At 38.6% G+C, this 72089-nt stretch overlaps 1 protein-coding gene and 1 long non-coding RNA gene across 2 annotated transcripts; both read left to right on the top strand.

Annotated features, from left to right (window-relative positions):
• The first annotated feature begins 25242 nt into the window (after positions 1-25242).
• Positions 25243-46802, top strand: LOC116151676 (uncharacterized). Its single transcript, XM_064479350.1, has 12 exons — positions 25243-25248; positions 25425-26290; positions 27772-27857; positions 28142-28257; positions 28363-28444; positions 29744-30686; positions 32022-32089; positions 34048-34179; positions 35528-35635; positions 37505-37619; positions 38004-38066; positions 40297-46802. Exons 1-3 carry the CDS (start codon positions 25243-25245, stop codon positions 27839-27841), a joined length of 942 nt encoding a protein of 313 aa, XP_064335420.1. The 3' UTR covers positions 27842-27857; positions 28142-28257; positions 28363-28444; positions 29744-30686; positions 32022-32089; positions 34048-34179; positions 35528-35635; positions 37505-37619; positions 38004-38066; positions 40297-46802.
• Positions 46803-50434: 3632 nt separating this feature from the next.
• Positions 50435-59656, top strand: LOC135319416 (uncharacterized). The gene is made up of 3 exons (XR_010378003.1): positions 50435-51443; positions 58435-58587; positions 59345-59656. It is a non-coding gene; the product is annotated as an uncharacterized LOC135319416 (long non-coding RNA).
• The last annotated feature ends 12433 nt before the right edge of the window (positions 59657-72089 follow it).

Consider the following 72089-nt stretch of genomic DNA (forward strand, 5'->3'; position numbering starts at 1 on the left):
AGCTATTATGGAAAACAATATGGAGATTCCTTAACAAAAACTAAAAATAAACTTACAATATTATCCAGCAATCCCACTCCTGGGCATATATCTGGAGATAACTCTAATTCAAAAAGATACATGCACCCCAATATTCATAGCAGCACTATACACAATAGCCAAGATATGGAAGCAGCCTAAGTGTCCATTGACAGATGGCTGGATAAAGAAACTGGAATATTTATACAATGGAATGCTACTCAGCCATAAAAAGAATAAAAGAATGTCATTTGCAGCAATATGGATGGACCTGGAGGTTATCATTCTAAGTGAAGTAAGCCAGAAAGAAAAAGAAAATTATATATGATATCACTCATATGTGGAATCTAAAACAAATTAAAAATAAAGACACAAATGAACTTCTTTACAAAGCAGAAATAGACTCACAGACATAGAAAAAAACTTATGGTTACTAGGGTGAAAGGAGGTGGGAATGAATAAATTAGGAGTTTGTAGATATATGTACTATTATATATATAATATATAAGCAACAAGTTTCTTCTGTATAGCACAGGGAAGTATGTTCAGTATTTTGTAGTAACCTATAATGAAGAATAATATGAAAACAAATATATGTATGAATACATATATGACAGAAACATTATGCTGTGCACCAGAAATTGACACAACTTTGTAAACTGACTTTACTTCAGTTGAAAGATAGAAAGAAAGAAAGAAAGAAAGAAAGAAAGAAAGAAAGAAAGAAAGAAAGAAAGAAAAAAGAAAGAAAGAAAGAAACTAAAAAATTTAAAAAAGAAAAAGATGGCCAACAAAAATAATAAACAAAAAGAGGAAAATTGGATTGGATTGTTTCAAAGTACCCCTTTATCTTATTATTTATAATTTAGTCAGTCCTCTATTCAACCATATATCAGTTGGTTATTGCCCCTGACATTAACTGACCTACTTTCTGTCTCTATCATCCTACTTATTCTAAACATTTCATATAAATTGTATCCAATATGTGGCTTTTTGTGTATGACTCCTTTCACTTAGCATAATCAGAACTACATTCTTTTTATGGCCAAATAATATTGTATTCTATGGATGTACCATATTTTATTTACACAATTACTTGTTGATAGACTTTGGCTTGTTTCCATTTTGGGGCTATCATGAATACTGATGCTGTGAAAATTTGTGTACAAATTTTTGAATGTATTTTTAAAATTTTCTTGGGCATGACAGTGGAGTTGCTGGATCATATGATAATTCTTTCTTTAACTTTTTGAAGAACTAGCTGCCTTACAAATTGGCTTCACCATTTTACATCTCCCCCGACTCCAAGCAATGTATGAATTTTCCAATTTCTTCACATTCTTTTCTGTTATTGCCTGTCTTTTTTTTTTTAATGATAGCCATCCTGGTAGGTGTGAAGTGGTACCTCAAATTGTATTAACTTTCTTAGTATTTACAAACTAAGTGATATATGTGTAGATATGAAAGTAGATTCATAGGGACATAATTAGATACATGATAGAAGGAGGTATACAGGCATATCTCAAAGGTATTCCATGTTCAATTCCAGACAACTATGATAAAGCGCATATCACAGTAAAATGAGCCACATAATGTTTTTGGTTTCCAAGTGCATATAAAATTTATGTTATACTACATTGTAGTCTATTTAGCTTGCAATACTATTATATCTAAAAAAACAATACACATACCTCAATTAAAAATACTTTAAAAACTGTTAGCCATCATCTGAGCCTTCAGTGAGTCATAATTTTTTTACTTGTGAAGGGTCTTGCCTCGATGCTGACAGATCAGGCTAACAGTTGCTGAAAGTCGAGATGTCTGGCAATTTCTTAAAATAACAATAAATAATAATTGATAGCAAAATATTGATTGATTCCTCTTTCACTTGAACACTTAGAGGCCATTGTAGGGTTATCAACTCATCTAATTTAAATATTATTGTGTCTCAGGGAATAGTGAGGCCCAAGGAAAGAAAGAGAGATGGGGGAACAGTCAAGTCAATGGAGCAGTCAGAACACACACAGCATCTGTGAATCTGGTTTTCATCTCATGTGAGTGGGGTTCATGGCACTCTGAAACAATTACAATAGTAACATCAAAGATCACAGGTCACCATAACAAATATAATAATAATGAAAAAGTTTGAAATACTGGGAAAATTACCAAAGTGTGACAGAGAGATACAATGTGGAAAAATGGCAGTGATAGACTTGCCAGAGACCAGGTTGCCACAAACTTTCAATTTGTAAAGAAAAAACTCAATATTTGCAAAGTACAGTTAAGTGAAGCACAATAAAATAAGATATACCTGCATATAGAAACTGCCAAACAAATTATGCAAATTCATGATTCTTTTTTCTGAGAAAAAGCATACTCACAAGGTCAGATACACTTTTGTGAGAGGAATGACCCTTTTGAAGTCACTGGCATTGACTGGTTTTTGAAGGATGAACACTATTCACACAGAGTGAGAAGAGAGAGAAAACTCTTCAAATAGAATATTTAAAGTAACATTTTGGGAAGGCAAAATGTACAGGGTATCATTGTGAAAAATTGGGTAGATCTACTTTGCTTGAGCAGACAGTTTTACAAGAGAAGAAAATAAACCTGGAAAAATATATAACCATCACAACTAAAATAAGGCAACATAAATAATTAGAGTAATTACATACATTCAATATTTTGAAACAATGCAAGATGATGATAAGTTTAAGTGGCATCATGAGTGAAACATCATAATTAACATGATGTGCACTGAAATTTTCATAAGAGTTTCAGAAAGGGATAGTATTTGAATGGACATAGACACATCCCAGGTTGGTCCAATAGCAGAAGGAACTATTGAGAATTAGATAAGAGATGGGCAAAGCTGTGCCTGCTATTCATTTCTCCCCACAAGCCTTGTGCTGTACCATGATATCCCACTGAATCTGGGCTTGCTGAGGACCCTAGAGCTAAGGTTGCTTCTGATCTCCATGTATTTCCATTCTTTTGAACCCAATTTGGCTACTAGTTACATTATGTTTATATAAACAAAGTGTTTTATGTGAGGGTATTAATTAGCTATGTCAGCACTGGACTGCACCCTGCAGGTCTACAAGCCCTGTACTTGCCCAGCTTCAAGACCTAAGAAAGAGCCCAGAGTCAGCAACAGAGATAATCAATAGTTTAATGATTAGGGTGATCTTACACATCTGAAGCAAAGTCCTGGAGCAACATCCTGCCATGTGTGGGAGCTGGAGGGCAGGACATGATGGCAGTCTTTGCTCCTGGTGGGGAAGAAGAGGTTACCAGTCATAGGGGAGTTGATGTCAGGTTGGCTCATTGGTTACGAGGGTAATCAGCACAGGGTCATGCCTCTCACCACCCCTTGGATAAGCATAGTGGTGAGTTCTGATCTAAATCTAGAACAGTCATTAGCTGGGGCCTGGGGTGAATATGAAGGAAGATCAGTCTTATGAGTTGTGTGTAGGTGAAGCAGGCACCAGTCAAGCAGGAGATGTATAGAGAGAAGCCATCTTGAGTTGCCTGACCATACAGCCATCATCAGAGGTACATGTTATTTATTGACTGAAAATAAAGAATCACGGAGTAGTGACATCAGAATTCCCATACTCTCTTAAGGTTATAATTGCTTGTTCTCACTGTATGGGCAGAACCCTTGCCCCCAAGTTTCTGTTGAAACTCAGGTTTCAGGGAAGTGTCTTCCAGAATAATGTTCCTTGTATACAGGAGGTGGAACCGGAAATTAAGAGAATGGTTAGGATATCAGAAAAGTAGACAAAATGATGACAAAGGGATGGATATCCATTCAGAGGAGAACATGAGAAAAGAGAGGGGAGAATGGCAATCTGATAGTGGACACTTAAAATAACCAACGTCAGAAAACAACCTTTGGGAGGACATTTTACTTTTCAACAGGAGGAGATCACCAAAAAGGAAATCATAAAGTTGGCTTGGAATGTGTACCATCATCCTAAATAGTCTTAAGACGTGTGATGTGATATGTCGAGTTCTCTGGTGAGTGGAGTGATTAAGCTGTAATGACAGCTCCACAGGGCACAATGTCAGGAACCAGTCCCATTGCTTTTCTGTTGAAGAGGGCAGTAGGGTGGAGGTGGTCTTCCATTTTCAAGTTCCTTCAATACGCTGGTCCTCAAGCCAGTGCATATGTATCTGGGGCAGCTGAAAAGAAGAAGGATGAAGAAGGGCATTGAAACCCTTTAAAATTGTACTCAAAGAACAAGTGACACTTACTTTTAAATGTGACTGACTACAATTTAGTCACTAAATCTAGCTACAAGTCATGCTGGGAAATGTTCCCAGATAAGTACAAGTATCATTTCTACCCAGGAAAGGAGCAGTGGACATTGAATGATAGATAACTGGCAGTCTGGCCCACATCTCCTTTAATAAAGAATCAGTGTAAATCCTCTTATAAACCTGTAGTTTTATGACTCTCAACCCTTGTCTCACAGAAAAGAAAAGTGAGTTTCAGAATCAAGAGTAAGCATTTGGGTCCTGCCTTCCTCTGCTCTAACGTCACTTGCTCTCAGTAAGTCAGCTGCTCATTCAGAGGAGAAAATATTTCTCAGATGCCAAAAGCAAAATTGATCTATTGTGAAAGAGTTGAAGTGTGTTCTAAAGAAACTTTAGACACTGCTCAGTCCTCGACACTGAAGGCCTTCAGGATGTTTTGTGATTGTTATAATTATTTTTGGTTCCTTTAAGTTTGTGCTTAGAGCATGGGACAGGTAGCTGTATTTCATTTTAAATATATTTGGATGATGCTATTCATTGAGTAAATGTTGGTCGGACTTAATGCATATCAAGATCTGTGTTAGTCCTGATAATTCCTTTAGAAGAGAACAAAATATAGATCAAATTGTGATGTGTTACAGACCCCCAGACACTCATAGTACAATGAGAAGATGACAAGTATTTCAACAACCAGCATGAACAACTTTACCACACATACACATGCCACATATAGAATATGTTATGTTATACATGCTACAACATATATGCTACATATTATATTATACTATAGTGTATTATACTATACACTTTACTCTAGAGGTGAGTAATACATTCTTCCCATTTTCCAGGAGATAAATCCTTAGTAATTTGCATTCAAAGGGAAAGTAGAAGAAGAAATGTTTCCACTTGTTTTGGGAAAGAGACAAGGTGTAAATATACTCAATCAATAAGACAAATGATTTGAGGGTACTTCCTTTTTTTATGTGTTCCTCAATACATGTACTTTCTTGCAGAAGTGTACTTGAGCATTTTGATCTCTAACATATACATATCATGAAGATGCTGGGTGAAGATAAGTGTTTCAATAGGAAACTCCATAGCATACTCAACTGGAGAATTCTGCCACTGGCTAGAATGACAGATTCAGTGTAAATGTCTAAGCACAGCACTGAGACGATTTAAGTTTCCCTTTTGTATGTGAAACACTGAGGTCATGCTTCTTACATGCAGCATGCTTGCGGGGTAATTGGAGTAGGTGATCAGGGCAATCACACTACCTGTGGATGGCTGGAGGGGATGGTGGGCACAGAATGCTCTGGAATATGACACGATAGATTACTACTCCTCTTACAATGTGTACCCCCCAAAATAAGCTACTTTTTAGTATTATATATATAATAGTATTATAGATATATATAATATATCTCCTTAGGTATTTAGTTTAATTCAATTAAACTTTTGGACAAATTATGCAGTGTTATAATCTGTCAGAAAACCTGATGTTACAGGTAAATAGAATACAAATTTAACACATTTTAATTCCCTGTGTAGAAAAAATAGAACACTTTAACATGAGAAAATTCACAATTTCAAAATTTTCATATCAATCTTTAAAGGCCACTATCTGCTTTTAGCTTGGGGAAGCAAACAATGAGGGCTTTTGTGATTGAAACAACGTGGTTTCCCATTTTCTCTATGACATATTGTCATTACTCAAATCTAATTTAATCAATCCATCTTATTAGTGTTTTCTGATATTAAAAAGGATATAAAATTACATTTTATTGAATTATAAATGTGAGTAAAATAGCTATTAATATTTCCTGTGGGTTGATGTCCATGCACCAGAATGCAATTGTACTATTTTATTAAATTCAAAAATGTTTCTGTTTTTGCTGCCATTTGGTTTGCACGTTCTGTGTCTTGAGTGATGTTCATAAAGTTTTCTTAAGATTTGTTTCTGCCATTGCCACAATACAACACATTTTTATAGTAATACATTCCTTTCGTATTTTAAGACAAAAAGATGTAGTATTTTGGAAATATGGTTATGTTTCTAACAATCCTTCCTATGCTCTGGCAATCAGAGGAAGTAAAATTCTGCATTTTCTAAATGTTTATAAAAGCTTTATAGCTACCACAAATAATTTTAATATGAGGGAACATAAGACAGAATAAAATGATGCTGACAATATAAAAAATAGTATACACATATAATATTTTGATAAAAAGTGCATTTAGACAACATAATAATATTTAATTTTCATAACATTCTGGTGCAGGAATGCTATTATCTACAATTGAAGAGAAGTGAGTCCGAGAGGTCAGTAAACATGTTCAAAGTTGCACATTTTAGATTTCAGATTCAGAACCACACAGTGAATCTTGTGACTCCAAATCTCTTACTCGTTCTGCTAGACCATGTTACTTCCAGAAATAGATCCAGGCAGCCCAGATCTATCTCCACAGGATACTTTCTCAAAAGAAATTTCAGGTAGGCCAAATTAAATAAAAAATTGAACATCTATTTTTTTCTCATATTTAATTCAAGATCAAACTCCCTCTTCTAAATGTGTCTTTATATTTGACCTTCACTTCAAATCCAAGTGCCTTTTTAAATGAGTTTAAATTTATTGTCTCTAGTTTATCTTTTAAACTAAGTAAATAATTTTCAACATCAGCCTCTACTACCAATTGAAACTGGTTAGTAAAAATGACTTTCCTTGTGGTCATATTTTTTAAATTTTGTTTTGATGGGGAGGTATCTATCTAACTATCTATCTATCTATCTATCTATCTATCTATCTATCTATCTATCTATTTATTATTTGTTTGTTTGTTTGTTTATTTAAATGAAGATACTGGGGATTGAACCCAGGATCCTCTGTATACTAAGCATGCACTCTACCATTGATCTAGAATTTTCTTATAGAATGAACTGTGTCCCTGTATAATTTGTATGCTGAAGTCTAAAACTTGGCTGCCTCAGAATGTGACCTTATATCGAATAGAGCTGTTGAAGGTGTGATTAGTGAAGATGAAATCATGGTGGGCTAGTGTGGGTCTGTAACCTAATACGAACGGAGTCCCTGTGAAAAGGGAATATTAGAGCATGGATACACATGGACACAGGGACAATGCCACGTGGAAATGAAGGTAGAGATCAGGGCAATGCTTCTTCACACCAAGGAACGCTAAGGACTGCCAGAAAAGCACCAGAAACTAGGGGAGAAACCCTAGAAGGAATCAGCCCCACTAACACCTAGATCTCAGACTTTTAGCATCCTAATCAATAAATCGCTGCTTAAGCCATCTAGTTTGTGGTATTATACAGGCCTCATCGTTTAATACATAGCCTTTTCTTTTCTTTATCAAATCCAGTATTCTTGTCAGGCTCTTTCATCTTTATTATGTCTCTAAAAAATTTGGATTTACTATCCCCTATAATGCCTAAAATGCTGGTATTCTTAAGGATCGTCCTTTATATACAGTTTTGGAATAATATCAAAAGCTGTGGTTTAAACTAGTACTCATTTATATACCAAAATTGCATATGTCTTCTAAAATCAGGCACAGACTACCCAACATATCTAAAACTGAATTCAGTACACTTGGTGCATTTCCCTATCTTCTTATCTCTTCCCCACTCTCTGTTGCTGTAAGTCACTCCTTTGACTCAGTTACTCCAGCAAGAATCTTGAATGAAGGTCAATCTATATTTGCCAACTTCATGTCCTACTTTTAAATAGTACATAAGCCCATCAATTCTATCTCCTTAATAATTCTTGAATAAATCCACCTTTTTATAACCCTTTACATTCTCTCCTGGTCAACTTCAGTACTTTCCTAACTAGCCTTTCTGACTTCTGCCTTGTGTACTTCCCCCAACTCATTGCTGTTCTGTTTAAAGACCCATTCTGTTCTGTAAGATATAATACAGTGTATTGTGACTTTTTAATTTTATTTTTCATTTAACTCAGGAATAATTGACAAATAAATTGAAATTGTGATTCTTTTTATTTATTTATTTATTTTTTATTTTTACCAGTGTTCAGCACAATTTTTCAGTTATTCATGGACATATACACACTCATTGTCACATTTTTTTCTCTGTGAGTTATCATAACATTTTGTGTATATTTCCCTGTGCTATACAGTGTTGTCTATTCTACAATTTTGAAATCCCAGTCTATCCCTTCCCACCCTCCACCCCCTGGTAACCACAAGTCTGTATTCTCTGTCTGTGAGTCTATTTCTGTCCTTTATTTATGCTTTGTTTTTGTTTGTTTGTTTGTTTGTTTTTGTTTAAAGCATTACTGAAGAGAAAGAAAGAGGCTGGAGGAATAACTCTCCCAGACTTCAGACAATACTATAGAGCTACAGTCATCAAGACACATGGTATTGGTACCAAAACAGACATATAGACCAATGGAACAGAATAGAGAGCCCAGAAATGAACCCACAAACTTTTGGTCAACTCATCTTTGACAAAGGAGGCAAGAATATACATTGGAATAAAGACAGTCTCTTCAGCAAATGGTGTTGGGAAAACTGGACAGCAGCATGTAAAACAATGAAGCTAGAACACTCCCTTACACCATATACAAAAATCAACTCAAAATGGATTAAAGACTTAAACATAAGACAAGATACAATAAACCTCCTAGAGGAAAACATAGGCAAAACATTATCTGACATGGATTTCAAAAATTTTCTCCTAGAAGAAATAAAAGCAAGAATAAACAAATGGGACCTAATGAAACTTACAAGCTTCTGCACAGCAAAGGAAACCAAAAATAAAACAAGAAGAAAACCTATGGAATGGGAGAAAATTTTTGCAAGTGAAACCGACAAAGGCTTGATCTCCAGGATATATAAGCAGCTCATATGACTCAATAAGAAAAAAATAAACAACCCAATCCAAAAATGGGCAGAATACCTAGACAAGCAATTCTCGAAGGAAGACATACAAATGATCAATATGCACATGAAAAAATGCTCAATATCACTAATTATCAGAGAAATGCAAATCAAAACTACAATGAGGTATCACCTCACACCAGTCAGAATGGCCGTCATTCAGAAATTGTGATTCTTAATACACATTAATGAGAATAACAGTTTTTAGATGCAGTTCATTTATGCAACACATCTTTCTATTTTTAGCATCTAGGTTTCTTTAACCTTAATGCATTTTGATTTCCATTCTTTGTAATGATGAATCATTGCAGATTTAAATAAATTTACATCAGTGTTTTTATTATCTGTTAAGTTTAAAACACCATAAACAAAGCCTCTTTTTTCCCTGTCTACTTCACCTTCAAACCTCCTGCCCCTCCCCCAAAACATGCATACACATACACACACACACACACACACACACACACACACACACAGAGTCATCACTCTCTCTTTTTTTCTCAATTGTGTCAGCAACATGCCATGGATATAGCAAACATATTTCTTGGTTGGTCTTTTTGTGAGTCTGAATGAGGTTCTTATGCATCTGTAAGTGATTGATTAAAAAGAAATTTTTGATTTCATAGAAAAAGTGGTAAAATGCTTTGGAAAGTCTTTCAAAATAGCATTTCTAAACTTGAAGTGGAATTTTGACATTTTGGCATTTAACATTTTAAGTTTTATCCATTTATTAAGCAATTTAATGTGTTTTTGTCACCTGGCCTTTTCTGTCTTATTCATATATTTCCAGATGGTACAAATTTCTTCCCCAAAGTTCATAATGGCAAGAATCTTAGTTATATTCTTGATTTTGTGTTCTGTAAGGTTTTATTGAACCATACAATTCTAATAGCATCTTTTTTCTTTTTTGGTGGAAATGGGAGAATAAAAAATCATTTGTATCATTATAAGTCAAATACTACTTTCTTTCAATAATTAAATATTTTAAGTAAACTGACCTATTAACAGTTAAACTTTTTAATTTTTTCTTGTTCATTTCCCACCATGAAAATCCCTAATTTTTAGCACAGTAAGCAAAATTTCCTTGGGTGACTAGATCTTAGAAATTGGAAAATGCATTTGCTCAGGCAATAAGGGCTTTACTATATCAACATATTTCTGCCATGCTTATAAAATCATTAAGCTGACACCTTTGGGAAGATTTTAATTAATTACAAAATGTCAATTAATTGATGGAGTAAAATGAACAAAGGTAACATGGAACAGATTTAGCAGTATACGAAAGAGTTGGATATCTTCAGTCTATGCTTGATAGAAAGTTCTAATTTCCCTATCTTGAGAACAAAGGACACTGGACTTAGACATCTGTTTCCAATTTTGCTGTTAAGGAGATTTGGGCCCAGGTAGGTCACTTAACAGATGGACATCTCTTTTCTCATAAATGAAAGGACAGGATCAGAGTAGGTAATTTCTAAAATTCTTTCCAGCTCTAATATTTTATTTTTTTTTGTCAAAATCTATCAGCCTCAGTGATACATGTTGTCAAAGACTAGAGATATAGAGAATGATGATGATGATAATGATGATTTTGATAATGTCTAATATTATTGAGTGTTATATGCCTGCATTTGATTCCCTAATTGTTCTAACAGGGGAATATTACTGCCTTCCATTTTATTAATGAGAAAATTGAGGAAAATATAATTTAACTAATATGACCAATATCATAAAGCCCTATGCCAAAGTCAATTATTTCAAATATTAAGCTTTATGGAAAGAATATTATCAGTGTTCATCAGTATCCTTTCTGTGAACCAGCAAGACTACATTATTTATCCACTTGAAGATCATTAAGGTCATGTGATTAGCTTTGTCCAATGGCCATGAGTCAAATTTACATGTATAAGTTTTGGCACAAAGCATGAAAAAACCAGCAATGGCTCTGCAGGTGCCTCTTTTTCTGAGATGCCCATCAGGAGGCAGTAAGCTCCATATTATGTTGCTTCAAGATGGTGGTACTTTCCTTGTATTCTGAATCACTGAGTTGCTGGTTGTGGGACAGTTCATCTTGCTTCTTATCTGGATACAGACTTTGCTAGAGTAAATTCTAAATCTTTGTTGTTTAATCCACTGAAATTTGGATTAAATCCACACACACACATATATGAGGACATTTAGCCTATATACAAAATCAGGACATTTTCATCTTCAATGAAAGTTAAGGGCATGAAGCTTTGAAAGTTTTCCATGTTATCAATTATACCAGTATTTCCTGATATAACCAGCCACCTGGTAGTTAGCATTGGCTACCATGAAAACATTCTTAAGCATGAATCATTCTCTCCTGCTAGATTATCTCCTTTTTTCTCACTTCTATCTCTCTTGAAACCTCTTATTCCTTGCTCCCAACTTCTTTTTTTAGTAAATACATACCTTAACAACTCCTCTTTTTTTTTTTTGGAAATACTCTTTCTTTCAAGATTGAGAAATAGTATGAAATATTTGATTTTCAATACTGACGTTTAATAGCAGTGTGATCTCATCGAAGTTATGTCTCAGTCAGATTCAATCTGAAAATGAAAACAAGTATGAGTATTATGTGAAAAGGGGTTAGATATGTGATAGCACTTCCCCAAATTGTGTGTATTGCTGGGGTCATAAATTTCTAAAAGGGAGAATTGGAGGCTCATGGAAAAGATAATAACCAACCCTTTGAAATAAAGCAGTTTGGGCTGCCCAAGTGGGTCTGCAAAGGAGACCTGGTGCAAAAGATTATGGAAAGCTGCTGTCTCCATGTATCTGTTGGGTCTCAGTGGCTCTTGGTCAGCAAGATTTTCATTTGGGAAGATGATGTGGGTGTGGAGCCAAAGACAGCAAGAACTAGCTAGAATCCACATGTATCTCTTTGTTACTCGTACCTCTAAATTAACAGATTTCAGATGAGCTGCTTTATTTTCCCCTTCCAAAATTTGTAAAAAGAATTTCTTATTTGGGCCAGTTAACAAACTATCATACAGGATAGGGGATTCTTGTAAACCATTCTAGCTTAGCCAAGATGACAGTATAAAAAAATTGCTGCAAGTCAATTAATTTTCCTGTCCTTTAATTTCTTTATTTCTAAAATGTTTGATATTGCTTCAGCAACTCAGTGTCATAGTTGTTGGAATCACATGTGAATATACACTGAAAATTACAATAATGATAAAAATTATTGTTGTTTCAAAGTAATTGTGACAACATATTTTAAAATGATTTGCCTAAACACATCAATCTGTGAAAATAAATATTTAATACATTTTAAAAATAGAAGCCTCTTGAAACAGTGTGGGCTTAACTTGTCTTGTGTATATCTGCTTGTTCTATAGTCTATGATTGTAGATTTCAAATTTTTACAGTGCAGTATGCACAATTTACATAAAAAATTCAATAATCATCTGTTAACTAAATCCTTACTTGTGACTTATAAGATAATACATTAATAATTTAATGTTCATGACACATACAGACAAAGAGGTGGATAGCTTACAAAATCTATTACATGGAATTCTGAAGTTCTTGTACTACCAAGAAAATTATAAATATAGATTTGAATTTTATGTAACTGCTGCTCTGATAAAATTAGTTGGAAGGAAATTCAGTGCTTTGAGTTTTTAATAGTTATGATTTTTAATACTTATTTACTTCAATTTTAGCTAATGAACAGTGGAGACCAACACATATTTAAGCTGGTAATTTCTACTTCTGGCCAGAAACACATAGGAACTGTGTATAAATAAATGCAAATGCCATTAATGTATAGATTTTTAAAGTTCTACTATATTTTTCTTTGAAATGAAGAGAACTTTCAAAATTATCTTTCTTAATCCTATCATTTGATAGATAAAAAAAGAAAATTACCCAGATAAAGTAAGAAAAATTATATAGATCATAAATAAACTTTTTGTATAAGTTACTGAACTTTTCATGTGCCTGCTTTATTTTATTATTGCTTTTTGTAATACAACTGACTACTTACACCAACCACCAATTGGTATATATGTTACCAATTGTGCACATATTTCTATGATTCAGTCATACAAATGTTGATTATGGTTTGTTCCAAATTCATTTGGATTTGCAAACCTAATCATAACTAAAACAACTGAGGAATTAGAAATTCATTTTAAACAAAAATCAAAGGAGACCTTGCAAGATATTATCCCAATCAAACCTATGGCCCTATTGCAGAAAACAGATTTTAACAAATCTGGGCTAAGCCTTGTTATGTACATGGTATATAGACTGAGGTTCAAACCACAGTGCCTGATGTTGGGAGTATGTGGTCTTATTAAGATAGTGAAAGACATGTAGTCAGTAGTTACAGAGCAGTGCAAGTATTTGACAATGACTGTTTCATAGGAGAGGCAGTGAAGAATTCATTTCTGTGTTTTCATCAGAGACATAGAGTTCAAAACAATGACTTTGGTCCTAAACTTAGGAGATTTTATACTACAATAAATAGTAGTAAGGAGGATGTGTGGATACATTGTGTTGTGCATGTGGGGGCACACACACACATGCCTGTTGTGGGCAAAGGTATGTGTTATTGGCAGGGTTAGCTCGTTTAGCCAATACTAAAAACAAGGGGTGGGACATAGATCCCAAGTGACTTTGTGATTTTTACTATTAATAATTCTAAAGAAAAACACTGGCAAAATAAGTAAAAATTACAGAGTTTTTCTAGTTTTTAAATCCAAAATCTGTTTATTTTTTCAAGCTACTGTTATTCTTAGTGAAGGGGAATAACAGTTCCTGCCTTTTACAGTGAAGGAATAAAGAGTATTCATGATGTGACTTTTCATTAAAATATGAAATTTTCCATCCTAAGGTCCTCAAAAATGAGTTATTCTACCCTGATCAAAAATGGTCCTCTGGGCATTGGCTCATATGGGATAATTTAATGGAATTTCACATTCTGTAATTGAGACTATATGTTCATCTAATGATGCCAAGCATATTTTAAAAACCCCTCAATGCTGAAGTTTCAGTCTCCTGCCATGATTGTTCATACCTCTCAGTTGATTAGTAATTCTAAATGACAATGCAAATCAAAGTGAATTTTCATATTGTGTTTACACCATTAGTGAAAATCTAATTAAATATCTAATAATTAATGCAACTCCTTCCAGGAGAGTTAATACATTAGAGAATGTCAATGGGGAATATCCAGTGGGAATATTATCTTCATTGTTGTGTTTCATATTGTGAATTGAGTGAATTATAGTGTATATTATATTTTATATGCATATTTTTTAAAAACTGTGTGGGCAAGACAATCCAGTTCTTGGTACAGTAATGTAACTTTCTTTTAGTTGGACATTATTATATTGATGTCTTACACCAGGTCACCCAGTCAGCTAGCCAGTAAACATTTAGAGAGTGCCTAACACGTGACCAGCACTGTGTTAAATGTTAGTGATATAGAAAGTGTTAATATAGAGACCTTTTTCTCAAAAGGATCTTTTCTTAAATTACTAACCATTATAATTAACTTAAGCTTCTAATTTTCAGTGGGGAACTTTTGAGTGGAATTCAGAGAAGGTTATGGTGTGTATTAGAATATCCTTTGGCATTCTATTTCCACATGAGGAGTATTTATCTTCTCCTACTTTTGGGCTTGAACTTGTAACTTGCTTTGGCCCGTAGGCTATCAGCAGATATGATGTGATGCAAGCCAAGGCTTGAAATGTGCTTATGCACTGGGCTTTCTGTCTTGTACTCTACCTCTACCATGAGGACATGCTGAGTAGACTGATTGGCCTCAAACAATTCAAAGGCACTTAAGATTAGACCTGAACTGAACCCATGTCCTGGAACTAAACCTAAGTGAGGGCATCAGAGTTCTCAGCAGAGCTGGCCCAGTGAGTCAGCAGTTTGAGGTAGAACCCCAGATGAACAATTAGTCAGTGCATAAGAATACTTAGCTTTATAAGCCTCTAAGCTTTGGGATGTTTTGTTGCAGACCCATAGCTGACAGACACAAATGAATCTGTGGTTTATAGTGATTGCAATAACAGATCTGTTTTTCTTTTTAGATCTTGTATTTAAAAATATTTACAAGAGTATAAATATGTGTTCTCTGTTTTAAGGAAACAGAGGCTTCATCATTATTTAACTATAATTTAAGAACCAAGCAACAAAGGCAGAAACAGTGAAAACATCAATGGTATAAATGTAATAATATGAATGATTCTATTCTGCCAAGTGTATCCATGACAATTTCTTAAGTGATCATCAAAGTATAGGCAAATTATTCTCCTCGGAACGCCCTGTAAGCTCCCTGTGTAAACATGGAAGACAGTGATGGAGTTGCTTCTTGATTTAAAAAAAAAGTTGTGTCAGCGTGTTTAGGTAATTTTTTAGAGTTGTGTTTGTGTTTCATCTGAGTTGGCTCAAAAAATGACAAATAGGCAACATAAATATAAAAATTCAAGGACACTAAGAGAAAGAAATATGTGCTAGACTTAAAGCCATTAATATGCAATTGTTAACTCCTTAAAATAAAGCACACTCTTATTTTATATTATACACCTCTAGTCCTTAGAGCTATGTCTTTCATGATGTTGGTATATCATGTATGAGCAATAAATAGTATTATGTGACTCAAACAATGATCACACATAAATATATTACTAATGAAAAGTTAAATGTTTAGGGACCTTTGTATTGTTAGTCCTTGTATAAGTTACTAAATTTACTAAAACAACCTTTTCATGTACATATGTACATTAATAATAGAAAGTCATCTGGCATAAATTAACTGTATTTTCAGTGATTATAGTCACACCTCAAATCTCTGGAAGCAGTTATTTGGTACACTTTGACATGGACCTTTTAAAAACTAGATTAAATTATTAGTAACTGTAAAATCTCTGACAAGAAAATGCTTCTTTCAGCACATTATATATAAATATAAAATTGAAAGAAGGACGTACCCTCCTGTGAGAAAAGCAAATGTAAATATCCAGTTGTGTGGATTAGGTGAAGCAAGGCCCTAGCATTCACTCTACCTACTTTTATAGTGGGCGTTTTTTCACCGTGACTCTTTCACCTCAGGTTGACTAAATGTGACTTGTTCACAACTCAAAATTTAAATAGTTTGAGCTCATGTACGCCTTATGAAAAAAGCGAGATTCAGCATTGCATATTTAACTCTTAAAGTGTAAACTGTCTCATATTTACTATCACACAAAATAACAGAACAAAAATAGGTAAATACAGTAGAAGAATATAAATCTGTAGGCAAAATTGACCTGTAAAAATAAATGGGATTATTCCAACAATGCAAATTAGTTTGCCTGTATACAATAAATTAATGTAGTACGGCACATTAATAGATTACAAAACTACAAGGGGAAAAGCAACTGATCATTTCAGAAGATGCAGAGAAAATACGTGATTAAAGTCCAATACTGGTCCTAATAAAAAGCTCTTAGAAAACAAGAAATGAAAGAACTTCTTTATTCTGACAAAGAATACCTGAAAAAAAAAAAAAACAACAAAGTAAACTATTGTGATGAATACAAAAAAGGTAAAAACATTAACTTCAAAATTAGAAACAAGTTAACAATAACCTCTATGACCTCTTCCATTCATCATTGTAAGGGAGGTACTTAAGACCTTAGTAAGAAACAGAATCAAGTGTATTATTTACTAGAATCTGAATGAAGTAATCTAAACTGTTTATGTTAAAAAAACCAAAAAGATAGGTATAAAAAGAGTAGTTTTCAGAGACTTAGTATCAGGTGTATTTCTATGCCTAGAAACAAAATGTTAGAAATGCAATAAACAGATACAATTTTAACCACAGAAAAATATGAAGAAAAGAAATTCACCAAATAAAAGTCTTGCATGCCATCCAAAAAAAAAAAATATGACTGTGTGGAAATGCATTAAAGATACAAAAGTAACTGGATAAATATAGCTTCTTCATGAATATGGAAAGCCAATATCTTAACCATATAAAATCTTACCAAAGTGATTCAGATTTAATCTCTATGATTAAATTCTGGCAGAGGTTTGAATGGTACTCAACAAACTTACTCTAAAATTTATATGGAAAAAGACACAGCCAATAATAGTCAAGTTATTCTTGAAGAAAATTAGGTGAGTGTAAATTCCAGCCATAAATATTAGCCAGTAACACTTAGCAGAAAAGATAGAAAAACACACAAATGTGAAACTTTAAGTTTAAACTTTAAACTTTAATTACAAGAGATGTGGTGTTGGGGCAAGGAATAGCGACTTTATTTGGAAAGCTGGCAGACCGAGAGGATGGCTGACTAATGTCTTGGAGAACCATCCAGATCCAGTCACTATACAGGCTTCTTTTATACAAAACAAAAACAAAAACAAAAAACAAACAACAAAAACAAGGGAGGGTGTATGGTTGGTTGTTGCAAACTTCTTGCTGTAGAAATTCTTTGTTCTTACAGCTGTCCATGTGGGTCAGTTCATGGTGTCCCTGTAAACCTCCAACAAACAAGTGTTATTCTCTATTCTGCAGCTTCTTATCTTTATGTGAGTGCAGAGCTAGCAAGACTAAGCCTAGGAAACAGGGCACAGTGGTCAAAACTAAAGGAACAGATCTAATATAGAGTCAGATTTGTTCTCCTCTATTACATTAACTTCAGAAAATTATAATATCCTTATAAATTAAAGGTGTACACACACGAACTCCAGCAATTTTTTTCCTAAGTTACCTTCAACCTTCTGCATGTGTTCTGTGTTCACCAAGATAAATATACAAGTATGTTCATAACATCATTGCTTATAGTAATCAAACATTGTAAATAACTCAAATATCCACTTTTTGGAAAATGGATTAATGGAGTAATTTCTAAGTTGCATTCTAAAAATTTCAGTTTTATAAAAACTAATAATTCTAAATATAAAAATTGTAGTAAAGTGAATGTTTTGGGGGAAATTGAACAAAAATATAACATTTAATAAATATAAATGGCAACTTAAACTAAATGATATCATTTTATTGATATATATGTGTGTTCAAGAAATTATAAAGAAAAGCAGGAGAATGCATTTTAAAATCTCAGGATACCTCCATAGTGAAGAAAGAGAGGTAAATAGGATAAAAATAAAAAAACATTAGGGGCTTTAATAATAAAGTACATGCTTTAGTTAATTTCAAAAAGAAGGTTCATAAATTTCAGTTAGCCAGACAATTATCCACTTTTGTTGTTTAAATTTTATCTTACTTATGTTTGTGAAAATTGTACAACTTTAGCCTTATGAAATTTGTGGACACTTCCTTTCTGACTTACTACATAGTTACTTTTTGTCATTTTTATATGTACCTTTAAAAATATATATTCTGTGAGGTGTACAAATTGTTAGACAAAAGTTGGAAACTCTATAAGAAAATCCTCTCTATACTTTTTTTGTCTAATTAATCTAGAAAGTTTCAAGGGATTTGTTTGTTTTTATTACTGTAAATCCTCTCACTTTAATTTTGAGTTTCTCAATATCCCGACATTCTTTTTTATCAGTCTACCCTATATCTACATATATGAGAGGACCAAGACCCTGATGCCACAATCATTCTTCCCAGAGGAAGCCCATGTCCTGGGATCTATAGGACCCAGCAGCATATATAAATATATATTTATCTACACTGGCACATTATAATCACTCATAATTACCTTTGGACTCACTTTTGGTGTTGAATAGTCTATATGTCTGGACAAGTGTACAATGGTATTTATCCATTATTACAGTACCACACACAATTGTTTCACTGCCCTAAAAATCCTCTGTGCTTTACCTAATCAATCTTCCCTTTCTCATAACACTTAGCAATTTTTCATCTTTTTATTATCTCCATAGTATTGTTTTTTCCAGAATATCATGAGGTTGGAACCATATAATACATAGCCTTTGTAGATTGGCTTCTTTCACTTATCATTATACATTTAAGGATCTATATTATCTTTCTATGGCTTAATAGCTCATTTCTTTTCAGCACTGAATAATAATCCATTGTCTGATTGTACTATGGTTTATCCATTCTCCTACTGAAGGATATTTTTGTTGCTTCCATGTTTTCATAATTACAAACAAACCTGATGTAAATATCCTTGTGTAGGTTTTCATGTGGATATAGTTTTCAGCTCCTTTATGTAAACTGCGAAGAGTTGACTTGAAGGATTTTATGGTAAGTGCACATTTAGTTTTGTAAGAAACTGCCAAACTATCTTCCAAACTGTTTTAATCATTTTGTATTTCCATCAGCAATAAATAAGAGTTCCTGTTGCTCTACATCTTGGCAGGATGTTTGGTGTTGTCAGTGTTCTAGATTTGGTTAGTCTAATAGGTATGTAGTAGTAACTTCTTGTTTTAATTTGTAGTTTCCTAATGACATATAATGCTGAACATATTTTCATATGTTTGCTTGCTATCTGTTATCTTCTTTGTTGAGGTGTCTGCTCAGGTAAATTGCTCATTTTTTAAATCAGGTTGTTTAATGTTCTATTGTTGAGCTTTTTAGAATTCTTTGTATATTTTGGCTAATAGTCTTTTATCAGATATATTTTTTGCAAATACATCCTCCCAATCTGTGGCATGTCTTATCATCCTTTTGACAATGTCTTTTGCAAAGAAAACAAATTGTGATTTTTTTAAAAGTTCAGCTTTGAAATTATTCCTTTCGTTGATCATGCTTTTGGTGCTTTATCAAAAAGAAAAGTGAACAAAGTCAAAATATGGACTAGATAATCCTTTAAATAACAGAACCAAATTTCCAAAGATGGAGCAAAATACCATAATGTACCTATAATATAAAAACCAGTTAAAATGACTAGTTTCTTGATATAAAGTAGAAAATACATAAAAATATATAATTAGAAAAAATTTAACTACAGAATAATAACTATCAGGAAAAAACAACAAACAGGTTGTTTTTTATATAATATTGGCAAAACTGGATTAAAGAAGACAGCTTCTTGAAATTTATGTTTTGTAGAAAAGTCATCCTGAATTTTATATTCTAGAAATAGCCAAAATATTATACAAGTATGAAATAAATGAAGTTATCTTCAGTGATATAAAGAATGAGGGGTTTAATGCCTGAAAAACACATCTGAAGGAAAAACAAAAGAAAGTCACACAAAAAAATGAAAATAAATGAACAAAGTTTCATGTGGAAAACAAAATAGACAGTCATAAATAAATTAGTCAATAATACATATGGATAAGCCTAAATTGAGTCAATTTTCCTATTAAAAGACATTAAAATGCATAGATTCTCAGATATTTGGGGGGAATCTCTATGATATTTGCAAGAGGAACACTTAAACATGCTACAAAAATTATTGAAAATAAAATATGGAAAAAGAAATACCAGAAAGAAATACCTATTACTATAAAAAGTAGTTATATCAGTTTTAGATTTAAGCAACATAAAAGAGCAAGGGTAAATATATTGGAAATGTCATGTTTTATTTCTCAGTTTGGGTGGTAGAGTAATGGATATATATTTTATAATCATAACCTGTATGTATCAAATGTTTCATAATTTAGAAATGCAAATAAAAAATATAATCAAATCTTACTGTAATGTAACAAATAATTAAACATTTTTTTGCATGTAATTCCTGGGTATTAGTTATGTGTGTGTATGTTATATATATGAATGTTTTTGTCCTAGAATCAAATTATGCACACAATTTTGCTCTATGAACATTAGACATTCTATATTGAGAATCCCTTATGGTTTTAAAAGACTTTAAATATAATTAATAACAAAGTAAATTTTTATTTGTGAAAACCATAAGAAATATAATTACTCAGCTTTACTGATGCTGTTACATTGTTTTTAATGCTTCACACTGGCATTTTTCTATTAAAATAACCATTCTAATATCACTTTATTTATGCATTTGAAACGACTTTAACTTTGTAATTAAATTCTCAAAAATCTTTAGTGAATAATATAGGTTATGAAATTTAGAGACAGAAAAAATACTACTCACAAGCCCATAATTAACTAAATTTAATCTTTGATATAGAGACTTCCAGAACGGAATCATTAAAAATATACTCAATATTGTAATCATAAATTTTGCACAGAAATTTTAAAATGTTTTACATATCCAAGAAGTCATTAACTCTGTTTTCCTTTTCTTCTTTTTCCCCACTACTTATACCTGATATGGATCAGTCTTGAAGGGATCATCAAGAGGACATGACTGCTGGAATGTGTTTCACTTGCCTTCTCTGAAGAAGCCCCACCAAGTTCTCAGCCTTGTGACAGTAATGTGCTTGTTGCCAAGACTACCTGGACAGTATTTTAAGGCTTCTATATGAACTTTTAAGATTCTGGTGGGGTTGCGAGGAGACTCTTGTGGCTGCTCAAGACAAGTCTCATAAGTAAGTTATCTTGCTGATAAGACCTGCCACCCACTAAACTGCAGTGCTCTGCTTCTTCCTATGGTCTCTCCTTCCCCTCTGTGTTGGACCAGTTAGTGGATCATCAAGCAGACTGGACTGAAGTACATCCTCCAGCAATTCTCTCTGTGAAGATGTCTGGGTGTAAATTTTTTGGCATCCTTTTTATTTCTAGAAGTATATTTGGTTATCACTCTCACAACTGCTAATTTGTCCAGATGCATAGTTTTAAGCTTAGAGTGACTTATCTTCCATTCATCATGATGAAAATGTCTCTCCTTACACAGATTCATTATCACGGTGGCCCAGTTTTTTTTTTTTATTTCAATTCGAAATTATATAGGCAGAGGTATCTTTTCATCAATTGTGACATCAATGTTTTGAACAATTTTAATATACATGCTGTTTACTGAAATAAAATTGTATAACGTAAGAGTTGTGGGTTAAGTTTTATTTGGGGCTAAATGAGGACTATAATCTAGGAGACAGCACCTCAGGTGGCTCTGAGGAACTTTTCTGAAGAGGCAGGGGGAAACTCAGTATTATATATGTAATTTTAGTGAAGGGGAGTATGTGCAGTCAAACACACATTGAGTTCTTTTGCCAGTTATGAGGAGCAGACATCACTGTTAATGAATTTAGTGCTCTTCTAGATATAAGGAGATGCAAGAATTGGGGCTCATAAAATTTTCTCCTGAAAACATCTATCTGAATCTCTATTTTGTCAGTTTTCCCACAGCACAAAGTGCCCCATTCCTAATCTCCACCGTGAACTTTCAGGGAGTGTTGGAGGTCAGCGGCTACAGTGGCTCGTGATTGGTTACAGTACCAAGCAGAGGTAGATGGCAAATGGTATAAATGATTATTCTCCTTAACATTTTTATTTGAATTATTTTTGATTACTTTTTTCTCCATTATAATTTTATATTTTACTTGAAAATATAAAGACTTATGATTGATAAAAATTCACTGTTAAATCTTTTATTTGTAAATATTAGAAAAGAAAGTTATTTTTGCTATCTCAACTTTTTTATACATTTTCTTTTAATTGTATCTGTTATTAACCATATAATAATCAATAATGCAAATTGATATAAAGTAACATGCATTTACAAAATCAAACAAGTTAGACTGAAATATCATTTTAAGAATTATTTTTATTTATTGGCATTTATTTTGAAATATTTTCAAAATAGACGTGATCCTCACTTTGTCTACCTGTAGATTCAATACCCTTTAACATAGCATTTATATAATCTTGTCTTACTTCTTACATTTTAAAAAATGTATCCTTTTCTTAGTACTTACTATTATGTTTTTAGGATAAATATATAGTTACCATTCCTTCTGATTCTTTGAATGTCTTAGTATTACTTTGGCTTAACTACAAACATAACAACCTTAGTGGTAACACAATTATAGAATTATAATATTTTCCTCAAAGCTTTATAGCTATTTCCATAATATATTGTGGCTAGTCAGTCTTTAATAGAAGAAGACAAGGCTATTCTTTGTTTTCTCTAGAGAAGTAATTTTGTTTATATTTTTTTCTGGTCCATTTTTAAATTTAACATTTTGAAATAGATATAGATAAATATCTATTTTGCATTATAATTAAGCTTTAAACATGGTATATTCTTTTACTTATGTTGATATGCCTATTTCCCTGCCCTGGGAACAGATCTGGGTATCCAACAGTTTGGCACATTTTCTTGGTTGTTCTCTGCTAAGAGTCAGGTCATACCCATACTTTAGCAACTGCACTGGATGACTGAATTTCTAATGTTATTTCCTTCTTTTGAGCTGCAGTTTCATTAAATTTATGTATTATTTATTGTAGAAGCAAATAAAAGCTTATATTTATAGGTAAATGGCATAAGTTTTAGTGGAATGTGGAGGTCACAATACACATGTTTAGTTGATATAGATCTTTACTCTAAATAATGATGAAATTTTTTGATGTTAAGTTGCCTTCCTGCTTTCCTTCCCTCTTCTTTTCTTTCTTTTTGATTGGTATTTTTTGCTCTAAAGTTTATTTTTTTGGCAAAATCTTATTTGAATTGATACAGAGATGAAGGATACACACACACACATAAATGTCTATATAAACTCTACTAAATAAATAATCATAAAATCCCTGTTTCTCAAATCAATTCAAAATATTTTAAGAATGCTGCTTTCCTTGAATTAAACTTAATTCTTCTCCTCACTTATTTATTAAGCAGCATTCCTTTGTCATGCAGTGACTATAGCCTTGTTCTTCCTGTAAGTAATTGTGTTTTATAAATTTGTAAGCAACCAGAGTGATTTCAGAATTTGTTAAAGATTTACAAAAAATTGGCATGATCTTAACCACATGCTGCTATTGCCAATATGCCCTTTAGAGTGATGTTTTTACTAAAAGCAATGTCTGACTCCTTCACATTCCTACAATAATGGCCTTATTATTATACTACAAAAGATGACATCTTCAAACAAAAAATGTCTAACTCTATAACAATATTCCATGAATTCACTTATTACACAATATTAACAAACTGCTTAAAGAATGAATCAAAACCATATAAGATATTATTTCTCATGTATTGGAAAAAAATTATAGGATGAAGTAAATTAAATCTAGTAGTGTGAAAACATTCTAAGCCTTTCTAATGATAAAAACTTTAAACATAAAATATTCTACTTCAAAAATGCTTTCAGAGATGTTATAAATGGTGAGAGGATGTATATATCATATATAGTTTTCTGTTTATGAATTTGATTATATTATAGCAATGGAACAGTGTAATATTAAATTTTAAAAAATGCATATCAATTGAAGATATAAATTAACCTCAAATTTGGGTTATAAATAATTTTATATTTAGCTTTCAGTTTTCTTTATGTGTTTTTATATAATTTCAGGAAAATAATTATCATATATAAATGTACACATCTGAGTCTTTATCTAATATGTCTCAATCTCAAGAGTTCTAAAACCCCTCAATTTCCTTCTTTCCTTCCTTCCTCTTTCCTTCTTTCCTTTCTTCTTTTCTCCCTTCTTTCCTATTCCTTTATTGGTAATTTGGGGTATAAAAGTTAATTGTTGGCAATATTTTATCAGAACTTTTAATGTGAATGAAGGATGAGAGATATATACATATATACACACACACATATAGTGATGATCAAACTTGGAATAAATATTCCCATATTTCTATGAAAAATTATGAATGCATTTAACTATAGTATGTTATTCCTTAACATTTTTCATAATATACAGTATATGTACTTACAACTTTATACTGTGAACTTAATTGTTTAATATCTACCTTCATGCATGGAAGAGTTTTTATGTTATTATAACGTATACTTTAATAATGTGATAAAGGAGAATGACATGGTGTTAAGAAATTATGTTAATGTAATGGGCTTTATGAATTCACAAATTAGCTGAGCACTGAGAGTGATTGGAATTAGATAGGCAAATCTCTTGAGGGGAGTAGGGCATTGATGTGTAAAAGATTATTTCTGAGAGTGAGAATAGCATGTGTATGGCCCTGTAGCCTGAGGGAACATAGTAAGTACGAGGATTGTAGAAGTATATCTATGGTAATGATCATGAAGGTGAACAAGGAGTGATTTGAGGCAACTAACAAGGGTAAGGCCAAATATATAACAGTCAGCATATTACAGCAGGCTGTCCGGCGAGCCGGCCCTCCGCCCGCGCCGCGGGGTGGGCTAGCGCCCCGAGGGTGTCTCGGGCTCCCAGCCCACTGCCCCGCCTCCCCGCCACCCGCTAGGCGTCGTCCGGGGACGCCCCTGGCCGAGAGAGACCCTCAATCACAAGTCACCCCGCCCTCCCCACCCTCCTCGCCGTACCACGCAACCCCGCCCCCGAACCGCCCTTCCGATCTCCCTGCAGTACCCCTCGCCCCTCGCCGGGAAGAAGTGACTCCAGCAGCCGTGGCGGCTCTTTGGGCCCAAGGGGCGGGCGCGGCAGCCATTGGCGGAGGCCGCTGCCTCCGGCTGTCAATCCCGCGGCCCGGCCCCGCCCCACCGGCGGAGCGTGGCAGGACGCAGGGCCGCGGGGGCTGTCGGGACGGCTCCAAGATGGCCGCGCGCTTGGGGTCCGCACCTGCTGGCGGCCTCGAGCCCCGTTAACTGCCACCGCTGCTGACCGGAGCCGCCAGTCGGCCTGGCGACTCCGTGGGCTGTCCCCGCGGGGCGGGAGGCCGCCATGGCGACCCTGGAAAAGCTGGCGAAGGCCTTCGAGTCCCTCAAGTCCTTCCAGCGGCCGCCGCCTCAGCCCCCTCAGCCGGCACCGCAGCCGCCGCCGCCTCACCCGGTACCGCCGCCGCCTCAGCCCCGTCAGCCAGCACCGCAGCCGCCGTCGCCTCAGCCGGCACCGCCGCCGCCGCCGCTTCAGCCCCCTCAGCCGGCACCGCAGCCGCCGTCGCCTCAGCCGGTACCGCAGCCACCGCCGCCTCAGCCGGTACCGCCGCGGCCTCAGCCTCCTCATCCGGCACCGCAGCCGCCGCCGCCTCACCCGGTGCCGCCGCCGCTTCAGCCCCCTGAGCCGGCTCCGCCGCCGCCCCCTCAGCCGGCACCGCAGCCTCAACCGCCACCGCCGCCCGTCCACCGTGGGTCAGGAGCCGCTGCACAGACGGTGAGTCCCTGCGGGTCCCTCCCCAGCCCTGCGCGGGTCTCCGTCCCTCCCTCGGCCTCCCCCGAAGGCCCCGAGGCGGTCCGGGCCCCAGGCCTCTGCTTTCCCGGCTGCGAAACTCGGGAAGGAACGGGGCTGTGTTGTGATCCGAGGCCGCGCGTCCCGTTCGGCTTCCTCTGGGCCACTCCCCACCCCTCTCCTTCTCCGGGCCAGGTGTAACATTTTGTCTTCCCTTTTCAACTGAGGGTTTAAAACAGTGTTTCAGATAACTGTCAAAACGCTATGCATGCAAAACCCTAGGTTGACTTAAGGGAAGGAGTAGGAGAGAAGAGGGGAAGGAGCGAAGTTCACTGGTCACTTCTGTGGGGGTGGGTTAGATGGTCACAGTGGTGAACGCTTAACTGCTACATGGCCCCGTGCGCTTACCAGCATAGTCGTTACTGTTACTAACCCCGGACAGCACTGGTGTTAAGGAGGCATGACCACGGACCGTGTGCTCATTGAGCTTAATTTTACACAAACTAAGATTTCCACAGAATCAAGACAGGCAGTAAACGCCAGCTGCAGAGGACAGCTTGTGCAGGGTTGGGGAACAGCATGGCATGATCAGAAATTTAGTTTGACTGGCTTGAAATGTAGAGGGAAAGGGAAACTTCACACTGATGAATCAGAGAGGAGATAGCTGTTTTTATTAAACTAAAATGGTTAAATGAGCCTTGTTGGTTAATGATTTGCCTTAGCAATGTGAATTTGGATTCTGCAAGTATTTTATAAGTTCTGTAAGAAGCTTGTTTTAAAATTTCAAAACTCTTAAGATATTAGAAGTTCAGTTTTATTTTATAAGAATTTTTTAAAAAGTGCTTATTTAACTCAATTAGAACTGAGTTCCTTTAACATAGTCTTTATTATCTCATGTATTAATACCCTCTAGAGGTACACAATGAAAAATGTGATTTATAAACAGACACATACAGACACAAGGAAAACAGAGTATGTAGCTTCAGTAACGGTTTAAGAGAAAAGTCAGAAACAGAAATTTTCCCTGGTCAAAATATCAAAAAAAGCACCTGGGGCTTATATCCTTTAATTGATTTGAGCTCTAAATGGACGAATACACAATTTTTTTTTTTAAATTGCTAAGAACAAGATTCTTTTTCACGTTGAATAATGATTTTGAAGTTTAAATAAATACCAACAATAGAGCTATGAGGGAGGAAAAATATAAAATACTGATTTTTTTTTTTAAATCTCACTGTAAGGTGCATTCTTAAATACATAGGAGAGAACTGTCATGATTTGCGCAACTCGCTTGCAAATAGTTCAACAGTATTAACAATGATTGAATTTAGATGGTGGGCAAATGGGAATTTATCATCCTATTAAACAGTTTTCTGTACTTCTGAGACTTAGAATAAAACATTGGAAGGAACCTGTTAGACATAATGCTCTATGTGAAGTAATTTGTTCCCTTTGTGAAATTCTAGGAAGGTTAAAATGCATGTTCATAACATCAAGAAAATCACAAGCATTTACGATGTAATCAGAACTACCTGAGGATCTGTGAAACTTGGTGAGTTGGTGGATTTTTTAAAATGTCTTAAAACATTTTGTTTTTACAAAGATTACAGGAGTAAGAGAAGATAAATTTTAATCAACTCTTAATATTTTTTTCCTGGTTGATGTGATATAATTAAATGTGGGGAAAAAAGGTAAATTCTAAAAGGAGACACTACCTTGATGGTTTTCTATGGAGGAAACTCAAGCAGGAGGAAGTTTAATTTAAAAACATGAATTACTGCTCTTTATAATACATTCTAAGTTGTCATTCTTTTGAATGCCTTCCTTTCCAAACAGGTGTGTTATTCTGGGAGATCATCAGGACTTCTGGGTATTTGGAGGTACTGACCTAACCAGTGGAACTGCTGATTTATAAGAAGTTGTCCAGAATTTTGGAAAACTGATTAGTAGAGGTAAATAATGTTTCCTTGGCAAGTGATGACAGAAAGTGACTTGAGTGAATTTTCCTTTGTTTTTAGGCAGATGTACCTAACCATGTATGTTAACAATGATTACAGGCTGGAGACCGAGAAGAACTACCATTTTTGCCAGCTGGGATGCAGAAAAATTTGGACTTCTGGGTTCCACAAATGGGCTGAGGTAACTAAGACAGAAAACGTATCTTCTTGGTCAACATGTATCTCAGGGTAATCACAGATGTGTTCCATTACCTGATATTGTTTTAATTTGGATAAATACTCAAGAAAATTTAAGAAATAGAGTTTGCTTTTGCTTTTACATCAGTTTGGTAAAACAGAACAACCTCTTAATTACTAAGTACAAACCAAGTTTTTCATTATTTTTAAAATATTTTAGTTTCTATTTGTATTTGTTTTGTGATAAGTAAGTAAAATCTGTAAGCTCAGAAAATAGTCAAAGCTAGGAAGCTGCTTCTGACAAGTGAATTAGCTTATTGAAAATCTGATATAGATCCTTGGCATTAATTTTCAAGTTTTTACAGTTTCCTTGGATTTCTTCTATCTAGGAAAACAACATGCTCTTTTAAGATGACTATACTCTGATTATAGTCTCTCCTTTATGGATTCCGTACTAAATTGTAACCATAGGTATATTTTACCATTTACAAAAGTGCCTGATTGGGAAGTATAATACAATGATTTTGTAAATTGAATTACTCTAAAATTTCAAGGATTTATTTTTAATTCAATTATGATTAATTTTCATTTGTCACTGGCTCTTAATGCTTTATTTTAAAGTGTCTTTCATAGGCCCCCTTCTTTCGTCTTCTTCCCTTAGGCTCTCTGTCCAGTAACTCTTAAGTTCTTACATGTTCATGGTAGGCTTGTGTGTTTTTTTTAAAGGCAGGTGCACCAAAAAGCACTTTCCTGTGACTATCCTGTTTTGTTCATCATTTATGAGTCCAAATTTTATAGAATTGATTTGAAGAATGTCATATCTTTCTTATCATTGTGTCTGGTTTTTAAAATGCTTTCCTTCTGACTCATTTCTGCATACTTTAAAATAATAATATGAATCAAATAAGTATGGGAATAAAATCACAGTTACTTGTATCACATTTGATTCCATGTATATTGCAAAGTCTTATTATTATGTTGGTGTTATGAACATGCATTTCATAATACACTTATTTACATGAATCAGATCTTATTCATTAAGGTCATTTACTTTTAGAAATATGTAATTTCTTGTGAATACATGTATATAGAAATACATGTGTCTTTCTATAATTTAAGCAGCTTAGAATACAGATAAAATAAATCCAAGATACAAGATAATATGCCTTACATTAATTTAAATTCATGTGAGTTAAAAGACAATTTGAATATTGTTTCCCATTTTCTCCTAGCTTCTTGATCATATTCAGCAGCACATTTACCTTTACATATATTTAAGGAATCTTTTTTATTTCTACTGTAGCTCTGTCATAATGGAAACTCTGCAGCAGAATCAGCTGTCATCTATCCCGTGTGGCCAAGTGCAGAGGTGAGAATTCTCATTTGTGGGATGACCACTCACAGCTTTAAATGTTTTTACTGTAACTGCTCTTATAAGGTAGCAAGCTAGAGAGAGAGAGAGAGAGAGAGAAACAGAGAGAAGAAAAGAGTTCTCTCTGCATATTCCCATGTGTGTGATGGCATTAGTCTTCTTCTGCTGTATTTTTCTAGAATGTGTGTGCGTGTGTGCATGTATGTGTGAGAGAGAAATGTCTTGTCTTTGTCCTAATAGCCACTCTTCTCTCCCTCTAGTTTTTTCTCTATCCTCCCCTCCTTTCTTTTTCTTTTTCATCAATATCTTCTCTTTCAAAAAATTCTTGATAAATCAAATTTCCAACTTCCTCACTTTTAATATGGTAAAGTTACTTGGATCCCCAACGTCAAGGGATCTCATACTTTAATGTCTGTAAGGATTGCCAGGGACACCTTTTAAAAGTACAGATTTCCAGGCCTTACTTTGAGCAGTTCTCTTCCAGTAGATCCAGGGTGAGGCTGAGCATCTCCGAGCCTTCCCCCTTCATATTATGGTGCAGGGGATCAGGGGCAGTTTTCCTCTGGGTCTCCGTGCTGTTGCTATGAAAAGTGGCTACAGCATCACTAATATTTTTCTTTCTTGTTTTAATTGCATTAATATTATCAAGCAGTTAATAGCATTTTCTTAAAATTATGGTCAAAGGCATAGGCGTTTGATTTATAATGGTATCTGCAAACCACTCTTTTACTGAATTAATTTGTTTGTTTTGCTTGTATTTCCACAATTGTAAATGCTGTGAGTTAAGTGACTGCTTTGCTTCAACTACAGGAGAATGTGAAAACACTCCAGGAGAGAGAGGTTGCATATATCAATGCAGACTCATACACAGAAGGTAAATTTTATTTCAGATTGTCATTAAATAGTATACCAGTATTTAAGTCTATCAACTCCAACTCATAAAATAGGATTATCCTCTTTCTATGAGATGCCTCAATAATACCTCCATTTCTCCATTTTACCAGAGAGAACATTATTATGATTCAAATGAATCAATATGATTCATAACTAAGCTATTGATCCTAATTTCTTTAGAATATTTACCATTTGCCTATCTTGGATTACTACTTAAAACTTTAGTACTTTTGACATTCTTCCTGTGGAGCTATTTTTAAAAGTTGGGGTAAAATATTTCATACAGAAATAGTTCCTGTATGTATTGGACCAACTCTGAAATAAGCACCCACTACAGACTTCCTTTTGACCCTGACATGTGGCATGTGCATCTGTAGGCTTTCATCATATTATGGTTATTTCTAGGTAAGTGTCACAGGACACATGTTAGTTACTGACATGCTCTAGTCTAAAGTCTTGATATTGAATTGAATGAATGAATAAAAACATGAACATTATGGCCTTACCACTTCCTTTGCCAAAGACCCCTAGGTACTGCTGCCGTAATGAGCAATGGCCCTTACTGTTACTGCAGGAGCTGCGGCCTTAGCAGCAGAGTCCGCCTCTGCAGTCTCCTATCCCGAGTGTGTGCTGCAGCCTCTCTGGCTCCTGAAGAGTTATTTCCACCTTGTGTTTTAGTTTTAGCCAGACTGTTTGTCTGTCTGTCTATTTATCTACCTACCTATCTATCTATTCTAAAATCTTATTTATTTGTTTTTACTGAAGTACATTTGATTTATAATATTAGTTTCAGGTGTACAGCAAAGTTACACAGTTATATACATATACATATACATATACATATACATTTTTAGATTCTTTTCCATTATAGGTTATAATAAGATGCTGAATATAATTCCCTGTGCTATACAGTAGGTCCTTGTTGTTTATCTGTTTCATATATAATAGTGTATATCTGTTAATCCTGAACTCCTAACATCTCTCTTCCCTTCCCCCTTTCTCCTTGGGTAACCATAGTTTCTTTTCTATGTCATGAATCTATTTCTGGTTTGTAAATAAGTTCATTTGTATCATTTTTTTGTTTGTTTACATTCCACATATAAGTGATATAATTTGATATTTGCCTTTCTCTGTCTGACATACTTCACTGAATATGATAATCTGTAGGGTCCACCCTATTTTTAATTCTCCAGGAATGATGCCTTCAATTTGAAATCTGTTATATCTTGTTTATAATTAGAAAATAAAATTAGAATTAAATACAGGTTTGAAGTCCATTTGGAGGTATTAAAATACTCTCTTATTTATCTTGCAGGCAATTATACCCTCAGAATTGACTGTACACCTCTTCTTTTCCAGTTGGTATATAAACTGACAAAAGAGGTATGTAAATAGATCTGTCATAATGTTTTCTGATGAGTAGATAAGTCAATAACTTTTGTTTTCTAAATTACTAATATTTAAACTGGTGACAGACATAGCTGATTTGTATAAATAACAAATCAGAACGAGCTTTAATACACTTCTTATGTGACATAACTATGAGAACAGTAGTGCTAGTCTCTGTTCTAATAATAGTTCCTAATAATTGTATACATTTGTTAAAATGTGCAGGGTCTGTTGTTTCATGGGGCAGAGTCTCTTTGATGTAACAGAAAGAATACTGAGCTGGGATGGGGAAGCCTTGGCTGTGAAGATTGCCTTGGCTATTCATTCATTCATTCATTCAGCAAGATTTTACTGTGTGGTTACTATGTATCAGGTCCTATGAAATGAATTCTAGCAGCAACAGTGATAAAAGGACAAAGTTACTGAATCCAAATACTTTGTAATCTAGAGAGGCCACAGACCTGTAAATGAGGACTCATACTTCACTTGAATATTGGATACTATATACAGTGGAGGACAGTTGCGGAAGAGAGAAGCTAAGACCCTGGGGTAGCTGGTGAGGTTGGAAAGCATTAGAAGGTGTTCACAGAAGGATTAGTGGTTAGGCTGTAAAATGGAAGGATGTGAAAGTGGGGAGAAGGTTTCTCCTCAGAGGACACAAGACCTAATAAAGACATGGATGTGTGAAAGAACATTTCCTGACCTCTGGGTAATGCAATATAACCTAAATGTAAGGTGTTGGTGAAAAAGCTGGTAAGAAACGGGGCCTGACACATAGGCCTAAATGTTCATAAGTCTGGTGATGGAGAAATTAAAGAATCTTTAACAAGTTTGTACATTATCATTTTTATTCATTAGAAAAATTACTCTGTATCAGTGCAGTGAATAGGTTAAGCTGTAGTAAGTCTAAAAGCAAAATGGAAATAATTCCACATACTTATTTAGCGCACAGGAATTTATAAATACTAGTTATTGATGTAAAAAGTACTCTGAAAATGCTAATGCACTCTAAATCTCTAAAAATTATGTGATCTACTCATTGAGAATATGTGTGCTTCATTTAAATAACCCCCCATTATAGAATTTAACTGTAGAAATGTTTCTTTCAAGTAGGTATCACTTAGATGACAGTGGGAAGTAGATGTCACATCTCTGTGGTCCTGTTTCCCAATCGCCCTTCATCTTGCCCTGTCCTTTTCACTGTTAGTGTCTTTAACATCTCATCCTCCCAAGTGAGCATCCTCCCATGCCCATCACAACTCCCACCATACTGGGAAGCTTAGGTCCTTGATCCTTTTATTGAAATGTCCCATAAAAACATCTTATCTAAAAGCACGCTGTAAAGACAGCCCTTGTTGGGGAATCCTTCTCAGGAGATACATTTACACTCTGTCCTACAGAGGAGGCTCCTGCCTTTATAGGAGGGGTAGTAAGAATTTTAGGACCAAGAAGGAGAAGCTTAGGTCTATCCCCTTTGTACATTTATTTAATAAGTATTAAATGTGTAAGTGGTTACCATAATGACAGGATAAATCAAACAGAGATTCTGCTATTAGTGTCTTACCTGTGTAGCCAGGAGAGACTATGATCAAGAATTTTCAAATCCAAGATAGAGATTAAAATCACCAAAGTGAATACAGATAAAAGTGTGGGAAGCAAAAAACAAATATCTTAGTTTATTATTTTACATGTTGGAATTAAACAGCCTGCTTAATGGGAAATTGCAAGTTTTTTTCCCATTTTAAAGCCTCTTTTATGTTAATTTGAATTTAATTTTCATGCCACTTTATATACAATATATTTGTCTTTCAGAGTTTTTGTTTTAGGTAGTTTTTTATTAACAGTTTAACTGGGAAATTAAAATGTATCTTTAGAAGTTACATTATCAGGATGAACTAATTAATTGTCCAGAAGAGAAGAGTGAGATTTTATAATCTTGTTTGATTTGTTAGTGGAAGAATGAGACATCATTCATCTGGAGAAATGCTATTGGTTGCTGAGGGCTCAATCCCGAACTGGATGATTTGATTTAGAGACATTTGGCCCATTGGCTTCACCACCAATTTGTCCATCTCTGAGTGAAGGTGGGAATCCTATTTTCTACAAATGTTCTTTGCTAAACACGTGAGCCTTGTTCCACCTTTGGAGCCTTGTGTAAGTTGGTTTACCTTTCTGCACCTGAATATTCTCATATATAAAATCGGTTTGACCAAGAAAATAATTATGAAACTGCTCCAGTGTGGTGCCTCAGCATCTGGTGCAAGGTCAGGGTGGTGGACACTGAATAGGCAAAGCTCTAGCTTCCACACATGACCCCACCTCTTCCTCAACTGAGTAGTGTCTGTTGTATTTCTTTTATATAGAAGAAGGTTCCACTGCTGTATCCTTCCCCCACCCTTAAAAAATTAAGAAACCACTGGACTAGACCATCTCTAAGGTCCCCACTTAGCTCTAAACTTTTCACTACTATATATATATATATAGTATATATATATATTAAATGAGGTTTACAAGGAGTAGTTGTGGCTGATAATCACAAAAACTGTATTTGAAATCTGAAAGCTTGGGTTCTGCTTCTGATTCAGACCTTTTTAAAAAAATTTCTTACTTTTAGCAAGTCATTTAACTACTTCTTAGCTTCAGTTTTCTGCTCTTTGAGGGCACAGAATTAGATTCTTGAAATAGTCTGTATTCTTCAGGTTTCTAGTGTGTTTTAGAAATATTTGTTAGGGGAGCTAGAACAGACAGGGCTTCCACTTCAGCAGTGCAGTTATGTTTTTACCTTTTTAGAATTAGAGATTGAGAAATCATTTCATTTGAAAACAAAATGATTCCATTTATTTTTTATGAAAAGTTTAAAATCCACAGGATTAGATTATAAATTGCCCTTTATTTCTGAAATTTAATATATTTATTTATACAGATTAAGTGGTACAATGAAGACTGCAGTACAGAATTTCTTTCTCTTATAGTGTGTTAGTTTTCTTTGCTTCACGAAGGAGCTGTATGAAGCTTGTTAATAACAACACAGTATATCTTTGATAGAGTTCAACTTTTCTTCTTTTTTCCTTTTTCTTCTTAGTCTTTCCAAATTAGGATAATTGTGGTCTCTGACTTTTTTCCAGTTACATTTTTAAAATATACTTTTATTTTTTACATTCTACAATCACTTTAGACTTTTGGAATTAATATAAGATAGAGACAGGTAGGCAGACAAAACCAAACACTAAATGATAGTATTTTCTTCTAGGAAGTTAAATTTTGGTTATAATTTTGCCAGGGGGCGAAAAAAAAACTTCCTAAGACAGTGGAAACTACTGATAACTTTTAAAAACTAAGTCAGTTTATGCGAGTCATGCCTCCTTTCATAAGCATGTCATTATTAACAGGAAGTTTGTTGGCTGTGATTTATTCTGTGTTCCTATTTTACAGGTTTATTTAACGCTTTTGGTGAAAATCATGACAGCCACATAGATTTTAAGGAGATATCCTGTGGGTTATCAGCTTGTTGCAGAGGACCTCTGGCTGAAAGACAGAAATGTAAGTGAGTTAAACATCACAAAATTTGGAAGCTATACAGAGAAAAAAATTAGCATCCATTCATGTAAAAAATCATCTGATTAAAGCTTGAATTTTCATCCCTTTGGCAAATAGCAATCTCTTGCTGAGGTTTTACTGAGGTCAGTGTAAAGGTTCAATCATCTGTTCTTTTTTACTGTGGAGTAATTTAAGATCTTTGTTATTAATAATGGTTGATTTTCCAGATGAATGTACAATTCATGATAAATGAACTACATCATTCATGATGTGTTTGAAAATGTTAAGCATATAGAAAATATTTTCTGGTAGTCTATATAGAAAATTTGTCTTGCTTAACTTGAATTCCAACTTATTTTCTAGCACTGTGTATATTGATATTTTATTAGCAAAATTAAATTTATGATAAAACAATTTTATTAAATACTAAATTTATCTTTTAAACCTAGCTAAAATATTATAGCATAATTTATAAGCATATTACATTAATAAATCTTAAACATATTTGGTTAGGAAAATGCAGCAGTTTACATTTAATTGGAACCTAATTCTTATATATTCACTAGGGTCATTATCTCTGCATCTTTGTAAAATACAGCTTCACAAATACTGCATATTTTGGGTATGATACTTAATAGTTCAATATTCTTTAGTAATGTTGTACTGTGATGCACTCAGTTAATTTAATAGCATAATTGTTACACGGGTGTGTGAAGTAGATAATTATTTAATCTTAAAACTTTAGATTTCTTTTATCTTCCCTGATAGTATACCATTACTCTAACCTGGCTTTGTGATAGATTATTTGTTCACATTAAGGTTCTGGTATTAAAGAGGCTGAAGTCTTTGTTTCTCAATTGAGGTTAATTATTGTCTTAAATTTTTTTTTAAATTTATTTTTTGCCAGTGGACTAGTGGAAGTTAACCAACTAGACTAACTAGCAATTTTGCTGATATTGATGTTAATTAGCCAAGTGCTGATATTTCGGATTTTTAGCTTGTTGTATATAAACTTCATTGAAGATTTGAAATTGTTCTTAGGCAAAAATATTGGGTGCACATTAATTACATTGGAGAGACAAAATCTTTATACAGTCATCTCTCATTATCTGCTGAGGATTGGTTCTGAGACCCCCTCAGATACCAAATCCATGGATGCTCAAGTCCTTATGTAAAATGGCATAGTATTTGCATATAACCTATGCACATCATCCTGTATACTTTAAATCATCTCTAGGTTACTTGTAATACCTAATACAATGTAGTTATTTGTAAATACAATGTAAATGATATGTAAATAGTTGTCAGTGCATAGCAAATTCAAGTTTTGCTTTTGAGAACTTTCTGGGAAAGTTATATATATATATATATTTATATATATATATATTGTTTTGATCTATTGTTTATACCTGTGAATGCAGAAGCAATGGATACAGGGGACTGACTGTACCAGCTTTTTGTTGATTCTTAATGTAGATGGAATATTTTCAGCATTGTAAGAATCAACTCTGAAGTGATCAGTTTTAAATATTAGAAATTAATTTAAAAGCTTGAATTACCTTCTCAAAATCTGTGAGATATTGTATAGTAACTTGGCCCTTTTTCAGTTTGCAAGAAATTTAACTTTAGATTTAGGTGAAGGATAGAGTTCTTTAAGCTGGCTAATGCTATAAGGAGAGAGACTTGTGAAGTGTACAGGAATTCCTACAAGTTCAAAGGACTTTAAGGACACAGTGTCCTCCAAATAAGAACTTAATCCAGAATGTAGTTGTTTGAGGAACTAAGTAATTTTACTAGGGCAGCTTGTAATAAAATGTATTATACTTCAGAATATGAAAGTAATTTCTCTCCATAAGAGTTCCTTTTCTTTAGTTTGCTTCAAGGTATTTGATGTTGACGGTGATGGAGTTCTTTCTAGGGTTGAACTGAGAGACACGTGGTTGCACATTTAGAGGTCTGGAAGGACAACTGCACCGATGATACCCTGGTAAAGTCTGATTGCATACATCTTCTTGCATGTAAACTTCCAACAGGAACATAGAGTGAAGAATTTTTTAAAAGAGGTTGAGAAAAAGATTTCTTACTACTTCTAGGTTCTATATTATGCTACTCAAAATATTCATAGCCAAAGATGCAAAATTGGGAAGAGAATTTGCCTTAGAAAATTTAATTAACTGAATGTATTATGTAAAAAAAAATGAAACCACTGGAAAATTGTCATAAATTTTTAAGGTAAACAAGCAATCTATTTCTGTAATTAAAAAAAAAAAAAGAAAAACCTTGACCGAAAATACTTTATACTTCAGCTACTGGCTAATAAAAATGATACCTTCTCTATCCTAACTACTGATTTGGGTTTCTGGTTTTAAAGGAATTACTTGTGGATCTATCCTACATTGTGGAAGACACATAGAATGCACATGACACCACAAAGGTGAGTCTAGCAGAGACTAATTTATTCTTTTCTAAAAATACATTATATTCTGAATTGGTGTACATACCTTACATATACATACTTGAATCTCTTCTACATCATCCCTGCTAAATGCTTATTTGGACCTGTGGTTACAATACCTCCAAGTTGTCCCTAAGGAAAGCCCATTCCACCTTTAAACAACTCCATTAAGTGTTATTTACATAAAAACATTATATTTTATAAGCTAGGCATTTTATAAAAGTTAAGTAGAGACAGCCCTTGCCATCTGTAGTTTATAATCTTTACTTCTCCTATTTTGATACATTATGGTAAGACAAAACTTATATTGAGCAAAAGAAGCCACAGAATAAAAGAACACATTGTACAATTCAATTTATATGAAGTTCTAGAACAGAGACAGAACTAATGTTAATAAGTGTTAAAATAGTGATTTTGGAGATGGGTGATTTAACTGGGAAGGACCATAGGATATCTGGGAGATGGAAATTATTTTTTATCTCAATCTGGGTGGTGTATATTGTTTAAAAAAATTTATTTTTCAATAATATTGGTGAGGGTCTGTCCTAAGTTCTTTAATAGCAGCCACAATAATTGTATAATAGCAGAAACGAGCATGTAATTTACAAAGAATAAAGCCTTGAATTTTTTTAGTTTCACAACATTTATTAAAGATACTATAATAGGTTTGTCTTAATGTCTATGTATCCCTGTGAAACTGAAGATAATCCATATATGTGAGACACATATGAGTTAATTTGACCCTTTCTATTCAAATGTTGACATGTACCAAGTAGCAGATGGTAGGATGTAGACCATAGTGGTCTTATACAGGCTTAGAAAAATAAGTAACATTTTTTTTAATCACAAATCCAGAAGAAATCATCATAGTCTTATTAACTGACACTCAATAGAAATAAATAATAGAAATGAATTTTTCAGGGCTTGATCTTTGTTTGGCAATTCAGATAACCATCTTCATTTACTTTTCTGCCCAAAACTAAGGTAGCCATTTCTATTTGGTATATATGAAAACAGAAACATAGGAAAGTTTCTTTTAGGAAATACCTTATGTAGAGATACAATTTCCATCGCCTTTTTTCTGGGTGTTTGATAAGTATGGAGGTTATCATTGCTGTCTATTTTTGTGTAAGACCGAGTTTCTTCTTATGGCTGTACTTTTGAACATTAAAAAAAAAAGATCATTTAGCTGCTCCATCTCCGTGTAACCATAATAATGAAATGGTAAAAATTTAGAATAGAATTTGGACCTTTCAACCAAACCTATTACCCATATTCACTGGTGACTAGACTGTGACAATATTACCCATTATTTTGTACCATTACATTGGTATTAATATACTTTAATGGAAGTTGCATCATGAAAGCCAGTAAGTACCATCACAGTGCTTTAAAATCTTTTCTTATAATAAATGGTATTATATATTGAATGAATACATGAATATCATTAATAATAAATACTATTAAGTATCATTAAATAATAAATCATTAGATAATAAAAGTATAATTAAGTAATAAAAGCTAAGAACATTATTATTCATCTAGGATTGTTAAGGTGATTGTTTAAAACATGAAGTAAGAAACATTTGGTTATATTTTTGCCTCCCAAGAAATATTGTCTACTGTATATAAATGTAATTTTTGGTACACTTTGACACCAAAAAAAAAAATACTGCTTTACTCAACTTGTGAAAGTAATGTTAAATTTTATTTTGAGGAAATGTTAATATAGATACTCATTTATTATATATATTTAGTTCTTTTAAATCTCTTAAGAAGTCTAATAATATTGCCAGATGTTTTAAAGAAGATCTTAGAAAATTGTTAGGGTTAAAGGGCATAATCCAGAGAGTTTGGAAAAATGCTTTCAAAGTTAGTAAATAATCCTTTTTCTCTACCCAGAACCTTTTGTGGGTTCTGTTAGTAAACTTCAACTTGAACCAGAAGATACTGTGAGTTATTTCCCAGGTCTTACTGGAGGAAGATTTTTGGTGATAAATTGCCCACGTTATGACTCACTACTTCAGAGTTTGGTTACTTTTGAACTTATTTTTGCTGGCCTACTTTTAGATGAACACATAGCATCTACATTAAATCATTAGTTTTCTTTCAGGCAAATGACCATTGCAAGTTTAATAAAACAGATTTTATTCAAATAATATAAGAAAATGAAGATTTAAGATGTTCTTAAATATTGTTTCTCTTTCAGAATGGCCATCTTAACTCTAGAAGAATATCAGATCTGGAGTATGAAAAATGTTCTTGCCAATGAGTTTTTGAATCTACTTTTCCAGGTATGTTTAAGGTAAATGACAGAGACCGAGGGCAGTGGTACCAGTAGTTCTACATCTTTTCCATTATGTAGTAGTTAGACAACTAGACTACAAACCATATATTGTTGAAAGAACTGCATTAACCTGTACACCACCTGCAGATGGTAAGTTAGAGCGTGCGTGCTTCTCAGAGTCACAATGTGCATGATAGGAAAGTAGAGTATAGCTGATAATGTTTATCTTAATAACTCATGATAGAGCAGATTGTAAACACATAGAAAAGAATTTAAAATGTAAAAGCCATTATAATTTGCTATTTTTCTTTACTTTTTTTTTTTTTAAGACCCTTCCTAACAAGTAAGGCAGTGTGGACAGAGACATAGATCATAAGTTGGCAGCTGTAAATTTTTCACAAAGTATACAATCTTTCCAGTTAGGAGGTTATTTTAGATGCAAAGCTGTTTGTTAATTTTCTTTTTTTTCTTTCTTTCTTTCTTTTTTTTCTTTTTTTTAATTTAATTCTTTAGAAGGCCCAAAAAAGATTGAAGGAGAAAGGAGGAAAGAAAAGCTGTCAGGGGTGAACATGAAATCATAAAACTTGCCAGATTTTAACTATTTTCCCAGTTAAAGTAGTTCTCTTTGCTCCAATTTAAAGAAACAACTCATAGTTTCCCATTTTTCATAGTTCTTCATAAATATATGTTGACTTAATAGTATTTTACAGGGGGGAGGGGTGTGAGTAGGGACAGACTGGAAGTTCAAGATTTGTAAATACTGACTATATATAGAATAAACAAGTTTATACTGTATAGCACAGGGAAATATATTCAAGATTTTGTAGTAGCTCATGGTGAAAAAATATGAAAACAAATATACGTATATTCATAAAGGACTGAAAAATTGTGCTGTACACCGGAAATTGACACAACATTGTAAACGGACTATAACTCAGTAAAAAAATAAAAATGAAGATAAAACTGTTAGAACACTATAAAAAAAGTAGTATTTTAGATTTTTCTTATTTTATTCTCCTTTTCTTATAAAAGCACCCCTATGAAGATCAATAAGGCTTGATATCTTTATATCTATCATGATCCTCCATTGTAAATACAGAGTAACCTGCCTGTGACACAGCTATGTTAGAATAAATGAAAGTTGAACTCTTCCTGACAGCTAATAACTAATGTATATTTAAAGCATATGAAATCTGATAAGCCTATGATACCCATTTAAATCAATCAGTTGCTCTACTGTCAGTTATCAGCCAGGATCTAAGTTGATGTCTTTATAAAACATAAATACATATAAAAATAATATAAACCTACTGTAAACAGAAATGACTTGCTTAGTAATATGAAAATGGTGCAGCTATTTTTTATCTCATTTAAAATGATGTCCTCAATTACTTTAAGTTATCATTAATTATATAAACATTTTGACCACTTAAGTTTGTGTCTGAGTCATCTTGCAGCTCTTACATAGCAAAGCATTTTGAACTTTTATATTGCCTTTCCTATTTTCTCATGCTTATCAGGGACTTGCATAGGCACTATTTTTTCTATGACTCTATAAACAGATGTATGCCTGAGATTTTCTTTTGTGTCTCAGTGTCTCTAGCATTATATTACTGACAGATTTTTTGTTGGTTATCAATCTAATTTTTTTCTTGGTATATATAGTCCTTTCAAATATATATATATGTAGTCAGTTTACACTGTTGTGTCAATTTCTGGTGTACAGCACAATGCTTCATTCATACATGAACATACATATATTAATTTTCATACTCTTTTTCACCATAAGTTACTACAAAACAGTATTGGATATAGTTCCCTGAGCTATACAGTATGAACTTGTTTATAAATTGGGAGTTTGATTTGCAGGTACTAAATATTAACATTACATTTTATGATGCTCACTTTATCCCATATTCAGACATGCTTTTAAAACTTTATGTTCACTTAATATATAAGTAAGCAGACTTACTCTAAATTGTTTTATTTTCTGTCTGTTTCTAAAATAGAATTAGCTAGTAAATTCAGTGATAAAAGCTTGAATTATACTTTTATTTTATTTGCCAAGATCCCACTCCTGGCTGACCATTTTGGGTATTTAAGTATAAAGTAAGTAAATGTCAGTAGAATTAGGAAACCATTCCTGTGGTAATATTATTTTCAGTCCTTTCAAATAAACTCAGTGCCCAATATTTTGCAGAGGAAGCATTCTAAACATGATCAGGATCTTCTATCTTGTACGTTTGTCAGAAAGTGTCAAATGTTAAACAGTTTTATAAACAGAATAGTGCACCACACTGACCCCTACCTATATCCATGCTCTAATCCTGAAATCTGTGAATATGTTATTTTACATGGCAAAGGGGATTTTGCAGATGTATCAGGTTAAGGACTCTGAGACAGGGAGATTAGCCTGGATTATCTACATGGGCCTAGTCTAACAACCGGAGTCCTTAAAAATTGAAAATCTTTCCCAGCTGTGGTCAGAAAGATATGAATTTGGAAGAGGGATTAGAAAGCTGTAAAGCTGTTAGCTTTGAAGATAGAGGAAGGGCCATGGGTAAAGAAGTGTGGGTGAACTCTAGAAGCTGAAAAAGACAAGGAAATACATTCTTCCTTTGACCTACAGAAGGGCATAGTGCTGCTGACATCTTGATTTTTAGCCAAGTGATACCTGTTCCTGACGACCTACAGAACCATAAAATAGTAAGTTTGTGTTGCTTTAAGCTGCAAAATTTGTGATAATTTGTTACAGCAGTGATAAAAATAAGTATAGGGGAGATAATCCAAATTTATGGATTGGAGGGCTCAACATTTTAAAGATGTCAGTTCCCCTTCAACTGATTCAAAGATTTATATGTGCACATCAAAATCCCCAACAGTTAATTGTTGTTACTGTTTTTTTGTAGAACTTGACAAGCTGATTCTAAATACATAGAGAAGCGTGAAGGGCCAATAGCCAAGATGATATTAAAGAACAATATTAAAGGACTTATTATAAAACAATATTGTCTATGTGATAACTACCTAAAGTTAGACATATAGACCAATGGAACAGTATTGAATTAAACCCTGTACCATACATGAACAGTAATTTTAGATAGATTATAAATCTAATAAATTTGAAACATAAAGCAAAGCATCTGGGGGAGGGTAAAGCTCAGGTGGAATGTGTGCTTAGCATGCATAAGGTCTTGGGTTCAACTCCCAGTACCTCCATTAAAATAAATAACCTAATCCCCCACCAAAATAAAGCATCTAGAAAATAGTGTAGGAGATATTTTAATGACTTTGAAGTGGCAAAGAGTTCTTAAACAGGACACAGCACTAAACATAAAAGAAGAGTTTTAAGTTGGACTTCAGTAAAATTAAGAATTATTTTTATCAAGAGATACCATTAAGAAAGTGAAAAGCTAAGCCACACGGTGGGAAAATATATTTGCTATACCTATATCCAACAAAAGACTTGTATCTAGGGCATATAAAGAACAAAAACCAGTGGAGAAAAAGGCAGAACCTCAACATTAAAATGTGCAAAAAAATTGAACAGGTGCTTCACAAAAAAAAAAAAAAAAAAAAAAAATCCAAATAAGCTATGAAAAGAGGCTGACCTGTTTAGTAATAATGGAAATACGTACTAAAACCACACTTGGAACACCATTAGACATCCTCTAGAATAGTTAGTTGTTAAGTGATATGAAGCATTGGTGAGGGCAACAAGCAATGGGGACTCTTACACATGGCCAGTGGGAATATAAATTCTTACAAATACTTTGGGAATAGGCTTTTTGAATGAAAGTTATATATGTATATGTGTGTGTATATATATGTACACACACACACATACACACACACACACACACACACACACCCTATTACCAAGGGTAACCCATGTGTGTACCCTTCAGAAACTTCTACATCTGAGCACCAAAGGACATCCAGAAAATTCTCATAATCACTATTTATTATAGCCCCAAATAGAAAATGACCCAAACACCTGTCAACAATAAATACATAACCATAAGTGGTGGCACATGCATACAAGTTGTATACTTTAAAGCAATAAAAATAAATATACTAGTTTACAGAAAACACTAGTGGATGAATCTTACATAATTTTGAGTGGAAAGTATGGGACCAAAAATTTCAAAAGCAAAAAAGCCAATCCATGGTGGCTGAATTTAGGATGGTGAGTCCATCAAAGGGGTGCCGTAGTATCTGGGAAAAAAACCCAAAGTGGAACAGCAATGTTCTGTTTCTTGACTGGATGAAGGTTACATAGATGTGTTTACTTTGTGAAAAATCACTGAGCTGCATACTTAAGATGTGTTCACATTTAAGCATGTATATTATATTTACATTTTTTAAAAAAATGTTTGCTTGCAAATAGATATCCAAAGCCTAAGTATTTATCAGTAGGAGGATGGATAAAACAAATGATAGTATATTCAAACAATGGAATACTATTCAACAGTAAAAAAGAATCAACTACTGATACAAGGATGAACCTCAAAAGCCTAATTTATACATTTCATTGTCAGGTAAATTTTAACTCAGAAGGTAAACAAAACTGTAAACAGGCATGTGCCCTGGGGGGAGGGGTGCTGTAGCCTTTGTCTCCTCAGACCTGTGCCATTACTGGCACATCCCGCAAGAAGAGAGGCAGGGCTCAGCCACAGCTACCATCTCCTCCTGTGCATGGTGCCCTGGCGGGGGTGGGGCTGAGGCCTGAATCTGCATGTGGGGGCTCCACAACCTCCTAGGCAGGACTGAGACTTGTTTATAGCCTGAGGCAGGGAGGATCTTTCTACCCTGACACCTCAGAGAACTTGTGCTGCCAAGAGAAACAAGGAGCTCAGATTTGGCACAGCGTAGGTGGGGCTGTTCCGTGGTCTTCCCCGAGCCCACCTACAGACCGCCTACCCGAGGCAGAGCAGGCAGCTGCACAGAGCAGCAGAGTGACCAGCACCAGGAGAGGGCACAGCACCTGACCACGGTGCTGGGATGGGGTGTGATCTGCCCACCTGCCTCCCCCTGAGCACAGCTTCTGACTGTGGCATCAGGAGGGGGAGTGACCTGCCCACCCACTGGGTAAGAGCTCAGCTCCTGACCTAGTGTTAGGAGGGGGCACAATCTGCTAGCCAACAGCCACTGAGAGCAGCACAGATGAGGGCGCCAACAGAAGGCCTATGAAACAGCAAGCTGAGTTCGCGAAGCAGGGCGAAGACACAAAGACCTCTCGATAAAATCATTAAGGGCACACCATCTCCAGGTTAAGTAGGTAACTGATACTCCTTAAGCCACGGTGCCAGAGAGATATGAGCAATGTGAAGAAGCAGAGAAACCACTCCCAACTAAAAGATCAAGAGAAATCCCCTGAAAGCATGATCAAGGAAATAGACATTGATGGCCTACTAGATCAAGATTTCAAGAAAAGAGTGATCAAAGTACTGAAGGAACTAAAAGAAATAGGGTTTAGGGATATAAAATATGTCAAAAATGAAATAGAAACTATAGAGAAGAACCAAGTAGAATTAGTAAACTCATTGTCTGAGATGAGAGCTGACCTAAAGGCTGTGCAAAGCAGACTAGAAAATACAGAAGAACAAGTATGTGATCTAGAAGACAGGACAACAGGAAGCACCCAATCAGAATAGCTGAGAGAAAAACAAATAAAAAACAATGAAAACAATATATGGGACCTATGGGGTAATATAAAGTGTGCCAATCTATGCATAATAGGAGTTCCAGAAGGGGAAAAAGAACAAAGGGGATTGAAAAGGTATGGGAAGGACTCATGACTGAAAACTTCCCAAACCTAAAGAAGGAATCATATCCAAGCACAGGAGGCTCAGAGGGTCCCAAACAGGAAGAACCCAAACATACCCACACCAAGGCATATCCTAATCAAGATAGCCAGAGTCAAGGATAAAGAAATGATCCTAAAGGAAGCAAGAGAAAAACAGTGAGTTACAAGGGAACCCCCATAAAGTTTTCAGCTGATTTCTCTACACTATTTACAACAGCTAAGACATGGAAACGGCCTAAAATGTCCATCAACAGATGACTGGATAAAGATGTGGGATATTTATATGATGGGATACTATTCAGCCACAAAAACTGACAACATAACGTCATTTGCAGAGACATGGATGCTCCTGGAGAATGTTATTCTAGGTGGAGCAGAACAGAAAGAGAAAGAGGAATACCATATGAGATCACTCATGTGTGGAATCTTAAGTATATGCAAGATCTTGTGGTAACTCACAGCAAAAAAAAAAGTGACAATGAATATATGTACGTTCATGTATAAATGAAAAATTGTGCTCTACACTGGAATTTGTCATAACATTGTAAAATGACTATTACTCAATAAAAAATGTTTAAAAATAAGTAAAATAAAATATAACCTTTAAAATACTGTATAATGAGAGGTGTGATCTAGTATCTGTTCTAAGAAGTACGTTAGACACACATAAGAATAACCAATGGTCAGAAAGATCACATGTTACCAGCTACCACCCCATGCAAATTAATGGCATTTAGGAGATATTCATATATGTGTGTACATATGTAAAATATGTATTAGTATATATGTAAATCAAATAAAATATTATAATCTAATGTAAAATCATATCAGCAAAAGCACTGTGCTGACATAAGTATCTTGGTGTAAATAGATTACAATTTTTTATTGAGTTGTCATAATGGGAATATTGTGAACCAAGTGGAAGTTGTAAAAAAAAAGTCATCCAAAAAAAAAAAAAAAATCCTGACTACATGAAAAGATGCACAGTTACTATAAGGCCTCTCCCCTTATTTACTATCAGTGTGAGAAAGTCTCTTGGAATAAGTTAGGAGAATTAAAAACTCTTAACAAGACACAAAAATGCACTCTCTGTTAAAGAAAATAAACCAAAAGAAAAAACAAATGAATGGACAATTAAGATCCTACAGATAAAAATACCAATTTTTATGGGAAATATAGCCTTAAAATAAAAAATGAGATTATATTCTAATTTCACCTCTTGAATAAAGATATACAAAATTTAGCTGAATACCTTCGTATTTTGCACTTACGAAGAAAAAATGTATTTGCAATGAAAAAACAGCCATTATCCTGCCTTTTGAGTATTCTAAAGTTTTAGGTTTGAATATATTTCATCTTAAATGGTCTTAAGCACTATGCAGTGGTTGGTGTTTTAAAAATACCACTGTGTGTGGAACTTCTAAAAGTGATTCAAAAAATTTATACTTTTGTAATAATTTAGTAATGGCCCGGATATTATTTTTAACAAGACTACTCACCATGGAATGGTGCAAGATTTTTTCGATGAGTTTATATTCACACATGTTGAAGATTGTCACTATATTATGAGAAAATGTCAACCATGGCAGTATTTTGACTTGAAAACGAGATAAGCTGAGAAGCATATTTTAAGTATAAAATAAATGATTGCATGCCTTTAAAGACAAGAAAGTAAAAGCATGATAAACTCTGACTTTGACACACTTAAAATATAAAAATTAACATAATGTGATTTACACACTTCTCTTTAACTCTTTCAGTACTTTCTCAGCCCCTTTCCCATTACACCTGCGTCCCCGCTCCTAACCCGCGGTGTACACACCCCGGATCACACGGGGGAGCGGGGACACTCACACCTGCATCCCCGCTCCTGACCCGCGGTGTACACACCCCTGATCACACGGGGGAGGGGGACCCGGGCGGTGAGGACCAGGGGCGCGGACACTCACCCGCTCCCTGCGGGCGAGGAGAATAGTCGAAGCGGGCCCGCCAGCGCACCCGTCCCCTCCTGCCCAGCCGGCCGCGGCCCCAGCTCGGTCAGGTCCACACACACCCCGGCAGGAAGCGGGCGCAGGCAGTGGGAAACGGGCGTAACTTCAGACAGCGGGCGGGGAGCGTCCTCCTCCCGCGGACACGCAGGTAGCGCTGTCCCGGAGTCTCCATGGCGCCGCCCGCTCAGTCCTTAGGAAAACAAGCTCCGCCCCCAGGGAAGATGCTGGCTGCTGATTCGGACTGCGCATGCGCACCGCCACCTAAGACACGCTGGCTTCGCGCGCCCCCTGCAGGTCCTCGAGGGTGGTGCAGGATACTCAGAACTCACTGTAGAACACATGACCCCTCCCAGCCAGGATGCTAAATCACTGGAAATCTCAGTGCCCTGGCCTCTTTGTTGATGGCACTGGCGATGCGCTCATCCAGCCATGCCTGCTCTCTTGCCTGGCACATGCCTCAGTCTTTGGAATCCCGCCTGAATCAGATTCTGTTCTGGAGGAAGGACAGGTGCAGAAGAATCTCAAAATTCCAGACTTAGAAGATGATCAGGAACCCAAACTCAACTCTGTCAACTCCCTGGGGTCCCCTGAGGAGTGTGGTTTTCTCAGAACCATCTGCCCTGTGTCAGGAGCAGACCAAGCCTCAGGTAGCTTAGAGAGGCTATCATGCAGCACATGCTTTGGACGGTTCTCAGTTCTGACCTGCATGATCTTGAGACCCTTTTGTAACTCCTAACACTGTTTTCTCATACCTATAGTGATGGTTATTGACGACTGAGTTAATCCTCTTACAATGCTGAGGTGCTATTGTTCCTTGGAAAACAGAATATTTTGAAGGGATCAACTGTTTATCACTTCCCCCTAATTATGTTTTTAAAATTAGAAATGTTTCAGGGAGCACTCAGGTCCTCCTCTTGCACCAGTTCCTGGTGTTGGCAGTTTCTGCTCTGAGCTCCAGATCCTGATCCTTCCGGTGGTCTATGGTGATGCCAGTGTGTGCATGCTCTTCCTTGTGCACCGGTGTGGAAAGGAGACAGCCCTTCCCCTACATGAGGCTGCAACATTCTGACACTCAAAGCAGGCACAATGAAGAATCAGCTAGAGCCCCCGGTACCAGCTGTCCCAGGTAGAAACATCACCTTCACCACAGTGTTCCTGTGCTCCTATCAGGCCTTCACTACTCCCAGCAGGCCATGCATGAGCAGTGTGACAGGTGACTGCCTGTCCCAGCACAGCATGGTGGTGATGATCCCACCTTATCTGTTTGTCTTTGGAGTGTCCCCACACCTCTCTGAGCTTCACTTTGCTCTTCTCACAGGCAGGGTTGTACAGGCATGAACCTCACAGTGTTATGATAGGTAGTCATGGTAGCTGCTCACCCAGTGGCAGGCTCTGCCGAGAAGGCTGCTGGGAGTGCTGTGTGTCTTCACACTTGTCCTTCACTCTCCCCAATGAAAACACTCTTGGCCTTATCCTTCCCTGGCCTGTGGCCTTTCTGTGTTTGCAAAAGAACATGGAAACAATCTGTTTGCAAAGAAGTTTTGAGGTTCTGTCCATCTGGTCCAGGAAATGCTGACTCTGCTAGATGTGCTGTTGGGTGGGCTCTCATGGGAGAGGCTTGGGCAGGACTTCCCTTGGCAATAAGCTGCCCCACCCAGGCCTTTCCATGATCCAGACTCCTGGGACCAGGGTGCAAATCCCCAGCTCCCCACTTGTCAACAATGTGACCTGGGCAACTTTCTCAAACCCAAGCTGTGTCCACCCAAGGTCATCAGAGATGGGGGATAACAGGATGTCCTGCACAGAGTGTCTGTGCAGATTAAGTGAGGTAGAACAGACAGAACAGTGGTGGGGCCTGGCCCATTGGTTGGCAGAAGGGAGCTCACCATGTGCAGCAATTTCCACGGGTCACCCAGCAATCTGCCCAGAGGCTTAGCCACTCCATCACTATCATGTGTCTGAAGTCCACTTAACCACATGGGAGAGAAACAAACACATATTCTGAGTGTAGCTGCCACAGGGAAATGTGTATCTGAGCGGGGAGTAATACCAGAGGGTGATCAGGATGGTGGAAGATGCCCCCTGGGGTTGAGCAGAGTGGAGCTGCCCTCTGGAGCCTGGGGTTAGTGAGGATGGGCTTGTAGAAATGCCTCTCTCCTTTACCCATCAATGCTAGGTCCTGCGGGTACTGAGTCCCACAATCGGTGTGCTGCTAGTGCCCTCAGCACAGAGAAAAACCCAGGGGGTCCCACAAGGCTTCGGCCACGTCCTCTGCTTCCTGAACTCCCATTCTGGTGACCCCACCTGGGATGCAGAGATGAGGTGAGGCAGGGGCTTGTGCTGTCAACACCACTACTCTACCCTGGGAATCTGACACACAGTAGGTGCTCGGTAAGTCATTGTTGAATGAACAGCAATACTGGGCCAAGTTTCTGTGGGTGTCTGTGCCCCCAGATCAGGGACCCCTCAGGGCCCACCTCACAAGTGACATGAAAATAATAATGCCACCAGGAGCAATAACAGTTCCTCAGAATAAGTGGGCTTTTCCAAGCACTCTCCACCTGTTGCAAAGGCCTCCCAGCAGGGAAGTGGGCTGTCAGGGGCAACACTGCACTCTCCACTGTAACAAGGAGAAAGCCAAGGGCCACAGAGAGGAGTGCCTTTCCAGTGTCACTGCTCACTTTCCCACCTTTTGGGAGACTGGGAGGCTTTTCTACTACATTCTGGCTCTGAAGCCCCAATACTGTTTGGACATGCGTCCCTCCCTGGAGCAGGGAACCACTAAGTGACCTGTCACTTGTCACCAAGCAGACAGGCTCATTTCAGCTCATTGTGCCACCTGCAGGTTGTACTAGTAGCAGGATCCTCTGGGAGACATCACACTCTCCCAACCTGAAAACAGGTGAACAGCTCACAGGTTTCCTGGAGAGGATGGTCACATGGCCTTGATCTGGCCAATCAGCATTTTCCATCCTCCCTGGCCACTGTGATTGGCTCAGGGCTGGGCACCAGCCCAATCAGGCTCCACGGAGGTCAGGCCTATTTACTGGAATCCTGGGAGCAGAGAAGTTCTATTTCAGTTGGGAGTTGAGGGGTGATGATGTCAGCCTGTGGCAGTTGGTGACTATCTTGCTCTCATAAAGGCAGAGCCATGTGAAGATGACACCAGTGGCAGAGCCCAGAGGTGGGGAAGGATGACTTCTGCCGATGTCACTGAGCACCAGGTACAGCCCTGCCTGAAGCTATCTCCCTGTGGATGTCTCAGTTAGGTAAGTCATTCTCTCCTGCCCTGTTTGCTTCTTTAAGCCACTTTGGTTTTCTGTCACTGGTTTTAAGAAAAAGTTTGACTATTCCTTCAAGCTGGCTAAATGGAGACCCTGGAACTGCAACAGTGTGGTGACAGGCAACAATGTGGCTAATAGACTCCAGAGGCCTCTGTTCAAACAGGGGATTGTAAATGACAAGGGAGAGTACACATGGCCTCAGTGAACAGATTTGCTAGTGGTAGCTCGCAGTTCCTGGATATTAGAGTGCATGCACTCAGCCAAGTCTCAGCTCTGCTCTCACACCTGCTAACCCATACATCTCCTCTCCCACCTGCCTGGCCTAGGGGCCTGGACACCCCCAGGCACCTGAAACAGCCCAGGGCTTTGTGTTGTAATTTACACAGGCTGCCCCCACTTCTGAGGGTGAGGGTGACTGGGTTCCAGTTTACAGAGAAAACAGACTAGACGGTCTCACTGGTGAGCTGTGGGGGTGGGACCCCAATCTACCATCTGACCTATGACTTCAGAGTGGACAGCCTCCCCACCCTCAGCCAGGATGCTTGCTAAGCCTAGGGGCTCAGGAGTCCTGCTCCCTCCAGCACCCCTCCTGGAGGTGAGAGTGGGGGGTGGCTCTTCCCTATACAACATTCACCCCTGCAGAGGCACATGTGTGACCTCACGGTCTGTCATCCCTTCCTTGTGACCTGGACCTCCTTGGCAGGGCATGAGAGGTGCCTTGATGTGTGAGAACCTTCATGGGTGCACACGTGGGCAGGTGCACCATGACTGAGAGGACAGCACCCCAATTTAAGCCCCCTCCATGCTCAGATGATTACATCCTGGAATTGAGGGGTTCCCAGGGGTCAGGTGGCCAATTCTGGCCTTAGGGGCAAATTCTTATCACCCAGGGGGCTAATTTTTAAATTAAATTACACATTTACATTTCAATAGTCAAGCCCCTTTCTCAGCAGCCTTGTAGCCTCTCAGCTTTTACCCCTCGCTGTGACCATGTTCTTAGCTTCAAATTGAATGCCATTATGGACATGAACATGTCCCTGTCATGTGTCACCTTCAGAGTAAGGGGCCACCCAAAACTCCCCTCCCTTCCCCTTGTCGATACCTCCACACAGGGAGTAGGGCCCTTTCGATGCAGTTGTGCAATGTGTGAGCTAAGGGTTTAGAATGACCAGGCTAGGAGGGGTCTGCCCCACATAGCAGGGCAGGTGGGCTGGCAGGGGGTGATGGTTCACTTGTAAAACTCAGCTGGTGTCAGGCAGCGACAACAGACTGGCAGCCAAGGGCTCAGCTGGTGCAGAGTAAGCGGATTAAATGTGTTCACCCAGACGCCTCGGGGATGGCAGCCCTGGAGTAAGACTACAAGTGAGGAAGGTGGAGGGTCCCCAGTGCCTGGACCTCCACCTTCTAAAAATCAGGACTGAGATGTGGCTTTGAAATCAGAACACTGGGGTTCAAAGCTTCCCCCACCACTTGGTCAATAATTCAAAGCAAATGAGCCTCAGTTTTCTCATGTGTAAAATGGGAACATTGAAGCCTCTCCCTCTGAGGGTGTGGAGGGAAGTAAATGCGGTGACAGCAGAGCACAGGAGATGTCTGGGCTGAGCCTGCACACAGGCAGGCCGTTGTTGCTGCCATGACCACCGTCTTCCAGGGCAGGGTCTGCACACTCTCCCTGTGAAGGTCCAGACAGTAAACATTCTAGGCTTTGAGGGACCTACAGTCCCTGTCACAACTACCACCCTCTGCTGTTGGAGGGCAAAGGCAGCTCCTGCAGTAGGTAGTCCAGGCTCGCACCCCCGCTTCCTGGGATAAGTATTCCTGAGATACAATTGTCACATAACTTTGTTGGCTTTAGGTGTGCAGCATAATGACTTGTTACATGTGCATATTGTGAAATGATCACTGCATTAAGTTTACTTGACGTCTGTCTTCACCCATAGTCACACACTATTTTCCTTGTGATCAGAAATTTTAAGAGGTACTCTCTTAACAACTATCAAATGCACAGCGCAGTGTTGTTAACTACAGTCACCTTGCAGTACATTATGTCCCCAGGACTTGTTTATCTTCTAACTGGAAGTTTGTACATTTTGATTATCTTCCCGAATTTCAATCACCCCCTGACTCACCTCTGGCAACCACCAACCTGATCTCTGTTTCTATGGGTTTCGGTTTATTTTGTAGATTCCACATATAAATGAGATCATAGGTATTTGTCTTTCTCTGTCTTATTTATTTCACTTAGCATAATACCCTGAAGGTCCATCCAAGTTGTCACAAATGGCAGGATTTCATTTTTTTAATGTCTGAATAAGATTCCATTATATATACATATATATGCGTCACGTTTTCTGTATCCATTCATCTGTTGATGGACACTTAGGTTGTTTACATATCTTGGTTATTGTAAATAATGATACAGTGAACGTGAGGGTGCAGTTGTCTCATTGACATAGTGATTTCATTTCCTTTGGATATATTCCCAGCAGTGGATTTGCTGGATCATATGGAAGTTCTAATTTTAAATTTTGGGGGAGTCTTCTTACTCTTTTCCAGAGTGATGGCACCAATTTACATTCCCACCAACATTGCAGAAGTTTCCCTTTTCTTCACACCACCACCATCACTTGTTATCTCTTGTATTTTGATGACACCCACCCTGACAGGTGGGAGGGGATATCTCATTGTGGTTTTGATTTGCATTTCCCTGATGGTGAGTGATGTTGAGCACCTTTTTATGTACCTGTTAGACATCTGTGTGTCTTCTTTGGAAAAATGTCTATTCAGTTCCTCTGCCCACTTTTTAAATCAGATTGCTTGTTTTTTTGCTGTTGAATTGTAAGAGTTTGGCTCAGTTCAGACTTCTGGGATGCAGAGACCTGCTCTGAGCCACTGTCACTGAGGAGGGAAGGGCCTCAGGCAGGAGGGAGGGGTTGCTGGATTTCACTTGCCCTGTTTGTCAAGTATCAGCTCTGGTGATGTGTGGCACATGGGCTTAGCTTTGGGCACGTAAGAGGAGAGGTTCCTGGGGAAGGGCTGGCTTTTTCCTCTGATTGATGTCCTACTGTGTGCCAAGCACAGCAGTCCTCTGAGTCAGAGCTGGAAAGCCAGGCACAGAGAGGTCAGGGAGTTTCCAGGTCACACAACATTAGAAGCATCATTAGGGTCTGATGCAGACCTGATGCCCAGCCTACATTCTCTCTCCTTTCCCAGGACCATCATGATCCCACATGTCAGCATCACCCAGAGAGGCCCAGGTATGGGCACTGGGACCTTTCCTGCCTAACATGCCAGGAGCCTTAAGAGGGAGGACAAGACACTTCCTGAGTCCATGATGCCCAGAGGCTGCTCTCAGCGAGAGGCCCAGCACACTCTTGGATGAATCCTAGCTCTGTCCTGAGTCACTCTGTCCTCCCTGCCTCAGTTCTTCTGCCCACATGGGGCTGGAAACAGCAGCCACTTCACAAAGGTCTAAGGAACCTCCAGGATCCTGGAAGCAGCGCCCTCACACAGAGAGCATGGTGGGGTCAGCCTCCATTGTCTCCTTAACTTTTCCTCACCTCTTTGCTGGATGAGGAGTCCTAGCGGGGCCCTGGCTTGTCCCAATTCTCACCCCAGATCAGGGTCCAGCAGGGGGTGGTGTCCAGGCTGGACTCTGTCCTCTGCCCCTTCTGGGCACCCTCATTCCCTACACCTTGGCTGCCTGGACACTGTCTTCCAGGGGCCACTCTGTGCCTCCCACACCTACCTAGCATCCACCCACCCTGGGTTACTCCATCGCCCTCTGGCCCTTGAACACACACCTACTCCGTGTTGAGTGGAAATGAGGTGACGGACATGCTGGGCCTCCTGGACAGTCTGGGGGAGCCCGATATCCCCATCCTGCCCACCGCCCCAAGAGCCCAAGTTGGGGAGAGGGTGTGCCTCCATTCATACTCTGATTTGCTCAGATTCTCAGCACCTACTTTGCTGGGTGGATATGGGGGCAGAGGGATGATGTAAAAGCAGGAGACCTGGACAGCAGAGCATGAGAAGGGGGCTAGCCCAGGCTGGTCTCATAACCCCCTTAGCCTTGGCTTTCTCATCTTTAAAGTGGGACAGACTATTGTGAGGTGAGCAGGATCCTGACCCATAGCCAGGCACTGTCCTACACGCATAAGAGAAGATCACTGACTCCTCATGAAAATCTGTGGGGCAGGGACAGGCGTTATCAACCATTTCTGCAGAAGAAGTAAGTGAGGCACAGAGAGAACAGGGGAGGTGACCACCCCAGATTACAGAGCCCAGGCCATCTGGTTCCAGTGTCCAGGCTCATGGTCAGTGCCCACTCTGGGTTTCCTTCCTCCCTTCACCCTCTACTGGGACCCATGGCTGCAGCCTCATCTCAGTGTGATTGTTCATGGGGAGCAGGATGGGGGCACTGAGGGCCCGTTTCTCTGAGCACTGCTTTCCCAGAAGGCTCAAGGGGTTGACTGTATTCACTACTGGACACCCAGGCCTGGGCCCAGGCCAGCCACACTGCAAGGCCTGAATCAATGATTGTTGAGTGAATACCTGGACCTCTGCATGTACCTGCATGTTGCTCCCATTTCCTCATCTCCACAGCTGGCTACCCGGCCAACACCTTATGTCGTCAGGCCTCTGCCAGGGACAGTCAAGGGGACCAGAGCTGCTCATCTGGGGACAGGGAGCCTCAGGGGCCCTGTGTCTGTCCCAAGCATCTCCTGGGCCAATTCACAGGGAAGCCCAGCCAGCTTCCAGGAACAGCAATCAGGTCCCAATCCCAGGGGTGTAGAGTAGGTCTTGAGGGGTGTTTCCTGAGACTGACTTTGTGTATGAAGGGGTCCTGGGGGTCAGGCTGCTTTCAACCTCCATTCCAGGCCCATACCCCTGCTGGCAGCATGGAGCTAGTCATAAAGGACACAGGCTGTGGGGCCAAGGCTATAGCAGGGCTCTGCTCCCTCTCTGTGGCTCAGTGTCCTCATTTGTAACAGAGAACTAGTAACAGGGCAATGGGAGGGCTCACTGAGACCCTCCTCTGTGGCTTTGGTTGGACACCGCCCTCTCTCTGCTCAGTGCCCTTCTCTGTAATAGAGAACTAGTAACATTTTTCTTAGCCCCTTATGGCCCCATTTTTCTGAGTCTCTTTCCACATTGAGCCCAGGGCTTTCACAGAGATCACAGACTTGGGAGGTAATCAGAGTGTGGTCTCAGCCCTAGTGGTCCCAACTGAGGCCAGAGGAACTTCAGGAGGGGTGGGAATCCAGAAGTGCTTCATGGAGGAGGTGAGATCTGAGCTGTGTCCCCAAGGATGAGCTGTCATCCAGCTGAGGCCTGGCACTGAGCAGGACCCATGTACATGGTGAATGAGGGTGTGAATGAATGAATGGGCACCCCTCTAACAGAGAGTGAGGGGGGAAGTCCCCCAGGCCAAAGCAGGAAACACAGGGCACCCTGGGGGAACAGTGGGCGGGGCTGCAGTGTGATGCCTGCCTCACCCTTTATGGGTGTCTTGCCCCCACTTTAGCCTGTGTTCTGGTGGATTGGGAGCCCTTGCCTCTCCTCTGCTCCAGGATCCTGCTCTTCATTCCCAGCAACACCCACCTGTGTCACCTCAGTGTCCCCAAGTGGACCTGGAACTGTCTTGTGGGAGATTGTGAAGAGGGATTTGGTGTGCAGCCCAAGACTGAAGTGGGAGGGAGAGGATAATAGGGACCTCCAGAGGGAGTCATGGGCTGGGGGAAATCGGAGGGGTGGGGAAGGCAGAGACTCAGGGCTGAAGGATCCTGCTAGTGGTGGCTCCTTCACAAGGGGCTTCACAGGGAGGAAGCATTCATGGGGTAAAGGCAGAGCTCAGTTTGGGGCTCGCTGACATGGAACAGCTCATCACAGAGACGTCCAGAGGAGCTGGATATAGGGAACAAAGGTGCCACTGATGTCAGGGTCAGAGCCTGAGACCCAGATGAGGTGGGGCGGTGGTGCAGGGTAAGGGGCTTGAGGATGTCAAGATGTTCATTCATTGGGGTCCTCAGGGTGGGGACCTTCATGTTCATTTCACATGGTGCCTGACAGAGCTAGACTTAGGGAGCTCACTGAGTAGACACGTGCTGACAACCTAGAGTCTCCTGTTTCCACATAAAGTCCCTGGTGTGAAGCCAGCTGGCACTCTTTAGAGTCATACACCCTCACCCCTGGGCTCTCTGTGTGCCTAGAGCCCAGTGGCACCTTACCTCCCACTCCCCACTGCAGGACCCTTTGCACACCTGCATTTCCACAAGCTATAAAACATCTTCTCTTGCTGTGTGTTTACCCTATGAAAACTCATTGCCCTAGGAAGAGAGGCCTCACATCCTGCCCTTATTAAAGTGGTAAAGCCTGTTGTTCAGAGAAGCCCCTGTCAGATCTCACAACCAACCAGGTACCTGTGCAAGAATTGATCATGCAGCCCCCTCCTCCTTGTGTGCACAGCACCCCCCCCAATAACAGACCCCACAAACTCAACCTTGGCCCTCGTGTAGACACCTCTTGCCTGTGTGGCCTGATGTTGCCTATAGCAGTGTCCCTATTAAACTTTCCTAAACCCTTCTCAGACGCTGGTAATTCTTTACCAACCCAAGTAACTAGCCCGCCATTGTGCCCACAATACCTGAAACAGAATTGGTTAAATTATGCAGATTGATGATGCAGGTTAATTTGCTATAAAGGTGAAATCAAGGTTTACAAATAAAAGCAACATACATACTCACGGCAGGACTAAGAACTCACATGGATAACTAAGACCCTCCACGCGCATCCCACTGTGGCCTCAGGGCCTTTGCGCTGGCTGCTCTTTCAGCCAGGATCTCTCTCTGCCTGCTTCTTAAACACCTCCAGGAATCTGCTCAAATGTCCTCCCTGACCTTATTTTTCTCCATGGAACATATCACCTCCGGACACTGTGCATATTTTACTTAATTTTCTCTGTGTCCCCCACCAGGCTGTCTGCTGCATGAGAATGGAGACCTGCCTGCTTCACTACCTTCTATGCCCGGTATCTGGAGCCCGCCCAACACACAGTAGGACGTCAGCGAATGTGTGACGGGTGTGTGATCACTGTAGGCCACAGACAAAAGTCTTCCCAGCAGTGATGGTAAGAGTCATTCATTCTCTACTTACTGAGCCCTACTGTGCACTGGATACTGACCTGGGTGGGAGGCATGCAGTGGATGAGACACAGTGAGCACACACAGCATGTTAGGAGGGACACGTGCTCTGGAGAGCACACAGGGCTGGGGGAAGTCAGGAGTGCAGGAGTGGAGGAGAAGAGGGCCAGGTGGAGACAGTGGTGGCAGAAGAGACAGAGAGGTGGGGCCCAGGTCTTGCAGGGCTTGATGGCTCCTGTGAGGGCTTTTCCTCAGGGCAGCGGAACCATGGCTGGGCGTGGAGCAGGGGCCCGGGTCCTGAATGCTATGCAGGAAATGGAGAAGGTGTCTGCTGGGGAGATGTGCGTGGAGAAGGCTGTCCCTGTAGACTGTGCAGGCAGGGAAGGCTCCTCTAAGGGGGTGACATCTGAGCTGAGCCCTTGTATGGACCGTGTTTCCACCTTCTGTAGACTGGATGCTTTCGTCTGCCCTGCAGGCCTATGCAGGACACACCCTGTTCTCAGTCACCTGGACTTGGCCTCCTGCCTCCCTTGTGGGCCCTCCCACCCCAGAAGGAGTCCTTCTAGATCTAACGCACTACCTCCTCCACTGGACTTGGACTCACACTGAGCCACTGTCCACCTGCCCAACTCACCCAGAGTCAAGTCCAGACACTTGGGGGAGCCCCTCCACCCCAGAGCCCATGAACTTACTCAAATGGCCAGTCCTCAGCCTGCTCACATGCCACACCCTCCCCTCCTGCAGAAACCCTGTGACAGATCCTGTCCACAGCACCCTGCTCCTCCAATCCTGACCCCAGGCTTTCCCATGGTGTGTGACCCCGCATGGGGTGCAGTCCCCTCCTCCAGTCTGGTGAGTAGAAACTACCTTTTCTTTTTTCTTTTGTTAATATATTTATTTTTTAATTTTTATTTTATTGAGTTATAGTCAGTTTGCATTGTTGTGTCAATTTCCAGCATAGAGCATAATTTTGTCAATTGTGTTTACTCTTTCAAGAAACCATCTCTTGGCTTGATTTTTTCAAATGTTTCTAATATCTCTATTTTATTTATTTCCTCCCTGATCTTTATCATTTCCTTCCTTCTGCTTACTTTTGTTATTTTTTGCTCTTCTTTTTCTAATTCTTTTAGGTGGTAAGTTTGATTGTTTATTGCAGTTTTTCCTCTTTTTTGAGGTAGACCTGATTCTCTCGCTATAAACTTCCCTCTAAGCACTGCCTTTTCTGGATCCCATAGGTTCTGTGTGGTTGTGTTTTCATCATCATTTGTCTCACTGTGTTTTTTTATTTCTTCTTTGATTTCATCATCCACCCATTTTTTTTAAAGTAGTATGTTGTTTAATCTCCATGCTGTCATTTATTTCTCCTTTATTTTTCTGTAGTTAATTTCTAGTTTTATGGTATTGTGTTCAGAAAAAGTTGCTTCAAATATTTTCTATCTTCTTCAAATTGTTAATGCTTCTTTTGTGCCAAAGTATATGATCTATCCTAGAAAATGTGGTACGTGCGCTTGGGAAGAATGTATATTCTATTTTAGGGAAATATAATGTTCTGAAAATATTAACCAAGACAAATTGTTCTATTTTATCATTTAATTTCTATGTTGTCTTATTAATTTTATGTATGGAAGATCTGTCCAGTGATGTTAATGGATAGTTAAAGTCTTCTACCATGACTGTATTCCGATCAAATTTTCCCTTTTTATCTGTTATGTATTTAGGTGCTCCTATGTTGGGTTCATATATGTTAATGAGTGTAATATCTTCATCTATGACTCCTTTAATCATTATAAAATATCCTTCTTAATCTTTCTTTATAATCTTTGTTTTAAAGTCTATTTTATTTGAAATCACTGTTGATATTCCTGCTTTCTTGTCATTTCCATTTTTGTGGAATATCTTTTTCAATCCTCTCACTTTCAATCTATGTGTGTCCTTCTCCCTAACGTGGGTCTCTTGTATACAGTGTATTGTAGATACTTGCTTTATTATCCACTCTTCACTCTATATCCTTTGATTAAAGCATTTAGTCCATTGACATTTATAATAATTATTGATAGATATGTGTTTATTATATTTTGAACTTTGTTTTGCAGTTGATTTTGTATTTCCTCTTTGTTCCTTTCATTTTCTTTTTGTGGTTTGATAATTTTCCTTTTTATTATCTTGGTGTCTTCTTAGTTTTGTGACTCTATTGTAACTTTTTGGCTTGTGGTTACCCTACTTTGTACATATATTAACCCATTACTATATCTGTTTGTTTTAAACAGATAGTAATATAAGCTCAAACTCATCCTACCAAGAACAAAAGAGAGAGAGAGAGAGAGAGAGAGAGAGAGAGAGAGAGAGAGAGAGAGAGAGAAACCTGTACATTTTCTTGTTCGCCTCCCCCACCCTTAATGATTTAGATGTCCTCTTTTATGATTTCATGTTTATTCTGTTGTAATTCATTGTAGCAATCACCTTTCCAATCATGGTTTTCTCCTTTTTGTAGCATCCTGCTTCTTTTCTGTTTAGAGTAGGTCTTTCAATATTTCCTTTAGCATAGGTTTAGTGTTGCCAAATTCTTTTAGTTTTTGCTTGTCTGTGAAGTTCTTTATCTCTCCTTCTATTCTAAAGGATAGCCTTGCTGGATAAAGTATCGTAGGCTGCATCATTTTTTCATTCAGGACGTTGAATATTCCTTGCCCCTCCCTTCTGGCCTGTACTGTTTGTGTAGAGAAATCAGCTGAAAATCTTATGGGGGTTCCCTTGTATCTCATTCTTTGTTTTTCTCTTGCTGCCTTTAGAATCATTTCCTATTCTCAACCCTGGTCATCCTAATTGTAATATGTCTTGGTGTGGGTCTGTTTGGGACCTCCTTGTTTGGGACGCTCTGTGCTTCCTGTACTTGGATATCTGATTCTTTCTTTAGGTTTGGGAAGTTTTCAGTCATGATTTCTTCAAATACCTTTTCAATCCCTTTTGTTCTTTCTTCTCCTTCTGGGACCCCCATTATGAGTAGGTTGGCATGCTTTATGTTATTCCATATGTCCCTTATATTGCTTTCATTGGTTTTTATTTGTTTTCTCTCAACTGTTATGTTGTCCTGTCTTCTAAGTCACATATTCATTCCTCTCAATTATCTAGCCTACATTTTACAGCCTTTAGCTCAACTCTCATCTCAGCAAATGAGTTTTCCAATTTTCACTGGCTCCTCTTTAGAGTTTCAATTTCGTTTTTTGACATATTCTCTGTCTCTATAGACAATCTCTTTTAGTTTCTTCAGTACTTTGATCACTCCTTTCTTGAAATCATCTAGTAGGCTATCAATGTCTATTTCATTGATTGTTCTTTCAGGGGATTTATCTTGTTCTTTTAATTGAGAGAGGTGGCTCTGCTTCTTCATCTTGCTTATATCTCTCTGGCACCATGGCTTATGGAGTATCAGTTATCTACTGTCGTCCTTTAGGAGTTTATTTATTTATATAAAGTGGATGCAGAAATAAAACTAAGCACAAAGAAATTAGTTTTAAAAGCAGTATAATCAATAACAGAAGAACATATTGAAACAAGATAACAATTGAGTTGGGATGAATTTTTAAAACATTAAAGGAAGAAAAATATTTGAGAACAGAGTATAATCATAACAGAAGAACAAAACAAAGATAAAAATGAAATTGGACAAATTGAAAGATAATAATATTAGTATTTTAAAAGAAAATTTTAAAAGGGATTAAAAATAGAAATATAAAGATTATTTAAGAAGTAACATTTAAAAAGTAAAAGAAAATGGAACAGAAAAAGAAGAGAGGATGTTCCCGTGGAGATTGTGTGCCCTTAATAATTTTATCAAGAGGTCTTTCTTAAATAAGTGTGGTTGCCAAGTCTTACTTCTGTGCCTTTTGTCTGTTATCCCTTTGGTTACGGATGTGGCCATTAACCTGTTAACCAGAGCCTACCCTGGCTATTGAATGGGGACTCCTATTTGTTTTGTGGTTGTCACAGCTCCTGCCCCTGCCTTGTTTCATGAACTCAGCTCATTGGTTCCAGAGACCCTCTGGTCACACCCTTGGTCTGTGCTGCTCCCAGTGCCTGTAGGTAGACATGTCACATCTCCTCCCAATGCTGCATCTTGGTGCTGCTCTCCTACATGGTAGGTGGGCAGGGTGTGCCCCTTCCCAATGCCATGTCCAGGTGCAGCAGTCCTGCAGAGTAGTTGGGTTGGTTGCTCCCATGTTCAGTGCTACTCCCCACTCCACATCTGTTCCACACTCTGTAGGTGGGCTTGAGGCAAATGGCCACACCAGCCCTAGTCCCTGCTCTTTGCCAGAACCCTGCTCCTTGTTCATTTGTCTTAGAGGTGTGAGTTCATAGACGCACCAGGACAGAACCTTCCTATATGTCTGGGGATGTAAACAAGTCTCAGTCCCACCTATGAGGCTGCAGAACTGCCAGGTACATATTCAGGTTTCAACCCTGCCTCTGCCTGGGTGGGTATGATGGCTGTGGCTGAGCCTCATCTCTCTTCTTCTGAGAAATCACCAGTTATGTTGCTGTGGGTCAGCAGAGACAAAGGACAAAACTCCCCTTCCCTCAGGCAAGCCAGCAATGTTGCTTTGCTTTATTTTTTTTTCTTATTTTATGGGGGGCCCAGGCTGTTCTGATCTGTATACAATCCAAGCAGTTGTCTACAGCACACTGTAGTCCCCCAGGGTTACCTCTGTACAGTCAACCAGAGTCTGCCTGGATCCAGCAGCCTGTCCCTTCCCATCCCTGATTCACTTCTAGGTTTGGGGGTTGTTGACACACTTTGTGCCCATATAACTTAATTCTGTCAGTCAAGGGCGGTTCTGTACACATGTGAGCCTCAGAGGTTCCCTGTCCATCCTGCTGACCTCTCCGTTGGAAAGGGGGAGACCCAGTCAACCAGCACTATCCCTCCTTTGCTGCTCCCTCTTCAAAGGACCAACCCCAAGCCATTTTGCATTTTCTTCCTTCTTTTTTCCGTTTCTCCTACCAGATTGGTGGCACATTTTGTCTTTTGAAGATGGCAATGTTTTATCAAAGTTCAGCAGATGTTCTGAGTGGATGGGTGTGTCTGTGAATGTCAGTCTTGGTGTATTTATTGGAGGGGATAAGATACAAGTATCCTTCTACTCCACTATCTTGGCCTTTCTCCAAGAATATGCACTCTTAATAATTTTGTCATAAGGTTGTTTTTAATTATGGGTGGTTGCCAAGTCTTCCTTCCATGCCTTTTGCCTGTTATCCCCTTTGTTGGTGGTGTGGCTGGTGTTCTGGTGGCCTGAGTCTGCCCTGGCTATTGAGCAGGAGCTCCTTTTTTTCCTGTGGTTGTCACACTCCTGCCCATATCCTGCTGTGAAAACTCCACTTGCTGGTTCCAGAGGCCCTCCAGTCGTGCTCCTGGTCTGTGTCCCAGCATCAGTTTATGGGTGGTCTGCACCCCCACCAGATGCCTGGTCCCAGCACCACACTTGTGCAAGGTAGTTGGCAGGTAGCTCCCCTGCCGCATTAGGTCCATGCTTCATAGGTGGACTCAGAGAAAACAGCTGCACTAGCCGTCACCCCTGCTCTGTTCCAGAACACTGCTTCTTGTCCATTTGTCTTAGAAAAGCCAATTCAGAGAGGCATCGGTGTGTGATGGTCCCCTCTGCTTGGGACTGTAAACAAATCTCAGTCCCACCTATGAGGTTGTGGAGCCCCTAGGTAGGGATTCGGCTTTTGACCCCTCCTTCACCTGGGAACCATGAACCAGAAAATATGGTGGCTATGGCTGAGCCTTGACTCTCTTCTCCCAAGAAGTCTCCAATAATGGCACTGTGGGTCTGTGGACACAAAGGCTACGGATCCCCTTCCCCCCAGGGCACACCAGCAGTGTTGCTTTGCCTTTTTTTTTTTTTTTTGGATTTTATGGGGGACCCAGGCTGTTCTAATCTGTATACTCTCCCAGCCATGGCACACAGAACATTGCAGTCCCCCAAGGTTTCCTCTGTACAGTCAGCCCGAATCCTCTGCTCGACTCAGACAGCCTGTCCCATCCCACCTCTGCTGGTTCACGTCTAGGGCTGGGGATCATTGGGACTCTTTGTGCCCAATTAACTTAGTTCTGTCAGTCAAAGACTATTCTGTACAGATCCGAGCCGCAGATGTTCCCTCTCCATCTTGCTGAACTCGCCATTGGAGTTGGGTAGACCCAGTGTATTAATGCTATTACTCCTTTGCAGCTCCCTCCTCATTGGAATGGTCCTGAACTATTTTCCTTTTTCTTCTTTTCTCCTACCAGATTTGTGGAAAATTTTATCTTTTGAAGAAGGCAATATTCTGTCAAAGTTCAGCAGGTGTTCTGGGTGGTGGGTGTGTCTGTGGATGTCACTCTTGGTGAATTTGTGGGAGAGGGTGAGCTCTGAGCATCTTTTTTACTCCACCATCTTTCCTCCTCCTTCACTTTTTCTTTTGATTGGAACACTTAGTCCATTGACATTTATAGTAGTTATTTTATAGATGTGGTTTTATTGCCATTTTGAAATTTGTTTTCCAGTTGATTTGGTATTTCTTATTTGTTTCTTTCTTTTAATTTTTTTTTTCATTTTTGTCATATGATAAATTTCTTTTCTATAAGCTTGGTTTCTTTTTGGGTTTTATGACTCTTTATATACTTCTGATTTGTGGTTATCTTGTCTTTCAAGTATGGTAACCCCTTACTTCATCTGTTTGGTTTTAGTTGATAGTCATGTAGGCTCAAGTGCATCCTAAAAAGAAAGAAGACAAAAAGAAAGAAGAAAAAAAAAAAAGGGAACAAAATCTATATTCTCTTGCTCTCCTCTTTCACCTTTTATGATTTTGCTATTCTCTCTTTCTTTCTTGCTTTCTTTATTGACTTACTGGCTTATTTATATCTTCATGTTTTCCCTTGCATTCACTGTATTTATTGCATTTCCAATTATGGTTTCCTAATTTCTATAGCTTCCTGTTTATGTTTTATTTAGATTAGAACTTTCAATTTTTTTTTAGCATAGATTTAGTACTGCTGAATTCTTTTAGTTTTGCTTGTCTGTGAAATTCTTTCTCTCTCTTTCTGTTCTAAAGGAGAGTCTTTCTAGATAGAATATCCCAGGTTGCAGCCTTTTCTCATTCAGGACTTTGAATATATCTTGCCACTCCCTTCTGGCCAGAAGTTTTTATGTAGAGAAATCTGCTGAATGCTTATGGGGCTCCCTTGTAACTAACATTTTGTTTTTCTCTCACTGCCTTTAGAATATTTTCTTTATCTTTAACTTTAACCATTTCAATTATAATATATCTTGGTGTAGGTCTGTTTGGTTTCTTCTTGTTTGGGACCCTCTGTGCCTCCTGTACTTGGATAATTCTTTCCTTCTTAAGGTTTGGAAAGTTTTCAGTCATGATTTCTTTAACTATATTTTCAATCCCCTTTTCTCTTTCTTCTCCTTCTGGGACCCACTATTATGCATAGGCTGGCGCACTTTATATTATCTTGCTTTAATTGGTTTTTATTGGCTTTTATGTCTGCTGTATTGGGTTATTTCTTTTATCTTGTCTCCTAAGTCATTTATTCATTCCTCTGCATTATCTAGTCTGTTTTTGATTGCCTGTAGTTGAATTTTCTATTTTTAACTAGCTCTTCTTTATAGTTTAAATTTTCTTTTCAAAGTTTTCTGTCTCTATTGATAGTCTCTTTTAGTTCTTTCAGTGTGTTGATCATTCCCTTTTTGAAGTCTAGTAGACTATCAGTTTATTTTACTGTTTGTTCTTTCAGGGGATTTCTCTTGTTCTTTTAATTGAAAGTGGTTCCTCGGCTTCTTTATTTACTTATATTTCTCTGGCTCTATGTATTTCTTCTAGACCCGTTTTTGAGCTGTGGTGTGTAGTAGGCAGGGTGGGAGCACTTCAGTTGTGAAGAAAAATAGGCAGGAGATTTCCACTGGGGAGTTCCCTCTGTGGTGTTGTCTGTCACTTGTTATGCAGACTTACAAAGTACTATTTGTTGATGTTGGCTTTATCCCTGCTTTAGCTATGGGAATGTCAGCCACCTACTCTGGTGCCCCTCAGGTTCTGAGCCCCAGGAAACATCAGTGCAGATCCAGCAGTGTCAGTCCCTTGGACCTGCCTTAGCAAGTGTGTAGTCACACACATGAATTTGTGGTCCACTACAGGTTCAGCTCAAAGCCCAATCCCGCATCCACATATGGAACCATACACCACCCTCTTGTAAATACCCTCACTGGCCACCCTTCTTGAGTCAGAACTCCACTCACTGCCTGTAAGTCCCAGAAGTGTGGATCCACAAAGTGACCAGAGAGAGCAAATCCACCCTCTCTGCCTGGGGCTGTAAACAAATCTCAGTCCCGCCTGTGAAGTTGCAATGGCACAGGATATGGATTCAACATTCAGCTCTGCCTTTGTGCAGCAGTGTTGGCTATGACCAAGCCCCGTTTCTCTTCTCATGAGAACACACCAACAATGGAGCCAAGTGGAGAAAGTGACTTTGGCACAGCCATGCATCATTCCTCCCCCATTATACCAACATTGGTGCTTTTTTATGAGAGTTTCAGTCTGTTCTGTTCCACACACACACACACACACACACACAGCCAGAGCTCACACTGCCCTCTAGTTTCCTGATGCTGCCTCTCTGCAGTGTGACCCAGCCCTCTGCCTGGGCTCTTCACTGAATCCAGTAGCCAGTCCTGGCTCATCCCTGCTAGTTCATGTCTAGGGCTGGTCATCAAAGGGACCCTCTGTGTCAGTATTCCCCAGTTCTGCCTGCCATGCAGTTGCCACTGTGTCCTCCAAACCTTGGAAGCTCTGCTTCTTTCCTAGCTGATCTCCCAGCTAGAGAGGTTGTGTCCCAGTGTGAGGGTGCCTTTCTTCCTATGCTACTTTTTCCCTGCAGGATCAGTCCTGCACTGAATTTGTCTTTTTTCTTTTTATTCCTTACCATATTTTGTGAGAATCTTCCTGTATTTCAAAATGAGAGACACTGTGCCAGAGTTCAGGAGGTTTCTGTGCAATTCAATGTTTTTGTAGATGTAATTCTTTGTGTATTTGTGGGAGAGGTCAAGCTGTGAGTCTGTCTACTCTGTCACTTTGGCTCCTTCAAATTTTAAAATAGGGCTAGGTCTTTCTTAATTACTCTCAACAAGCTGTTGTAGTTTCCAGCGTACATGTCTTGTAATATTTCCTTGCCTCTATTGGATGCTGATTCAGAACATACACAACCTTCTAGAGAAACCTGTCCCACCCTGCCATTTGCTGCCAACTAGCTGGCCTGTGTCTGAGTCACCAAAAGGTTTTGTTCTTTATCTGATTCTTAATTCTTTAGAATTTATCATTTTACTCTCATAAATGCTGATTGTACTTGTAACAAATACTTTAAAATAAAAATAATAAACTTTATGCTGTGGATTCAATATGAATGAATCTCAAGTAACATATGCTTTAAATACCTTAGAATTAGTAAAGCAATATAGATACATTATGAACACTTGAAATGTTGCCTAAAGGAAAAGTGCAGAGATTTGCAAATCCCACCCCCATAAGTGACCGTCATGAATGGCTTGGTGAACATCTCTCAGTCTCTATCTCTCTTATTCTCTCTGCCTCTGTCTCTCACACACCACAAGATTCGTTTACGTCTATGATGATTTGACACATATGTGGTCATAGATGGCATCTGGGATATAGATGATGGATTAACAAGCATCCAAACTGAGGGCTTCCTTGACATCAGGTAAAGACCTAGCAGTCATTTTTCCAGCTGCACAACAATCATTCCTCCATGTGAACCAGAACTGATGAATCCCACCCCCTCTCCATGAACATTAGTGTTGCTTCCAATCTCCTACTAGTTAAACCAGAACTGTGATGAACATCCTTGAAAAGACATCTTTGAAAAATTGTGCAAGAATTTTAGTATGATCAACACTAAGCATCAGCACTAGGAAAGGGGTGAACTTGTGGAACTGTAATTCATCCTGCATACTGTTCTCCCAGAGAGGAGTGTCTGCTCACTCTTCCCTCCAGGGGATCTACTGTGGCCTCTGCCTCCTCATGTTGTCACTAGAGCTGGTTGTCACCAGGCTAAAGTCCTGCCAGTGTGATGGTGACCAATGCTGTCTCCAAAGTGTGTACATCTGTGTGCATCCTCACTTGAGAGGTCAAGCACCTCTAATATACACTGGCCACCTGCATTTCCTCTTGTTGGAATTGCATGTGTTTGTTCTGTTTCTGTTTAGAACACAGTGTTTCAAGAAGTTTTTGGACCACAGGGATGTGAAACCTTTCTCTGACTTTAGGTTATGAAAAATGATTTTTCCAGGTTGTGGTTTGACTTTCATGGCTTTTGAATATTATTATTTTTTATTTTGTAGGTTATGTTTTGCCACAGGAAGAGCTAAGCATCTCCCTTCTGGCTCTGGTATCACACATAGAATAGCAGTGCCTATCTCGAGATTATGCACATAGTTACTAAAAATTTTCATTTTGTACATCTCATGTTTAATCCACCTGGGTTTCCCTTTCAAATAACCAAAATGCTACTTCAAGTAAAAAAAAAAAAAAAAAAACACCAGTCCCTTGTTAAAATATGAGAGCAGACACAAACAGCCACCTTTTGTATGATTTCATTGATAGGGAACATCCAGGGTAGGGAAAGACACACAGAGAGAAAGAGGATTAGGGCTTGTCAGGGGCTAGGGGAGGGAGAAAAGAGAATGTGTGCTTTGGATACAGGGTTTTATTATGAGGAAAGAAACAGTCTGAAACTAGACAGTGACGATGGTTACACAGCATTGTGAATGCACTTAATACTCCTGAATTGCACAATTTAAAATGGAAAAACATCTAAATTTTATTATTGTAAACTTCAAACATAAAAATAGATGATACTCTAAATGACATGAAAGAAAACAAGGAAATTACAGAAAAAAACAAAAATGATTCCAGGAGAAGGGAAGGAAAGTTCGGGTCTGGGAGTGGGTTGATTCTGAGAATTAGATGACAGTGTTGGTGTTTGCAGAGGCATCTCAGCCTGTAGGGGTGGTGATGCCTGAATTGGCTCTGGGTCTCATAGAAGTGTGTGTGTAGGTGCAGGAGGAGCTACAAGATCAGGCTCAGGGTCTCCCTGCAGGACTGGTAATGTAACCTGGCTCTAGGTCTCCTGTAGGGCTAGTCTTACAGTCTCCCTGCAGAGCTGGTGGGATGTGACACGGTTCTGTGTTTTTTGCAGGTGCAGGTTCGGGTTCCCCTGCAGGGTTGGTAGAATGGGACCCAGTCCTGTGTCTCCTGCAGGATCCAGCTCAGGATCTCATGCAAGACCAGGCTCAGGGTCTCCTTGTAAGGCTTGTGGAATGAGACCCCATCCTTTTTCTCCTGCAGCAGCAGATTCATGGTGTACCTGCAAGGTTTTGCAATTTCACCCTACTCTGTATCACCTGCAGGAGCAGGCTCAGACTGTCCCTGCTGGGTTGTTGGAATATGACCCATCTCTGATTCTCTTGCAGAAGCAGGCTCAGGGTCCCTCTACAGGGCTAGTCAATTTTGTTCCAGTCCTAGGTCCCTTGCAGGTGCAGGATTGGGGTCTTCTTTCAGGGCTGGTGAAATGTGACTCAGCTGTTGGTCTCCTGCAGAAACAGGCAGAGTTTCTCCCTGCAAGCCTTGTGGAATGAGACCCAGTGCTGGGTCTCCTACAGGAGCATGCTCGGGGTCTCTATGCAGGGCTAGTGGAATTGGACCTGGCTAATGGTCTCCCTGCAGTGCTGTTGGAATTGGTCCAATTCTTGGGTGTCTTGAAGGTGCAGGCTCTAAGTCTCCCTGCATTGCTGGTGAAATGTGACCCAGTTGTGGTTCTCCTGAAGGAACAGTCTCAGGGTTTCCCTGCAGGGCTGGTGGATGGGACATAGTCCTGGGTCTCCTGGAGGAGCAGGCTCTGGGTCATTCTAGAGCTGTTGCAATATGACCAATATCAGGTTCTCCTGTAGGAGTAGGCTCGGGGCCTTCCTGCAGGGCTAGTGGAATTGGACACGGCTCATGGTCTCCCTGCAGTGCCATTGGAATTGGTCCAAATCTTGGATCTTTTGAAGGTGTAGGTTCTAAATTTCCCTGCATTGCTCATGGAATGTGACCTGGCTCTGGTTCTTCTGCAGGAGCAGGCTGATAAATTACCTGTAGGGCTGGTGGAATGTGACATGGCTCTTAGTTTCCTGCCAGAGCTGATTCAGGGTCTTTCCACAGGGCTGGTAGAATTGGTCCCAGGCCTGGGTCTCCTGCATGTGAAGGCTCAGGTATCCCTGCAGGGCTTGTGGAATGTGACTGGGTTTCTGTTTCCTGCAGGGGCAGGTTCAGAGTCTCCTTGCAGTGTTGCTGGAATGGCACATGGCTCTGAGTTTCCTGTAACAGCAGTCTTATGTTCTTCCTACAGGGCTAGTGGAATATGACTCAGACCTTGGTCACTTGCAGGAGCAGGCTAGTTTTCTCCCTGCTGGGATGGTGGAATCAGACCCTGTCCTGGGTCTTCTGCAGAAGCAGGCTCCAGGTCTTCCTGCAGGGCTGTTGGAACATGACCCCATCACTGGTTCTGCTTCAGGAGTAGGCACAGGGTCTCCTTGCAAGGATAGTGTAATTGGACCCAGCTCAGGGGTCACTACAGGGCTGATGGAATGTGACCTGGCTCTGTGGTTCCTGCAAGTGTAGGTTCTGTGTCTCCCTTCAGGGTTGGTTTAATGGGACCCATTCCTGGGTCTCCTGTAGAAGTAGGCTCAGAGTCTCCCTGCAGGGCTGGTGGAATGGGACCCATCTCTGGGTCACCTGCCAGAACAGATTTGGACACTACCTTCAGGCTGGAGGAATTGGGCCTGTTCTTGCATTTCCTGCAGGAACAGGCCTTGGGTCTTCCTGGAAGAATACTGTAATATGACCCATCTCTGGTTCTCTTGCAGGAGAGGCTCATGGTCTCCCTAGAAGGTTAGCAGAATTTGTCCCATTCCTTGGTCCAAGGCTCAGGGTATCCCTGCAAGGTTGGTGGAATGGGACCTAGTCCTGTGTCTCCTGCAGCAGCAGGTTCTGTTCTCTTTGCAGGGCTGGTGGAATGTGACTCCACTCTGTAGTATTTTTTGCAGATGCAGGCTTAGGGACCCCACCAGAACTGATGGCTCTTAGTCTCCTATGGGAGCAGGTGAGGGATTCCCTGCAGAGCTGGTGGAATTCGTCCCAGTCCTCGGTCTCTTGCAATTGCAGACTCAGTGTCTCCCTGCAGGGTTTGTGGAATATGACTTGGCTGTGGGTATCCTGCAGGAGCAAGCTCAGTGTTTCCGTGCAGGGTTGGTGGAATGAGATCTAGTTCTGGCTCTCCTACAGGAGGAAGCTGGGGTTCTCCCTGGAAAGGCTGATGGAATTGGACTGGGATGTCTGGCTCCTGCAGGAGCAAGCCTAGGGATTACCTGCAGAGCTGGTAGAATGTCACACAACTCTTGTT

The sequence above is a fragment of the Camelus dromedarius genome, chromosome 26 (assembly GCF_036321535.1).
Source record: "Camelus dromedarius isolate mCamDro1 chromosome 26, mCamDro1.pat, whole genome shotgun sequence".
Taxonomy (NCBI): domain Eukaryota; kingdom Metazoa; phylum Chordata; class Mammalia; order Artiodactyla; family Camelidae; genus Camelus; species Camelus dromedarius.

Bases quoted from the DNA above. Each gene is read 5' to 3' on its own strand.
- LOC116151676 (XM_064479350.1), top strand. The intron at 26,291-27,771 runs GTGAGTCCCTGC...GTGAAATTCTAG, and splicing joins CAGGAGCCGCTGCACAGACG to GAAGGTTAAAATGCATGTTC.